Here is a 68,334-nt window from a genome sequence, read left to right on the forward strand (position 1 = left end):
AAGAATAAGTATACTTATTATCTGATATAAAGCAATTTTAGAAACACCCACAATTTAAAAATAATAGTAATAACAGTAATTGAAAACATGAACTGACAAGTCACTAAGAACCCATTATATCACAGCAGTGTGGAGGAGCCTTGTACCTTCACAAAGCACCCTCCTGTCAGTCCCTGACAAACACACACCCCAGTGTTGCCTCAAGAGATGCTGCACGGCTGTTGAAATTTGTCACAGACCAACACCTAAATGGTGGTGTTTCTGCTAGGGCTTTTTGTTACTGGAGTAAAGTGCAACTCTGGAAAACTTATCAGCAGCTGGCTTCAAAAACACACGCTGGTTTGTCCCTCGGTGTAAATCAAATTAACTATTCTGAGCTACCTGTTTTCACTTGGACCCAGACAGGTTTCTGAGGCTTCTCTTATTTGGGCTCGTATGGGATAAGAATAAAACTAAAGGACACCAGAAGCTAGAAGACTGGCCCTGTCTATCATACAGGGGAGCAATTCGGAAAGCGTGCTGCACGGGGACTCGTTGCTTGATTCTCAGGTAAGCCGCCTCTCCCCAGGGAGCTGCAGCTCGTCCTTGCCCACCTGTGTTGCCGGCTGAGGCAGGCGAGGTGAGGAAGGAGGACATGGGCATGAGCCCCATGTTGCTCACTGTTTCCTCAGCTTGCTTTGAAAGTGGAAAAAGGCAAAAAGTTTTGCAAATAAGCAAGAACCATATTCACATACAAACTGGACGCAGTAGCAGGGAAGGAGCGGGGAAAGCAGCTTTCTTTTCTTCCAGCCATTCTTGTCTTCATTTAATGGAATTCAGTTTTTGGAAGTAGTAGCATAACGCAACTGAGAAAACAGCTACATACAAATTCCCCCTCCCTATTCCACATTGGCATTCAGCAGCTCTAGGATACCTTATCGTGTGGCTGCCCATAGGGACTGACGGCAAAGGAAGTGAGAGGAGGAAGAGGGAATATCTTTGCATTCCTTGTGCTTTCTGATTTTGGAATTTTATCCTGATACAATCTACAGGATGATCCAGTCTCTAATTAGACCCAGAGCTAATGAGGCACAAGAGCACTGTAAGTCAGTTTGTCTTCCTACAGCCCTTCTGTGTGCCCTGCACCAAGAGCAGCTCAGCCACAGCCAGGCTTGTCATTGCCTCCAGATTTGTGCAACCGTAGAAGATGAGATCAGTCTGGACCCTCCTCCTGAGTTTTCAATTACGCAGAGGAGGCTGGAGAATTGGGGTCTGACTTTGTCAGCATTTTCCCGTGAGCTCGCACCATGGCTGTGATTTCCAAGTTTCCACCTGTGAACAGACCCAGTGTGCTTACTGCCATGCACAATGCGGTTACACTTTGCTCTCTCCTTGCGTCTTTCCGGATGTCTGCCATCTGGCAGACTCCGCTCATATTTACGGTACTCTCCAAAGAGGGTGATGGATTTGCTTGCCACTAGCCGCACAAACACACACATTGTATGGGGCTGGCTGTGTGCCTGGCTTCTCCCAGCTATAGTGTAGCCCATTCTGTACATCTCAACCTGGATGCATAATCAGCTTAGTATACAATAATAATTCATTCTTATTTCAAAACAATCTTGCCCTACTTGCTACCACTTCATTAGTTTCTTAGACCGAGTTGCATCATTTCTGTTCAGAGTTACACCCAGCAGCTCCACTTCCGCATTGTGGCTCCAGAGCTGCACTGTCCCGAGCACCCGTGGGTGTAAGGATGGCCAGCATCCATGTGCACTTGTTGCCTCACAAGATAGGGACAAATGGGAAAGAGGTGGAGATAACATATCTGGATAACTGATGTTTATATAGCCACATCTGATATTTTAGGAAAACCCACGGTAGAGATATAATTAACAGAATAACATTAATTATTAAATTAATCTCTGAATCAACACCTTTAAGGGCGGTACGTATCTGCAGCTCTCGCATGAGCGGACTTACAGTTTTAGCCCATAGTAAATGCCACAGAAGGGGAAGTAAGTGATAATCGTGGAGAGGCAGCCAGGATTTGGGTGTTCCCTGTCCTGTGCTATGCCAGCGCTACTCCATTTCCCTGCTGCCTTTTGCTACTTCAGACCAGCCCTCGCGGCTCAGAGAAGGAACAGTGCTGTGCACGCTGCGTTCACGGGCACCTCGCCTGCAGTTGGTGGGACACGCTCTCACAGTCCCATCTGGGGCTGCTGTTCCCTAGAGAATGAGATGCTGATAGTTTGCCAGCCAGCCTGAAATCACTCTCCTCAAACTGAAATGAATTTTAAGTGAAGACAAAGTGAAATGATATTGACATGCAAAGTAGTAGCGTTCAGTTGCTGTCTGTAGAGACAGACAGACATAGAAATAAGGAGAAGCAGCACAGATGGCTAGCAGTGATTATTTTTTAATTTTTTTTAGCTCCTGTTGGCCCTCCAGTTCTTCCAGCTAGACAGCATTGGGATGCTGAGCTGGGGTTCTGTCCCTGGGTAAGATACTCATTATATCTAGGTATCTCTAGATTAGTAGTTTAATTTGGACCAAGAACACATTTTTAACATTAATTTTGTGGTTGCCCCCCTTGCCCCCCTTACTGTGACTCACATTGCAATGTAGTCCTGGAGTGTGCAAGCTGGATTCTTGCCAGGGGAAGTTTAGCCAGAGGATCACTTCAATTGCCGATGCGCACCCAGCCCGCGGGACCGGATTAGAACTGGTCTGTGATAAAATCCCAGAGGTGCATGCTGCACGGAGCCTCTGTGCTGCATGACTTGCTGCTTTCTTGCTTGCTTACTACTAGCTGTAGTAACCCCTCCTGCATGGCTGGAGACTGATTTTGGGATTGGAATCTGGGTTGCCTTGGTAGGAAGGCAATATGACAGAAAGAAAACTGGGAATCTCTCCTTGGCTACCAGGAAGGGATTTGAAGCTCACACCATCCATGGTACCAAGCAGGGGTTCATCTAGAATAACCAGGCATCAGCAAGAAGTCATGACTTCAAAACTTCTGTTGTATACTCTTACACATGTTGTTTCTTCACAGGTCTCTGTGTTAACCCCCAATGGTCTTAGCAAATACATTTTATAGTGCAAGCAGCAAGATGTGCTTTGCTGTTTTCTCTTATGACCAGAAAACTAACAGTTACCTCAGTGGCTAAGTATCACCACCTCAGGCCGCTGACTCATTTTGACCTATTTTTAATGAAAAACTAACCAGGAAAGGACAGCACAGGTGCTAGCCTGCATAGATGCGGGCTAGCTGCTAGGTGCACTGCCTCCTTCCCTTGGCTTTTTTGAGACCCATGGGGAGCTTGAAGCGTTTCAGATGCTGTGAAGAGGGTACCCCGTAGCATCCTGCTGCCTGTTCAGGTCACATTGGCCAGTTATCCTTTACCACCAGCACAGGACAGCTGGCTCCCAGGCCTACCAGCTGAAGCAGCTGCGGTATTTTTTTAAATGCAGTTTGTCTGGTGTGCTATAGCACTTGGAATTCCTACTGTGGCCAGCACGGAGCAGCTTGTGCATTTACTTCCTCTGGGATAAGCTATGCAAAATGATACTGCTGGTGGGGATCCTAGCATTGCTGCTCAGCGTGTAGTCTCAAAAACATGACTTGATACCTGTCACCAAGGTCATCAGATTGCTCTTCTCGTGTAAATGAAAAACAAAGTTCCCTGCATGGCCCAAAAAGCAATATGAAACTCATATGGCAGACAAAGAGAGGAAAGGAAGAGGCAGTGTTTGCTTAACCTGAACTCCAGCAGGAATCTGATCTTTCCTTAATACTGCTTTATCTAAGTTACAGCAAATTGCCATGGATTTTGCCATTCCTCTTTGCTCACGATGGCCCTGCTGTGCAAGGTGTCTTTAGCCTCAGCAAACCTGTGCAGTAATCCAGCTCTGCTCCCAGGCATTCCTTCAAACACATGCACTATCCTGGCACGACAATCTGCTTTTTCTTTCTCTCTTAAAACTCACGAACGTTCTCCAAGGCCCGATACCTGTAAACTGTGATCTATAAATTCTGGCTCTTTTTATTTCTCACCAAAGCAGTTGAGTTCCCAAGCTGGGACCCACCGCTCCCTGGCATGTCTTCTGGCCATTTTCCCAGGTCCCTCATCCCCACCACGTATCGTGTCTGCCCATGCGCACTGAGGCTGGCCACTCAGGTTCACTTCTCTCATGGTTTATGGCTGCCAAACAGCTGCTCACCACTTGTTCCTCCTCTGGGCTGAGTTGAGATCATGAATCTTCTAGGGGTTTTTAAGTCTTCTATGCGGGCATAGCTCAAATTTCCAGCTAACTGCAGTGTTAATTTTGCCAAATTGGCCAAATTGGATTTCTCGTGGCAGACCTTGATTCCGCAGCCTCCATGTTCATTTGTGAATTGCTTTTCTACTTGAAAAGAGATTAAATGATTTCTCCACTTTGAATTTTTATAACAAGTGACAATTCTTTTGGATTAGGTCATTTTTTTGCATGAACTGAGAAAATAAATGTGCAAGAAGCCAGACTATTTCTTACTTTAACATTTAAAATAAATGCCCCATTCTCTAAAAAAGCTGATAAATCAGCAGCAGCAGAGACAAGCAGCATTGCTAGTCCCAAATGCTAAAGAATCATGTCAGCCTCTCTCCATTCCTATGCCTCAGGCCAAAGCATGAGATGGACCTGCCTACAAAGCAATTGCAAAATAGGTTTTGGACATTCTTATCTGATTTCTGAACTATTATAATGCATCCAGGTCTTGCTTTTGTGTCAGCTGTTTTTATTTATTTTTTTTTTTAACTGCAAGGACTAGATTTTTTTAGATGAAAGCTTGGGGTATTTTTCATACAATGCTCTTTACAAGCTGCAGAAAAAAACCAAAAGACTGCCAGAAAAGTCACAAAACTTGGCAGCAAGAGGCAGAAGTGGACACAAGCAGTCTGTCTTGCAGGACCTACAATCCAGGCACTCAGCTCTGCAGCCTGAACACGGCTCCATGGGCCCTGTGCTCCGTCCTGCTCCCAGTACGTGGCTCGCTCCTGAGCCACGGGGAGCCCTTGCTCGTGTAAGACGTCCCGCTCTGTATTACATGACCACAAAGGTTGTTCTCTAACCTGAACCTCTTCTAGACAGGGTTAATTAATACCCTGACAGGCAATTTCAGTATTAGGTGAAGAACTTCCACAAGACTCACTTTTCATGGGAGAACCAGGCTTTTTCGTGCCAAACCCCCACGCTAAAGGCACTTCCTGGAGCTGTATCCAGGGGTTCCCCGCACAGCTGCTTCTTGGGGAACTCCAGCTTCTGGTTTGGGCACCATTGCTTTCCAAAAGTACACATCCGAGCCTGAGCTGCAGATAACATTGTGCCTGTTGGGAACATCCAAACACCCTGATGTCCAAGGGAAGCCCTTGGATCAGCCCAGCTGCGACCTGTATCCGTGGATATCATTCCTGCACCGGCACAGGCTTTGGCACTGGCAGCCCCCCCTGGGTGACTGTTTGGGGCGATGGGCTCTGCCAGTTTGGAGTTTTCTTGAACAAAGCTGTCTGTGTTTAATATTCCTGGGCAGACTTTCAGAGTAAGTGCGTGTGCACCGGGAGAGCAGGCTGCACAATTTGCTCCCGTTTGACATAATCATAGGCTGTCCTGGCACCTGGAACAATTTAATGAATACCTTAGGATGGGGTTTTGCTGTCAGATCATAATACCACATTTCATAAAAGCTCTTGCCACTGTCACCATCACTGCCTGACACTGTGACAATGTGAAGAACCCCCAGAGCTCTAGGTAGCGGTGCACTGATACGAAAAACGTATTTATTCAACCTGCACCAACCATGCAGTGAATATCATCTTTGATGCCCATTCTTTGGCCATGTTTTTTGGATAAAAGACTGGGGAAAGCTATTCCATTACTCCCAATACACCAAAGTTGCACTGTGAGCCTCTTAACTCATGTTTACACAGCGCTAAAGCTCTGGTGATGCCATGGCACTCTTCTAACAAACCACAAGGTTTTCGCAAGAAGGTTGCAGCGCAGCCTTGAGAAAAAGGAAGAAAATTAGTTGAGCCACAGAGACAGGAAGGATCACACCGTCACCAAACCCAGACTGCCTCCAACAGCATTTTTTTTTCCTCAGCGGTCTGAGAACCAGAAACCCAGAGCAACATTTCGGGTTTTCAGTGAAGCCTGTGCTGCTGGGAAGCGCTTTGAATCTCACTCTGGTTTTGGAACATCACAAGGTGACGGGGCAAGACCTCAGAGACGTGCCGAAAGGAAGAGCTCAGAAAATGCATTCGTATGAGATGTGAAGAAGGGCACACAAGAAGCTGATGGCAAAACCATGCTCCCTGACACCCAGGTTACCCTGTGATCACATGTATTAAAGACACCAATCCTTGGGTCTTTATATGGAGAAGTCCGGGGCCAACTCTTAGGTAGCAGGGGCATTGCAGGGGGTGATTTGCAGAGCCGTGTGTGCCGTTCAGCTGGGAAACCCTTGAGCAGAGCCCAGCTGCTGTCACAGCTCCCAGGTGGGCTGCTGCCCTCCCCACCTCTGCCCCTGGGCAACAGCCATACTCACACCATCACTTAGGCACTACCAAAGCTTTGGGCATCTTTAAGAGACACCACAGGGCCATGCTGAGTAGAGGTGGAAACCAAACCCTGGGGTGGACAAGCCCTGTTTGCAGACAGCCTTTTCTCCTGTCCCTTGCCTGCATGCCTGCAGCTGGGATTTTCACTCCTTGGGTAAATCTCCACACTTCAATCGCTCCAGCTGGTTTTGCCATTCCTGTTGCTTCCTTTCAGCTAACCATGACTAACTGCAGCCTCCCCACTAAAACTTTTTTTTTTTTTTAATGTTGTTGTTTGGTGGGGTTTTTTTGGTATGAATTATTTTGGGCATTTGGGGGACTTCACATAACTGAATCAACACAGCATCACTCTTACAAGTACTTCCCCAGAGCGTGTGTATGGATAATGTTCTGCCCCAATGGAGGAGCTGGGCTGCTTGACAGCTTCCTCATCTGACAGCTGGAACAGGAGAGGGTCTGAATCAATTTCAAGCCTGGTTTTAGAGCATTTAGTCCTCCGACACTACACCATACACTTGCAAAAATATTTGTTCTGTACAAATTTTGTACAGAAATCTAAAACTTCCTCGCCACTGAAAAGGAACTGTTTTTATGGGTTTTTTTAAGTATTCTGGACTACAGCAAGATATTCCAGTGGCAGGAATACTAAGATATCTCTGTTGGAAAGGCTATACTAGCAATGGTAATTTAGTTCACACTAAGTGTGTCAGGATTACCCTCCTTGGTATTGGGAGGTGGGACGATTTGCATGTGAAGGGAGGACAGTTAAAGCAAAGGGTGAGTATGAGACACGTGAAAACAGAAGAGTAAACCAAGTGAAAATGACCCAATTTTCTACTGATTTGTTCAATGAGTTCCTGCAAGTAATTTTTTCCTTCTGCTATTTATGGGGTTTCCCTCTTCTAAATGTTACTACGGTCACTGTGGTGTAACAGTAATTTGTTTATATAACCCCCAAGTTGCACATACAGACCCAGATGGTATTTCAGAACCACTACACTTGGGGAAGATTTTCTAAAACCTGTACATTAAAACTTCATGGAACAGTGATTTTTCATCACAACACTAGTGAGGCCTCCTTCAGAGAAGGGCACAACACTAACTGTCCTGCCACGAAGAGACGGTTGCTCAGCCCTGATGCTCTGCTGAGGTCCCCTTGAACCTGCAATTAGGCTTCAGCCTTGTAACACACTTGTTTCAGCTTCATGTTCCATTACTTCTCTTCATACCAAGCACCAGAAAAAAACCCTGATAGGCTTGGTTTAATATTGGGTTTAATTAAGATAAACCTAAGAAATCAGGAGCTCAAAAGCACAGTGGAAAGTATAAAACCGTATGTACTTATTGCATTTAGTTCAAATATTAGTTAAAAAACCAAACCAAACACCTCTGTGTTTTTCCTACAGCTTATTCTGTGGCTCAAAACTGGTAAAAGACCAAACCTCTACGAGCAACATAACTTCTTTGTAGCCTAATGTATCATATGCAAAATACTACTTGAATCCCCAAAACCTATTAAAACTCTGGGCATGAGATGTCTAGAAATTTAACTGTGTCTCAGCCCATGTTAACTTTTTTCCTACGATATAAAACAGAATGCTCTACAAAAACCTCATATTGTGAATGAAGCTGTCCTCCATGAGGTGTTTGTTGCTTGAAATCACGAACATCAGAGTAAAAATACTTGTAGATGTTATTTTAGGTTTAACAGATTGACCGATTCACAGCCCTGGGGAACTTCACCTGTTCTGTGCAAGAACACGTATCACAACCCAGCAGAGTGTATTCTGACTTAAAGCTGTATCGTACTTGTGGGTTACAGAGAGGAACAGCCATGAACAAGGATATTCTGCTTTTGGTGCCTCATGTGTTTGCAAAGCTCAGCAGCGACCTTTGATAATCGTTCCTTTTTACCAGTATGTTCATCATATTGGAAATAAACATTAAACCAGTAAATGTTGTACCTCTTCTGCCCTATTTCAGCCTCCACATTTTGGATACTGGGCACTGAACAAAATCAGACTACTTCCCTGAAGGTAAAAGTAAATTCACTGGTATTTCCCCCACAGACCCTCCTTTTACAGAAGCAGCACCAGCAAGGCCGCAAAATGCTTCCAAAGCTACTCAACTTTAGCGAGGGAAAGAGGAAAAGAATAAGACAATGGTATTTCAGTAAGCAGCAATAAGCCCAATACATCCGAATTTTAGTGTACAGAGTACTGTGACATACACAGTATAAATTATTCAACTGGCCTCACGACCCTCTCAGGTTTTTTTAGTAGCTTGCAGAGAAAGTTTAACAGCATCATTACATTCATGCACCGCTGCTACAGTAGGTTTGGACCTCCTGTAATACTAGCGTTCTTGCCAACCTCCCCTGCCTCATAGTAGCAAACATTTAAGGAATACTGAAGAGGGGGTAATTTTTCTTTCCTTTATGGTTCCCTTTAAATATTGACACAGAGGCTGGCACTATCACAGCACTTCCTCCTTGCTGTAGTAAAGTGGCAAATCACAGCGATGCAAATTCTTAAAAGTAATCCAAAACGCCTTACATGAAGCATGGATGTTAACAGTCTTTAAGAGCTCAGCACTTGTCTGGTACTGGATGGACAGTAAAGTTAAAAAAAAATTATCTCTCAAGTGCTATTTCACTGCATTGCAAACCTGCACTGAGTCAGGTTGCATATGTGTTTTTTAACATCCCATACACACACAAACACTTCGACCTCCCAACTGATTTGAGGAGTTGGATTTCATTCTTTACAGGGGCAAAAGAAAAAAAACAACTCTTATTTGGTTATTCTGTAGTTTTGTTTGTCAGCACTAATGCATCGTTTAGCGCTTAGTCTCTGCTGCCCTCCAAGCTGAGGAGAAGCACTAATTTGTTGTCTTACAAACTGTATTGCTACACTCTTACTCAAAGTATCTCTTGGGTACCTACCATAAGTGCATTTTAGTGAGAGTACCACACCCATGCCCTTAGATGCTTGCCTCTTTTTCGGCTTGGAGAAGTACCCAAAAGCCACTCTTCCCCCCCAAACCCCCGAGTAGGAGCACAGACCCCTTCCCAGGGTGAGCGGGGTTCTCTCTACCCTTCCTAAACCCTATGCAAGGATCCAAAAGGGTCACAGAGGGGGAACACACACATACCCATTTGGTTATTGAGACAAACCTCCAGTCAGAAGGTTTCTTCAACATATCTTTGTAACAGAGAGCTCACAAGGAGGAAAAAAATCAGTAACAAAAGCCAGAGGGTAGAGGCCTGCTGCCAGCCACACACACGCCCTGCTCTCTCCCTGTAACAAGGGAGTACTCACCGTGCAAAATGCGTGGACCTTCATCCTACAAAGAAAACTCAAAAAGGTGTCCCAGTGAGCATGTAGCCAGACGTTAACCTCTGGTGGTGTACCTGACTGTCAAATTCCACCTGATGTTCAGGCACTTTTGTTTCTCAAGCACAGACAGCAGTTCTTGACACATGGTGGCTTTCAGGCTATTCTTTTTGACCCTCTGAATGCTCAAAATCAGAGCAATTAATTACAGAAGCAGCACACGTGAGAGCTGCAAATCCCGAACTCCTCTTCAACTGTTTTTTTCAATAGTTGGAGAACCTTGCAAGACTGCATTTTATAAAGACCTTTCTTCCTACAGCTCCATTATGTTTACAATTTTGTCAAAATTATTATAAAACATTTATTGACAGCAGCAATAAACAGTACAAATTTATGTAAACAGAAATTAAAGCAGAAAATTACTTTAAGACGTTTTTGACCAGCCAGCTGTACAAAAGCTTAAGCAAAGCAGCAGTAAGGGAGGCTGGGTTTGGAAGAATCCAGATTTTAGGAGATGTCATGCCTTATTAGATCACCAAAATAAGCTGTTATCGTCTTCAGTTTGTTGTTGAGAAAATTTTGTTCTATTTCAACTTTCCCTCCTGGCCCTGCTAAGGAAGCCACCTGAAAAAGAACAAAAAGCAAATCAATCAGTGCACAGGAAATAAGAGGCAAACCCCCAAACATTTTATACATTCATGAAATATCACATAAAACACATCTTTGCTCTTAATATTGGTGACAAAGTCCTTGGCACCTAATGCCTCTGGTTTCCCTTTCCATATCTCCTTTTACTCACAGAAGTCGTTCATAGCTTTCTTGTGACTGAAAAGTCCCCCTCCCCCCAAGTCATGAAAATAAGAGGACTTCAGAACTAAAGATAAACACTCATGGTTCCACATGCCGTGGTGCTGCGGAGAGATACGGTAGACTCCGGTTTGGAGGGTATTTGGCATTTGAGACACCCAGTGGTGGCAAAAAGCAAGCTGTAAAGTGTGCTGTGAAAGTGTCAAACCCCCAAGTTTGGGGGGAAGAGTAGAACCAAATCCTGGACCAAAGCATAAAGGTTGCAGTGAAGAGGGCCAGCGGGGGGTGTGTGTGTGTGGGTGGAGGGGACATGACAATCACCGAAAACTAAACAGGCAGAAAAGCTCACAAAAAACAACTGCAGTTTTTTGTTGCTGCTATTGCAAGAACAACAACAAAAAGGTGTCATGCTCAGTGGAGTCTCAGTGTTGAGGGTAAGGCTGCAGGCAGCTGAGTAACTGCAGGCAGGGAGAGCCCCTCAGCCAGCACCGGCCCCAGCTCTCGTGTTTACGATCACTGGAGTGCGAATTTCACTGTTCACGCTCTGTTGACTGAGTCCGGTGCACACCTTTAATGCTTAATGATTACAGACAACATTTTGCAGCGGACTTTGCATTTTAGACTGAAGCAACAATACTTTCTCCTCTCCACGATGGCTAATATGACCCCTCTGAGGGATGACAGCCATACAAGTTACTGATCTCTCACCGGGACAGACTGCACAGATGGAAGGAAGAGAACACTAAAACCAAGCATTGACTGCTTTCCGCCCCCCCATCACGGACCCCGAGGACCTGTGCTACAGTGGGGATCCCTGCTCCACAGTTCTGCTCCCTGCTGCTGTTTTCCCTGCCTGCTGCAGGAGAGCTATTTCTGTATTTCCCTATGCAAGGAAATTTCCTGAGCAGACAAAGCGATCAAGGTCTGCAAGCCTGCAGCAGATTTTAACTGATCTTCAAACCAAGAAGTCTGTGATACTCGCAGCTGAAACCTAAAAGTTCAGGTTGCACTATTAACACTTCTAAACTCCTTTGAGACTTGACTCTGTAGTGCAGGTTTAAATATAAACATGCTGAACTTCCTCTGTTTTACTGTAAGTAAAAAACCAGCCTACTAGCAGAAGGAAATAACAGATTAATCTAAATTATACTGTGAACTTTTATTAACTTGCCCAGAAAATTACTACACTTATCTAAATCAAGCATTTACTTTTCTGTTTTTTTGGGTTTTTTTTTTTCCTTCTCCCTTTTTGTTTCTGCAGATGAAAACAGAAGCATGAGCGGTTTCTTCATCCTTCAATTTGATGTTAATAGGAAAAAAATCTCCTCGTTCTTGTCAAAGAGGAACCTGCCACTTAAGTAAAAAAGCAGAAGCTGGCTGACTTATAAATAGCACAAAGAATCTGAAATTGGCAACTGATCAGGAATGTTAATTTTACAACTTATCTTTTCTTACTTGAAATCCTAAAAGAAGTTAACATTGTGGGGCTACCCATATTTTTTTCTAGGAAGACATGTAATTTCATACTTTTAATTTATTATGAACAGAAAGCTGGAAAGTTCCTTCCAAAAAGCGTTAGAGACTTCACACTTTATAGCCAATGTTGTTTAAGTATTCTCAAATATTAATTGCATTAGTCAACTTGATATAGGAATACTGAAATTACTGTCTTGGGGTTACATACTCCCATTTTCAGCACACAACTGGTGTCACTACGATATTTAAGTATGACTAATGCATTGACATTAAACACAAGTGTTTACTAAATATTTCTCTTAGAAGTAAAGCAAAATGCTTCCACAGCAGTGCAGGCAAATGCTGCTCATCTGCTGAGGGGTGGCATCCACTGAAGGTCACCTGAGAAGTTAGATATGCTGGGTCTAGTTTGTTAAATCCAGGATAACCAAGACTAATTTCTAACGACTACTAAAAGTATTTGATAAACCCAAAGGTGACAAAAACCTAAATAAGCACACAGGAGCGTAAGCTCCACAGGGACGGATCTGGTACTGCATGTTCCTCACCGTCCCCCCCCCCCCCCCCCCCCCCCCCCAATATTCAGAGGAGAGAGATGCAAATCCTCTGTGATGATGCTTATTTGTAAATTGCTGGAGGTTGCAAATTTAATTATGTAGGAGTTGCCAAGTTTTCCTCAGAAGGGCTCACTCAGCCCCAACTGTGTAATGAGGGAAAGCTGCCACATACCAAGCTTCTTCAGAAAGGTGCCAGTTTGGTGGAGGGACACCCTCTAAAAATAACAGCAGACTGAGTAACGATGCTTTGAGAAAAGCAAAGGTGCTCACCTATTTTTAAAAATACCAACACACATCTCCTGTTTTTGCAGTAAGCTACAACGGTGAATACAGAAAAGCTTCTTAATTTCTTTTAAAAACTGGACTAGTCCAGTATTCGCTTATTTTGCATTTTCCTGTGCAAATATGATGATTTCCAGCTGGCAACTCTCCTCATCCTGGTTTGTTCTGTAGCCCAAACCCACATACTCAGGTGGGCAGATTGCTTTTGTTGCACTGGGTAATTCTGCACGTGCCACACACCTCCCTGGGCAGCAGCAAAGGATGCAGCTTCTCTTAATGCCTCCCTGCATCCCTCTCACCTGGATGCTTCATCCTCCAGTTCAGCGACTGCTGATGGAAATAGTTGACAACTAGACACTGCCACAGAGCATTAAAAAAGTAGCCAGCAGGTTTGATCTCAAGTTTAAAATAGGAGACATCCGAAGAGAGATAAGTAAAGGGAAACAAACACGGAAGATTACTTCAGGAGCACAAGCTGCTGAAGATGGAAACTTGCCTTATACAGTTCAGGTACCTTTTTGACCTCGCTGGTTTTCCTGCTGGCCTTGCAGGTTCTTTATCATACTGAAATTCCTTTAGTAAAGGAATTCCTATCTGTTCCAGCCACCAACTAAGGTGACTGTGGATAAAAAGCTTATCATAATTTTTTTCCCCACTCCAAGAAACTTCTGGGGTATAAGAAATACAAGCTTTTCGGCTTGATAGGCAGTCACACAAGAATACTGTGTTAAATTTAATCTTACAGGACACTAGTAAAAAGAGGAGCCTCTTCCCCCTGCAACCAATCTAAAGGCTAGGGGGGGAAAAAAATATCCCACTCTCCCAGAAAAAAAAAAAAGGCAATGGTACTCTTTACACTGAATGTAATAAAACAAAATGCTCTCAGAAAGAATTTTTCAAAATGTACAGGCCTCCAAGTGAATTATGCCACTGCCAAGGCAGTGCTGCCACTCTTTGACAGGCCAGAGATTTTTTTTTTTCTTTAGCTTGGAGGTAGGCAAACTATAATGCAGTATTCAAGTGCTACGAGCTGTAGGAAGACTGAAGTCCAGAGGTGTCTGGATACTGGAGGTATCTTCTGGCTTTTTCTTTTAATCAAGGACTGCAAACAGATTGAGTTTAAAGTGGGCAGTGTAAAAGTTGCCATTATTAACATGATAGTCACAGCTGAAGTGTAAGCAATTATGTTCACTTAGAAATTACCAGCCTCCAAAACACATCAACCAGTGTCTTTTACCTGCCAGCTCCCCTAACATTCAAGTATCCCAAAAATACAATCAAATTAATCTGAACTCATTGCCTGGCCTCTCAACTCCCTGCTTTGCTCACTGTTATATTTACTCCTAAATAAACACAATGTTGCTTGGCAGGTCCCATTTGGCTAGGCCTCCAGTCTAAGATCACAGCTAAATGAACAGGACCAGTGGTATTTTTACTAGTCTGCCTCCCGCCAAGTTTATTAATTCACAGAGGTTACCATATATTCTTTTATCAAACTGATCTCTCTGGTATGATTTTATGTTCTCTGAATGACACCAGAGAGAATGAAAACAAATAAACGAGTTTTACCCATCTCTGCATTCCCCTTCATTGGCCAGTCATTTGTAACAACTGGACTTTAAAAACAGAAATACAGCAAGCATCTTCCCATCCAGGCACTAGACTTGCAGACAACAACGCTTCAGTGTCTAACTGTAGATTCTCTCAAAATGGACAACAAAGATTAGGTGGGAGCAAAAGGAAGAAAAAAAGAAAAGTACCTGCATGATGTGTATTCTTTCTATGACTATGAAGGTCAAGAACACTTTCCTTAATTCTAGGCTTAGGGAATCACCCAACACACTGACAAGGAACAAAAGGTAATTTGTATCTTCTGGCAGCATTTGGAATATAAGCCAGATCTGAGACACAAACGTTTAGGATAGTACAAGCTCCAACAACAGTAAAATTTCACTAAATTAGGCATAGCTATCACAAACAACAAAAAACCCAACCATCTCCAAAACCCAAACCCATGAATCTACCCAAATTCTGAAGTTTGGCACCATTCATCAAATCTTCAAATAGTAAAGATGCACACAAAGTTTTCAATAAACAGGAAGAGGTCTGAAAAGTGACTGCTAAAAAAAAAAAAATAGAAAAAATTATCAACAGCGGATAGACTAAGGTAAACCTTTCCCAGCCTCCCACGCTGCTTCTGTTTTTAAAAACACAGTATTCTGAGTAAATAAATGCAGCCTGTAAGATCTTCATAGCAGGGACTGAGTTATAAACCTATACAACACCAAGCAGACTGCTGGTAGGTCAGCTCATAATGGGTGAAACTACAAACTGGCTGGTAACAAATAAATCACTAGCTAGTTTAAGTGGAAAGAGATTGCAAATTTGCATTACAATCCCAATATACAGTTCCAGTTAACTGGTAGGAATTACATGGGAGAATACCATAAATAATATAAACGGAAGAGCATGTGCCTGTGAACACCTTGCTAGTGCGCAGCATTTATCACTTCCCACTGGATCTCCCACATATCTGTGAAATGTTGCACCACGTCCACCACATGCCTGCTTTCACACAGCGCATCCTCCCAATGCCACTGCTGTTGCACCCCCAGGCAAGTACACCCACTGTCCCATGCTCCTCAAAAGCTGGATCGGCTCCCCCTCTCAGCAAGCTTTAAAGGACGCAGATATTTTTGAAAATTCTTTCATCCATCAGAATGATGTGTTCATGGAGAACGCAGGCTGCAGTGCTACAGTCTTGACTAATGTTCAAAAAAAACCCCAGTCTTGACTGAAAGTTAAGACAGAAAGGCATTTTCCTTTGCACAGGCTTAAGTTAAAACCCTTGAGGTGCTCTCTAAGGTTTTATGGACATGGAAAACCACCTCCTGCAGGTGACTTACTGTTAAGTTATCTGCAGCCATCTAAAAAACCCCATCAACCTGACAATGTTTTGCCCGTCATGCCTTTCTGCTCGTAATTTTAAACACAGGTATCTTGTTTGGTCTGTCAAATTTACAGAATTATGGTTGACATGGATAGCAATCAACAATTAATAGTTCTCTTAACCATCAAATTTATGTTAGGAATTTACTTCAATTCTGAAGTGTAAAACCTTGTATATGGTTTGATGAAGAAATACTACTCAGACATGGTTAAAAGAAAGAATATTATTTGACACGTTACCCAAAAAGAAGCACTTCTCTCCCTCCATTACCCTATACTATCATAAGAGCTAAAAATAACTGCCTGAAAAAGGGGGCATTTTGCAGAAATTTAATAGCAACTCTAACAGGAAAAGGCATTGTTTCAATAAATAAACCAGTTCCTGTTTATGAAACTGGAACTGTATTAACAGTGGATTGTGCGGTAGACTCACATTTGGAAGAGGGGCTGCTTTTTCAGTCATTCACTTTCAACAAGGTCTTGACACTTTTTTTTTTTTTTTTAAAATTAGTTTTTCTCATACCCCATACCACCAAGAAGCCTGCCAGTGCCAAAACTGTAGAGGAAGTTAATAGGGCCCATGATGTGACTTCACAACATGGTGGCTGTCACTGAGCAAAGCCACAGTGTCATATCCTTCCTAGTAACCTGTATTTAAGCTTCAACTCGCCTACACAGAGAGAAGCTTCTGGACAGTGGCAAATACTTCTCAAATTGTCTTGTTTCTTCCTCTTGCTACATGCTGGATCTTGGATAGGGCAAAACTTTTCTAACTCAAAAAGCTCTCAAATCTAATAATAACTGGCCATTTTACTCTCAGAATCTTCTTCAACTAGCAAAGTCACTTGTATTTGGACTTAAGGGTAGACCAACACTATTCTAATAGATTTGCCTTCTCTGCTGTAAGGATCGTAAAGATTTAAATGTTATCTGAAAATTGGCCTCCATTATCCTGCTGTTTTGATATACTAACACACGATGCAAAATCAAAAATTGCATTACTGTATGCTCGAGATGTTAAATCTGCAACATTTCCAGCAGCTAAAAATCAGAGAGACTTAAAAGATAATCCCATGGTAAATAAATATAAGATTTTCTTTTTGCTAAAAAAGAAAAATCTGTTTCTGAATTATACCACTATCTGTAAATTTGTAGAATATGACTGTCTTCAAGGAACAGCGAAGAAGTTTAGGATAATCACTGATGCACAATACAGTATCTGAGCAGTTAACCATCCATGGTCAGGGTAATAAACTCCTGATTTCTGAGTACTCCATCTCTCACACTTGGCTAGGCTGGTAAGGAAGCCAATAAGGTCAGCTGTCTCGCAACGTATCAGGTCACCAACATTTTAGGCTCATCAGTTTACTGGGGGGACTCATCACGCAGCCTGACTCCACTCTGACCACCCGTGAGAGAACAATACCTCAGTGGCAGCACTCACACGGCTTACAAAAAAAAAAGTCTGGAGCATCACTACATTAGTAGGTGAACACATAGGAGGAGATGTTTTGGTATCTTACGCAGTCAAGTATGCGTTCTGCACGAGGAGAAAAGAAGCTATTCCACCCTTAAGAAGGTCTTAAGAGCAATAAATCCCAGGCTGCTCCTCCTCCTCTGCTGCAAATACTAACATATAGAAGTATTATCTGGTATAGAAAAACAGTTTGTGCAAGAGATTGGGCTTCTTGGGATGAGTCCTGGTCCACGAGGTGAGTAAACCCTCCCATTCAGCACAGTGAGACAGAGCACAGCTTGCTAAACACTTCATAACAACATTTAATCATTGTGTTTCAACACGGTTGCTTCTCAAGTCACTCATGGAGATCTCTGTTAAATTCTGCTGGAGTATTAAGACCTAAATGTAGGATCTCCTGCAGAGACCAGCTTTCTTCCCCTTGATCTGGTGGAAAGGAACCAGCCAAGAATTGGAAGGATACTGGGGAAGGCTGAGCATTCCTTGACTGCAGGTTCCCAGATGCCAGTAGGGTAATTCAACAGCAAAGCAAGGGGAAGAAATTAATTTTCATCCAAATTTTGCCAAGGCATGTGTGTTCATACACTTTTTTTTTTTTTAATATCATCAGCTTAAATTAGTACCATTCTCATAGAAGGCAAGAACAGTTTTCAGCTACCAAAGTATTTATCAAGTGTTTTCACTTCATTTTGCTGTGGTGTAATTTCAATTTAAATATGAAAGCCTATTTAAAACAGTGATTTCTAGTTCTTTCCTATTTTGTGGAAAATTAAGTAGATCAAATTTTTCGTTTTGCTTTCCAAAAACACCACTGGCAGGCAAATAGAAGTTTAGCGCCCCAGAACTGAAGCAGTACTAATATACTTCTGACTGGTAGTTTCTACAACTTCTTTCTTATCCCCCCCCCCCCCCCCCCCCCCTTTTTTTTTTTTTAAGGATGTGCAAAAACCTTAAAAGGAATAAAAGACTCTGATAAAAAGATGCTGCAAATAGATGGGTATCAACAAGGGTGTCACACATGAGCTACATAATAGGCACTATTAAGAAAACTTTTTTTTATGTAGGTGTACACACCTGTGTATATATGTATAATAATTCATGGTTATTCCTTAAGTAGAAAGAACATTTGGAAGGTTGATTTGACCTTACAAATTTTGTAGCAAGTACACACTTGTAAACAAGGAGATTTGATGCAAGTAAGGGAATTACTTCACGTTTCTTGTAAATGCACCAACCATATTCCACTGGTTCGCGGCTCCCTCTCGAGGCAGAAGTACAGAAGATCATTTCTCCTCCACCTAATCTCGGTGAATTTTTTAAGGGAATTCAAAGAACCCCATCTCTCTCTACAAGGCTGACTACACAGAAAAGGCTGCGCCTGCAGACATAATAAGCACTGGTTCTGCAATAAAATCATGCAGAACAAGGCTGGATGTCTTGCCTACCAATAAGGCAACCCAGTCCTCCAACACAGCTAGGTAAGGTCATCTACCACCTGCTTTCACACCAGCAGCAGGATCCCTATTGTATGTTAGCTATCTAACTGTAAAAAGCAGCATGTATTTTCCACTCAATTTGCACCAACTTAACTAAAGGTTAAACAGTATTTTTATTGTAAGGTTGCTTCTAACTGCTGTGCATTTATTTCCACTTCTGCTTGAGATCACTATCAGACAAGCAAACTTGCACTGATATACTGGCTTACAGTCAGTGTATCATCTTTATGAAGGTTTGCAGTGGCAATTAAGTCAGCTTCTAAATCAAATTTAGCTGAGTAAGCACACAAGCACACCTCGGTTGTAGATTCAAGCCAGTCAACAAGAGACAAGAGACAGAGTACAACTGTCACCTCACGTTAAGGATGTTAGACCACCTATTCTAGAAGTTAAGTGATCTCCAAAAGCCTTACATATGTGTATGACCACACAGAGTTAATTTTTGAGGACACAGAAGAGCCAAATCTTACATGCCTGAGTAATGTTACTACAAATCAAACTCAGGTTTTTAAGTTTCCATTCAAGTCTAAGGCATCAGATAACCTGTTCAGCAAATATTGCCTTATCCAAGCTACAGTTTTCAGGTATTTGTCTCCTGCACGAAATGTTTAAGATTTACTTCGTCAAGCTTTTACAGGCCCCTGGAGTTTATGGCCTACATTCACAAGGCAAACTACACCATTACACCCTAGCAGTGGCATCCACAGGCCCTTGCCAAGGCAGCTGTTGCAGCAGAAGCTGCCCTATCCGGTCCACAAGAAAGGTAAGATGGATGAGAACTGTGCAAAGCCATGCGCAAACTGAGAAGACAATTGTCTGCACTAACCATTAGAGACCTTCAATGATAAATCTTTTTTTTTCTGGGGATTCACAGCCCTGGAAGTGTAGTGGCAGCAAATTCAGAAACTTCATTCTTAAATATAGCCAGAGCTGATGGCAGCCAAACCCATAACCAGTCTTCTATGGACCAGAGCATCCACTAAGGTCACCCCTGGAACAGCCACGTTTGACACACCTCTGTCTACCCAGAATTAAGACTATGTTTCCCTAAACAGTGGGCTAGGTTTACTTGTTCCTTCCCAGCTTTCAGTTCATCAGCCTTTATTTTTTTTTCTTACGCTGGCATGATCTCTAGAGAAAGGCAAGAGGAGCCAACTTATCTTCCCAAAAGTAGCCCATAGCCTGGACAACTGAACAGAACCCAGGCCTATAGCCATGTGCCTCTAACAACAAACCCATGATCACAAAGCCATATTTTTGAGCAAAAGCAGTTACTCTTCAGCCATTTGTGTAAAGGCAAACCTGTGGATGTCCATCAAGGAACACTTAGAGCACATCAACAACATTCAGAGCCAATCAGACCAAGACGTAGGAGGTGGCAAGACACCTAACCCAACAACTAGGGGTGCCAAGCTCTCTTCTGTAGGAATAGGTGCAGGCCTGTGGGCAGTACTCTTAGATGCTTTTGTGGGAACGTAAGAGAAATGCAGATGCCTTTGTCCATTTAAAAATCCAGTAAAAAGTGCTCATAAGCACAGCAGAAACCTGGTAAGGTCATTCTTTATTCTAGGAATGAAATAATTGATGAAATGCAGTGGTTAGAAGTTGAAACCAGAGAAACTCTGCTTAAAATTCAGGTCCCTGTTCAAAGATTCATAAGCCACTTTGACATTCCACCAGCCTGGAACACAAAATGAAACTGAATCATCACCCCCTGTACAAATGGTGCTGCGCATAGTACTGTCTCATAGGGTGCTAATACTCAGCCCATGTGAATTTCAGCCTGTTTCTCAAGCCAGCTGTTTGCCACCGAGGATTCTGCAAGTCACCATGTGGCTTGAGACCTTGCCTGCTTTAGTATCAGACACAGCTTTTGGAAAAGCAGGAAATAATCCTGGGAAGTTCTGCAGCATATTGCAGGTGAGCAGAACATCTCATTGCTCCCTTTGTTGCAAAAAATTACAAGATGTAAATAGCATAGAAACTAAACCAGGGGAATTGTTACAGTCATCTAATTACTTTAAAAAAAATAATCGCTAATATAAAAACTCCAGACCAGTGAAACAAATAGTGTGTTTATCGAGTCAGTGATGCATCTAACTATCTAATCACTGCAATGCAAGCAGCCCATATGGAACCACACACTTGTTTACACAGCATCGGTACCACTTCTGGTAGCATGACATTTGTTTCTTATCTACTAATCAGTGATAGCAGTGATTGCAGGCTGTACAGTGATTTCCTGCAACTCAGGCATGAAGTGAAAGCCACGAAAAATTAGGAGCTCAGCAGCTTATCAGATAGTAAGAGCTCAATTTTTTTTTTTTTTTTTTTATAGTGATGTATCTGTCTGGCACTCAAGAAAGCTACTAGCTTTGGATCTTCTATAAGAACCTCCAATCTGTTGCTTTATGAAGGAACAGTATCAAAATGATGGAAATAATTTGCTACTCCCATTTCTAAATATATCAAAAGTACTGCAAACGTAGAAATCACTTAACACAAGGGTCAAACAAACCTAAAAAAACACACCACATTCAGCTGAACAGATTTAAAAGTCTTGAGTTTGTGTTTATAATACCTATGTTTTAAGCCAGCCAAGTTTTTTGTAATTACCAAACCCTTATCCAGTAACACACCTGGTCAATGTCAGCATTCCGAGGTAGAAAATACACAATATTGTTGGTGATCTTCTTTGAGAGCCTGAAAATCTCAAATGTTGAAGCCAGTAAAGGAAAAAAACCAAGAATGGGGAAAAAGAAGTTGCTTTATATTAATTAATTTTCTAAGTATGTCCCAAATTAAATTATTATGCAATTAAATTACAGCTGGCCTTCTGGGTGTGTGAATTAGATACTCTTCTAAAATGCACAAATTAATATTGTTTAAATGCAGAAACTCTATTTCACCATTACCACCCTAGAAAGCAGAAAAAAAACCCAAACCACCTCACTTTTTAAAGAAAGTTGAGCTGAACTACAGACAATAATCTGAGAAATTTGAATGCAGTGTATAGCTAGTACGTTGGTTTGATACTTGTTTTCTAATCCATTTTGTGGAATCTTTTCTCACACAGGCACGCAAAGATTTCCTTACTCTTACGACTACATTTTAGCCAAAAAGGAAACAACTGAGATTATTTTTTGGGGGGGGGGGGGGGGGGGGGGGGAACTCCCACCACATTTCATATTTGATGAAACTATTATGCTAACACCTTCCCAGATGAATGAGTGCTCAATACCACTGTTAAGTTAGTATGGAATTTTATACATTAATTAAAGGGTTAGTATTTTGCTCGCACACTTCTGTGGTTTCCCAAGTCATAGGCAGGTGCTATGATTAAGAATAGTTTGAGTCAGATATTTAAAATAAGATATACCTTTTTATAAAACAATTAAAAAGTGGAATTAATGACAAAGTCATAGCTCACATAAATAATTATTACCTATATATACAGATCACATGGCTATTACTTCAGAGTATTTTAATAAAATAATATAAAGGAGTTAAAACTGCTGAAGTAATGCTCGAAATTAAGAACCTACTACAATTCTCTGAAGCATTTTTTACTTTTACAAGTAACTGACTTTTTAAAAACAAAAAATTATAATAAAAGTATTTAATTTTAGGTGGTCAAAGTCATATAGCTGAGGTTGGGGGAAGAGGACTAAACAAAATGTGGTACATCTGGGCTCTTCAGCTGCTGGTCATATCATCCCCAGTCACCCAAACGTACATGCAAAGCCCGTGTCAAGAGAGGGGGAGAAGAAAGAGAACTGCTTGTAAATGACTGAAAATCACAACGTGTAACTTTGAAAGGATATCCGTCTGGGCAAATCATGGTTTGGATATCAAAGATTTCAGCAGTGGCATAGTCAGGCCCCCCCCAAGGTGGGCTGAGGAACACAACATCTGCCTGCAGGTCGGCAGCCAGCACCATGAAGTCTCCGCACACGAATTCTATCTGATCTGCCACACCATACACCTCAGCATTGTGGCGTGCGAGACTGAGTTTCTCAGGATTGATATCAATGGCGATCACTGCAAATGAAAGAGAGCAAATGCACGGGTTAACGTGAGCGGTGAATGCCACCCGACCACCAAACGGCCATTTCAGAAGGAAGGTGCTCTTCTGCAGCCACCAGGTAAGCCATGTCTATAATTTACTGTTGGGTGGTGAGTCACCACTTCAGTTTTGTAGCTCACGGTAGACAAGAAGCTACAGCTCCTCAGAGGAGGACCACCTGCCCTTGTGTGGCAGGCGCAGAGATTCCACCAAGAGCAGAACCGCTGCATTTACAAACCAGCAAGGGAAGCCACACAGCCACGACTGGGAAGGCTCAGCTGCTGTTCCAAAGCTGGGAATCTTTTAGCTTTTGGCAGTCATAGTTTTACTGCCAAGACAATCTTCCATCTCAGCTCCAGCAGTGGACAAGTAAGGCTGTCCACCTTTTAGCAGAAGAGGATGGAAGTCCTCCTCACTTCCATCTGGGCAGGAGTCTGACAGCTTAAACTATGTAAATTAGAAACTTACTCTTCTCCTTTGTTAAGGATAAACATTTGCCTGTGGCTGATCACGTACTGAAAATCGAGTTTAAAAAAAGTCAGTACATAATCATAGAAATAAACATTTAGCCAGGAAATACAAATACTCTCTAAATTTCACTTGGCTTTTTATAGAATGGATCACCACCTACCAAGTTTAATGCAGTAGAAACTACCATATGTCTTGCTCAGAAATTACTCAGAAGCATTAAATGAGCTGGTATTACCACACTGTTTCATGAGTAGAGGAATACCAAGTAGTCAATATTTTTACAGAAAGCACTCCCAATGCTTCACTGTAATTTCATTAGCTGGCAACAGGATCTTAGCCTAATATTACAATCACTTTTCTGTATTTGGTTCTGCCGCACCTGCAGGTGATCTCACTCAAGTGTTTTAAGTGCTATTCGCACACAACCTACTTTTGAGTACACAGACCTGGCATTAATCTCATACACAGACTTGGGAAAAGCAGCAGCTTTGTGGTGTCTCTGCATGTCAGTGCTGCAAACATAACTCAACCTTTATCAGGGCATCTCACAGGTAAGTTACTATGCCACATAAAAATAACTTTGTACAACACAAATCCAACTCTGACTTGAAACAGAAAAGCAGTTTTGTATGTCCTTTCTAAAAACAGAAGCCTCATGTTGTGAGTCTGACGAAGCATAAAAAGGCTCTGTTGCTTCAGAAACATAGAAAAAAGAATAAAAATCAGCAAACAAAGTGCATACACCCAAATGTTTAGGGAAGAAGATTGAAGAAACAAAATAACACACTATATACAACTGCTTACCTCTCTTTGAAGTCAACGCAAATTGAATAGCGTTTCCTCCAACCCCACAGAACGCATCCACTATGATGTCGCAGTTGAATGACTGACTAACTCGGATGGCAATATGCTCAGCTATTTTCTCAGGAGTAACAGAAAACCAACCCTCTGCAAAGGAAAGGGAAGAAACGTATTGTTGCCTCTTGTTTCAAGGTCACCTAAATCAAAAACAACCAACCAACCCCTGAACACAATGGAACGTTTAGTGTTAATCCCAACATTTTTGGCTTAGTGCATTTGACCAGGAAATACAGGCTTTGAAGATGATAAACTCTGGTCAGTCCAGCAATCTGCCAAGCAGTCTCACTGAAGGAAACAGATATGCCTGAATCTTGGTAAATGCTTTGTTGAACTTGATGCTGAGGATTCTTGCTTCTCAAGGACAAGTCCACTGAGACAGCTATGAAAAAACCTCATACACCATGATTACACTCTGTAACAGATAAAATTAAAATTATATTCTCTCTTGTCCGACATTATTTTCTTTACAGCAATAAATACAGTCTGCCAAATAACCTACATGTTTATGTGGGAGTGCATCAGAAGTGAAAGGCTTACAAACCCAACAACCACAAGATACAAAAAGTAGTAATCCTAATTCCTCCTTTACCTATAAATTTATGGTTTGGAAGTGGTTTCCACGTAAACATGGAAATAAATAACTTTGAAAGTGACTGCTGAAAGTCAGAACAAAACAGAACAGAACTTAAGATCCATCAGCATATTTGGAAGTCTCACAAAATTATTTTATAAAATATAAATATAGAGAAATGTAATCAAGCTTCTGAAAGAGTCTTGACCAAGCATAATCTGGGTACAGTGTGATCCTGAGCAAGCATCAGGATTATTGCAGACAGGGGTGTCCCATGCTGGAAACTCTAATGAAGTCCAAGACTTCTGTTTGCCTGCCTGCTGGCAGATGGAACTTATCCAGAAGTGCAAATGCACTCAGTAATGCTCCTCTTATAAGAAAGCTGATAATAACCTGTGAGAAGGGCCACAGGTTAAATGCATCTTACACGAACAAGTCGGCGCACTTTGTACTCAACACACCTCTGTCTAGTTTAATTCCCTCATCAAACCGAGAGAACAGCCGGTAGCGCTGTGCCCAGTACTTGGCCAGATCCAGATCAGCAGCAATCTCAGCAGGTATAGCTCCCAGTGAAATTTTATTCCTCCTTCTCCTTCTTTTCCCCTTCTTCTTTGTCGTAATTTTTTCATCTACAGCTGGAAGACACTGCAAAAGTTAACAATCACTGTTCTTGTAGGCTAAGAATGTAATCGGTAGGTAGGGGAGAATTAAGATGCAAGATGCTCATGTTTAACAACACAGCTGTCCTGTTTAACCATGACAACTGCTACATGTCCTTTATTACTGTTTGCAGATTATGCAGATTAGCAGTTTAAGTTGAAAAAGAGCATCCTATATTTCAAAGGAATAGTGTTACCTAACAGGTATTAGTTACAGTCCCCAAAACCACAACACTCCACCCATTATTTAAGAGCCTTAACAGGACAGCCATCATTTTCAACTGATGGCAATAAACTCTATATAATAAACAAACAAGTGGATCAGAGACCAATTTAATGCTTTTATACAAATAAGGAGTAAGAACCAATATAGACAAGAGCTTTACAATAGAAATCTAACATAACTGAGTTACTGTAGGAAGGATTAAACTATATGTAGAAATCCAAGTAATCCTGTTTTCCTTTGTTTACAGTGCCAAATAGAAAAGTTCATCGTACAGATATTTTTTTTCTCCCAGAAAATAATTTTAACAACACATGCTCCCCAAAGCTCAGCAATGTGCACTGAGAACCCAAAGCCTGGCGGTCTATGCACCTACCCGAAGTTAATCACCCTCATCCTCACAGGGGAAAAAAAGATGTGAACTGGAGACCTGTTAGATCACGTCTAGGATCAACAATGACTGTTTATAAATAAATACCGCCAATATTAAAGACAAGACCTAGGATTTTGGTGCTCCAGGAATAAGCTACTTCCACTAGCACAGCTCTCAACTGGCCTCATTACCCCTTGGACCTAACAAGTCTCTTTGACTAAACATAATAAATACCACACAGTGCTGTAATTTGGGAAATCAGTGTTAAGCCCACTGTCAATTCATTTCCAGTTTGTAGGAAACTGACGTACCTTGGCTGACATCCTCTGTCTCTACCCGGAGATAATCAGGAATATCCAGAGAGACGAGCTGCCGCCCTGAGCCACGCTCCTGCCTCCCTGCACCCTGGCCATCAGAGCCACTCGCTGCCGTGTCCTGCACTTCCTCCTCGAGGTTACTCCCTCCAGGTTCTGTCAAGGCCACACTGGACAACAGTGGCTTTTGGTTTTGAGCATTCAGTGTCACAGTCTGTGCCACAGTAACGCTTTCCTGATCCTCTGAGTCGCTGCTCATGGACAATGCCTCCTCCACCACATCCTGAGGGAAGGCTGTCTGGGATGTGGCTTCCTCCCCAGGTTTATTAACCCGCTTTAGGAACTCTTCCACCTACAATTGTCAAATATCACAGATGATTAGAGTTGTTAACCCAAGCTACCAAGAGCACAGTTTTAAAGCCTTACAAGTTCAAAAGCACCTGCCATGCATGCACTCTCTACCACACGTATTTTGAAATATCCAGAGTCAAAACATTCAGGTTAACTGTGCTCCTTTTACAACAGTTGGAAACAAGTTGTCTTTGGAAACTACATACCAGCTAGCTGCAAAACAGAAAGTCTACAAAACTGACCGATAAATACAGTAAATCATTCTCAAGTAATATCTGAACTACAAATAGACCTGCCAAAGCACAGATGATCAAGACTATCACTTTTTAATTAACCATCTTTCCTCCGACTTGCATTCAGAGAACCTGTACTCTGCCTTTCAGGTTAGCATAAACAGGTAAAATTGCCTTCATTCATTAGTTGCCTCATCTTTAAGATGTACCAAACGGTGAACGTGCTAAAGGGTTCTGCTGCACAGTAGAGGGCTCAACATTATATCCTAACCAACACGCAGACACTAGTCCAAACCCTTCAAAGGCATGTGCGTTCGAGTTCCTCTAAGTGGCACTAAGTCTGAAGCAGTTCCTTACCAGAAAGTCTGAGAAAATGTGTACATTTTTTTCTTCGCACTATTAAAGTTGCCCTTGAACTATACTAGCCTTGGGTACAAGATGGCAATGGTCAAGCCTCTGATCAAAAATTATAGCAAAGGAACTGGAGTTCAACACAGTATGTGCTGTCACCACCAGAAAACAGTGTTTTGCACTTGGGTGTTAGGGAATGCCAAGCATCCCAGAAGGTAAAGTAATGTTGAAAACCTGAGGCAACAGATTTTAAAGAGCCTCAAATAAAGAAAAATATACAGTGAACAATTTTTTCTAGCCATTCCGAATTTCTGAGTTAAAAAAAAAAGCATAAAGTTGTAACTGAAAACAAAAAAGGCAGAGGTGTAAGCAAAAGTGTTGATACAAATTACTAAGAACATGGAGTTCCATGAAATACACCGACCTATACAAACATTTTTCTCTCACTGCTGAAATGCCAGCACTAACAAATGCCCTCACACACACTTTAAATAATCAGAGATGCTTTTAGTAACTATAGCAGCCTACACAGCTCTAAAGGAATGATGCACCCAGGTGTTGGGAATGACCTGCACATAACTTTGCCATTGAGCTCACACATTCCTCTTGATAAGACTGGCAAAAGACCACCAATGCCTTTCCGAATCAACCCTAACCTAACCACTCTCCACCTCAGCAGGGGAAAAAATCAAACCAAAACAGAACTGACACTTAAAAAATGCCACCTAGTCTGAGCAATTTTTTTTTTCATTTTCATAATTCAACCACAGTTAAGGGAGTAGATAAATCTATGAATTACAGCAACACTAACAATTAACCCTACCTTCTTCAAAGTTTTATTTTTTTTGCAAGATCTTTCAGATTCCTCTGTAAAGAAGATGTGTGTGTTTTTGCTCTTCCTTGGTTTGCGCATATCTAAGAATTTGGACTTGAGTTTTGCTCTTTTCTCCAAGTACTGCACACTTCGGTGGGTGAAATCTGGCATTCCGCCATACCTGAAATTAAAAAAAAAAAAACACCAAAAAATAACAAAAACAGGACTTGGTTGGTTAGTTTCCAATCTGGAAGCTTTAATATGAATGTAGATGTCTACAGAAAATGGTGTAGTCTAAATTATTTCTTTATGAGATACTTGCTCCACTCTTAAAATATGTCACTGGATGTAGTTGCAAAACAATGTACCTTTATGAAAACTTTTAAATATTTTTATCTGAAAATGTTTACCCAAATTGGTTTTAGATGTTTTAATTTTTTCCTGACAGGTGTGTAACTTTAGATGGAAAGAATTTCCCAGACAACCTGAATAACAGAAAATGAAAAAATATACTGATTAGTAGAATGAAACATCTTTTTGGTGGCTGTAAAGAACCTCCAAGAGAGCTGCTACTTTTGCCTCCTGGCAAATGCAATTTCAAAAAAAAAGGAAATATGGGCAATTCAATTAAGTAATTTTGATAAAGTACAACAGATATTGTCAACTACAAAGTACACTCCTTTTTGAAACATATATATATTGAACAACTTGCATCTTGCAGAAACGCTAGACCTAAACTACAGTCCACCACTGCCCTATGATGTTACTTCTACAGCACTGACCACCATATCTTTCAGTCATACCACCAAAAATGAAATTTCACCGGTCAGCACCCTGGCTACACCTTATTACGATAGCAACCAGTACAAAGCAACCTCATTCCAGTATGAAACAGCTGTAAATTATGATCTAAGCTCACAAGACTCTAAAATCAGAGGACCATTCATTGTCAGAGCCTTTAAGCTCTAATTTAAATAGCTGCTGGCCATTTAACATTTACACAACTGCAAGTACCTCACCAGTTACACTCCTGTTTCGAAACACTTTTCTTGTTCTTTAATTGGTCTCTGTAACTTTGCATTTCTCTCTTTAGCCAAAGGACTACAGTTTTATTAAGAGCACAACCAACTCTGGGAATTGTCTCCAAAGGTTTAACGAAATGGGAATGGAGACAAGGAGTCTGTTTCTATATAACAAGACAGCTGACTTGCTATGAAGAAAACCAAAGTTGCTCATAAGCAATTACTTTTGTCCTGTGCCACACTTTAAACCCAAAACAGAGCAGGCTTCCTCAGGATCTTCCACGGGGTTCTCATCCACATCCAATTCATGGCTAAAAAAAAAAACCAGATAACAAAATTACTGTAAAAAATACTCTTATTTTACAGACAAACCGCTAAGAAACTCACTTATCAAAAACATTTAAATGTGGGCTTCAGTAAGTCCTTCCACATGCTGCTGAAACCAAGCAAGACAGGTAACACTACTCTATTCATATCCATCAGCATGTTTTTTTTTTCTTACCCAATTCTAGGGACATATGTCCTTGTGTTGGGGTTAAAATATGCTAACTATTCTGAATGACCTCTTAAAATATTTAATATCAAGCCCTACATGGAACTGATGAAGACAGTGTTTGTTCACCCTATTTCCAGATTACCATCATAATCTATTACGCTATCTATATTATTATCTATTATTAATGCTATAGCAACAGCAAAATATTAGAACAAAACCAAAGCTACATGATTAGCAGGTAATAAATCCATTTGTCCCTTCATCTTTGAGTTTGTAAATTTATTAGAGGAAGAGCCATCTCATCATGTTTGAGGCTATAAATTTTTAGAGAAGAAAGACTGTGACAAGGCAGGGATTAGTTACTGTACGATTGCCATAGCACTGAGCACTTTACTGCCAGCATATAATTCAGTTAAACAAAACGAAATATTGTTCTTGTATTGTCTACGCTAATTAGACCTACATAAGCAATTTAACAATCTTGTATACTTCGGTGGCACAGGAACAGTACTGTCACCTTGCACAGTCATTAAGGCCACACATTGTTTTCATAAAGCAACAGAAAATAAGAAATATCCACTGCTTGTTGCTAGGTAAAGTGATAAGCAGTGATGGAAGACTATGTAGTTTTCTACTGAAGTTTTAACTCACAATCTCGATCAAACTATAAATCACGAGGCTTCTGGACCTGGGCTTCTTGAGAAAAAAGCTCATCTAAATTTCCTGACTTGCCTTCTTTTGACTTTAACATGTCTGTGTTCAGGAGGCTCTTCATCCTCATCTTCATTTTGGTTGTGAAGCAGCAACTGTTCTTTGTCATTTGAATTCAAGCTACATGACCCCTGTGAACCTAAAAAAACCACACAAACCAAGACGGATGAGATCACATTTTCTTTCTGCATAAATTAATTCCTTATCTTCCTGTCCTCAGCAGCTACAGTTAGGTTGTCGTACAAATCTGAATCTGACAGATAAGGCACAAGTGCCAAACACACATATCTTTACCTGTCTCTGAGCAACAAGATACCAATACAAGCTTCCAGTATTAGTAACACTGCAGATTTAATAATCTTAATCAGAACCAACCTCAAATTATCTCAGCTCTCCAAGAAAAATAAAATGCCTACAAGGTACAAATTCAAAAAGGTTTCTTCCTTGTGCATCAATTTTGTTCCATTTAATTGTCTATGTTAAGATATTCACATAAATTTAATAAGAAAGGATTCAAACAGTCTTCTCATTTCTTGTTGGAAAGGAGATTTTCCTGTGACCTGTCCCATTCCAACTCTACTTTAAGATCGAGATGGGACCACACCTGCTTCTTCCCTCCTGAGAAAGTCACTAGCAGCAGACTCAGAGGTTTCCTGCCAACCTGAAGTCTCAAGCTGCTGACACTTAATTCACGTGCTTCATCCCTCCCCTTCAGCAGGGGAAACCATACAACAGTCAGGAAAGACATTACACCGCTGCTTAAAGCAAACACTGGCAGGAAGAACTGGCAGGCAAATGAGATTGCTCTTTCCCTTCTCTGCATGTTGAACTGGTCAGCAAAAACATCTCCAGCCCAGTCCTGTACCTCCCTCACAGCTCTTCCAGTAGTCTATGGCACAGCCACTGGCTTTCACCACACTACTACGTTACCTGACACTTCCACTTGTTAGCATCAGTTGTGAACATATGAATTTGGGGTTGTGAAGATGACTGCAACCCACTGCTTAATTGATAACTTAATGCTGAAAGACACCATGCCCACAGTAACACGGTAGTCCCAGAACTGAAGAACTATTATTTTTTTTCTCAAAAATCCGTTCTTAAAATTTATCAGACTCCTGAGAATATCAACCTGAGTTTTCATTCAGACTATCAGTGAGAAAAGACACATCAGCAGAATGACACAGCTGCAATACCAATACTAAGATAAATAAACAAATATGCACTAACAGTATTCTCTCACCACTTTCTGTAGTACATCTTAAGATCTATGAAGTACATGTTCTATTAAAATCACCTCTGACTGAAGAACATGTTCAATATAGAGGTTAGAGAGGAGAGAGATCATCCAGAGAAGCACAAGGAAGAAAAAGGAGTCGAGTACTCAATCATTCCACAAAACACTTGACTTTTTTTAAAAGGGCATAATACAGACGTGCCCTCGTTTCTTATACATAACCACCTAGAGAAATTCTGGTAAAATCAATTTTACCTGATTTTGTATTACCTGATTGGTCAATACTTTTATTTTCACAAGATGCACTCCTTTTTCTGGTTCCTCCATCACAGGGCTCCTCCCGGCTCTCACTGTCAGATGAACTACACTCTTGAGGACCTTGGTGGGCTACTGCTGGAGCTGCACAGCTCTGCTCCACTTCCTCCATATTCAGATTTAAATTACAAATCCCAGAGATTATTTCACTGTGGGGCTCAGCACCCGAAGGGAGTGTTTCCTCACTTGGGGTGTTAGAGGGAGCTGGCTCCAGGCTCAGCACTTCACTGTGTTCAGCCCCTGGGCGAACCAAGTCTATTTTTCCTGAAAGACCCATCTCCTGGGTAACCCCATTAGCTTCCACGTTGTCACCATGTGAGCAATCAGTAGTCCATCCTTGACTTGTCCAGTACTGAAACTGTTCCCAGTAATACCAGTACAGTTCACTATAATGCTGCTCCCACTCTTCCCTGGTGTCTGGACTATTCCAAGGCTCAGAGGCTGTGGTGGCCTCGGATGATGAGACCTCTTGATGCTTCTCTAGCCAGCTTTGCCAAAGAAGGCCCTCGCCATACTCACTCCAGTACTTCTCCCATTTTTCTTTACATTCATGGGGTAAAGCCTCATTTGCAAGACTTTCTGAACTTTCACAGTTCCCTTCACTTACAACCTGAAGTTTGCTACTCTTCTCATGTTGTTCCATAGCTAGGGCCAGCTCACCAGAAACAGACTGGGTATCACCACCACAAACTCGATCCTGGCATTCCTGCCCCGTTTTATCCTCGTGTTTTTGCTTTAACTCTTTTTTCTTCTTGTTTTTCTTTTTCATAAGCCTCATGTTACTTCTCTTTCTATAATTTTCTGTTGCCTAGAATATAATGGAAAAACATATTCAGAAGTCTACAGCGTACATGCAGTCTTTTCTTGTCCTCTCTCCAGCACATTTCCATTTCCGTTGTAACCCTCCCTGTTGTGGCAACCCTGATGTCAGCTTTCTCCCCACAAAAGGTTGTAAGGTTTATGAGTCTGATAAGGCCCCATTGCATAACCCTGGCTGACATTTCTGAGGAAGCTCTGAGAATGGGCTGTGAGAAAGTCTATAGAAAGACACACACACAAAAAAGTAGAATTACAGACAGAAGGGGGGCTACTCACAAGGATTCAGAAGGAAAAACATCAACATGAAAGACTATAAAATCCTAAAAGGAGGTTGGTCAGGAACTGTGGGGTCACTGGGTTGAGCTTAAAAGTAAAGCAGTATCTCAGTAACATCAAGGACCTGTTTAAGGGGGCTGCAGAGGCTGACCAGATTGTCTGGTATCTGCCTGGCCAGCAAACACTGTTCAGGTGTCTCATTAGGGCCGTGAACATATAATGCTCAGCCTAATAGAATGTTAACTCCTTGCTACCTCTGGGTGCTTTAAACAAAAAAGGATCACTTTATACTTGTAACCTCTGTAAATCCTGCAGCTGGATCTCTGTATGTCTGAAGACACAGACCCAAGAAGGGTGTAGTATTCTTCCTATCCCATGCTAATCTCCAAGTTGGCTAACAGAAACACAAGGAAACAGCCTCCTCTCCAAACAGGTGGCATTTGCCAGTTTGTGGCAAAAACATTTGTGCAATACAAACATTTCACTTGTTACAACACACTCAGACTGCTACAGCTGTCTAGCGGAACAGAAGACATAAACCTGCTACTGAAAAGAAACGCTGGAGTAACTTGTTGGTTTAATCAAATACAACTCCACTTGTTTCTGTGGGGCTTCCTGTGCTTACAGATATAAACAAGATAAAAACATCCAACAAAAGCAATTTTTTCTATCAGATAAATCCACCATTTTTTTTTCATAAACTGCCAAATTAAGTTTGGCAGGTAAAAAGGTGGTGGTGGTGAGAGACTACAACTCATGTAGACAAAAGACTGCAGATATACAGCTATTACTCCAAATGTCCCATCAGCTGCAATCCCTAGTTTTGTTGCATTGACAAATGCATAAGGTGGACTATAAAGATGTTAGGTTCAGAGAACTGGCATTAATCTTTCATACACATCCCTCAAAATGTCATGTTCATACACACAGTGCAAAGCACAATGCTCAGTAGTAATCTAGTAAAGACATACATTTTTTTCATTTAACTTATTTGCAGTATTACTTGTTGTAATGTGTGTAAGCAGTGTGCTTCCCGCCCCCCCCCCCCCAATCCTGACCTTCATTTCCATAACAATGCTCAATGCTCAAGTGATAACCACCAGTGCCGGTCAGTAGTAACAGATGCATATGATCATAGCAGCTGCATCCTGCTCAAAGTGGATTGGGGCAGACAGATCAACACCATAGCCAAGGGCTAATCTGAACCATGTGCTCACCTAATAGTGCTGCTCAAGGGCCAACTCAAGCCAAGCTTGAAACTAACTTCTGTAGTCATTATGCAAATATGACTGAATCAATTATCTCACTCTGCCATAAATAGTGGACAGTGCAGATCCCACTGAGCTTTCCTGCACAGCAGTGGGCTGCATGACAGGACCTCCCCTTGAGCAGAAATGCCTCTCAAGGTTACTCCTCGAGGCTGAGAGATTCCTTGCTGCAATGGGTTCTTGGTAAGTGATTAAGAGCACGCTAAACTTTGAAATCTTAGTTGAGTGGTATAAAGGATCGATTGTGTACATAGAATCCTTTAGATATAAACTGTTGACAAAGTCTGAGTCTAAGTCTTGATCTAGTCACACCTAAACTCCCCTCTAAAAAGAAGTTCAGAACCCACAGGGGTTCTTTCTCAACCTCATGGCTCAATGGGAGGGTCTCCCTGACAATTTTGTCTGACCCTGTCCTCTGTGCAGTAAATAATCAAGTGTACACTGCAATCAAATCTTGTTAAACCACTGTCACATTTACTACCAAACTTCATTAAACTGCTATTTTATACCAATAAACATATTGCTACTTCTCTCTTAGAAGTGAAGTGTGTCATCATTCCATCCGCAACACTACTACGTAGCAAGAAAAACTGCATATATACTTTGGGCTTGAAGCTGGATGCCTGTAAGGTCTATTTACATGCCTTCAATTAAAATAATGTACAAGTTTCTCCGGTTGATTTACAAATCAATCAGGTCAGAACCGTGCGCTCTCCACAGAGGTACTCTCTCACTGCCAAGGAGGTCTGTATTCCATAAAGTGGATAATGTGGATATCCCACTGTCTTTTTCTCATATGCGAACAATTTTAGTCTTTCTCTAAAGCTCAAGTGCTCCCTACGGGAAGCAGAGCACCTAAGCCTCACTCCTGCCATTTGGGGACAGCCTGGCTTTTTCAGTTGCAAAGGGGATCTAAGAAACTAGCTTTTTATATTAGTACCTAAAGCTAAATGGTTAAAGCAGACAGTGTGAACACATGCGCTCAGATTGGAGTGTACTAGTTGTCCTGATGCAGAACATCAATGTGATCACAGCTATTTTAAACTAGCTCTCTTTAGTAGCAAGAGCAGAATAGATATGGAAACATAAAGCACAGCCTGACCCTGTTTAGTCAAACTGGCAGGTGCATTTTAAAAACCACACAGGTATGTTGCTACAAGTACGTGAGGCAGGACATTAAAGACAGCTTGGATACACTTCCATGAACTGCAGTCCCCAAAATAACTGGGTAGACATGCCCCTACATCTGGAAACACAAAGTAAACAGAAAGAATAAAGTGAATAAAGATTTACCACAAAGTCCCTGCGGGCTGACTGCCCACCAAATTGCAGAGGCAACCCCATGCTCTTCATAAGCTCAGCCTCCGAGTCTAGTTCGACTTCTTCCAGGTCCAGAGCATGATTAGTATCCACCTTCAGTGTCACATTGGGACAACGGTTCTCCTCCTCAGATGCTTGATCTTCCCCTATTAACAAATTCTATTAAGTAAATATAATCTGATTCTGATACCTCAATGCCACAGCATGGCCTACAAAAAAATTGTACAACTGCCTCTTAAGCCTCCTTTCCCATTTAAAGTTTTTCTCATGAACACCTCAGCAGGAACCAAAATCTAACTTTAACAGCCAAAACATTGCACTGGGTCTGGCTAGCAGCCTCTGTGGTGCTGTGTTTGAGATCTGTGGCTAAAACAGTGTGGAGATAACACACCAACGTTTTGGCTACTGCCGAGCAGTGCTTGCACAGCCCCATAACCTTCTCTTTTTACCATCTGCTCTCCCCAGCGAGTAGGCTGGGGTGGCCAAGAGATCAGGAGTGGACACAGGTGTGACTGCTGACCTAAACTGGATGAAGAGATAGTCCGCATCATATGTGACGTGCGGCAATAAGCATTGGGGTAGAGGGTGTGGGTGCCTGGAGTCACACTGCAAACATTCACCTCAGTCTTGCAGAGCAAACTGCAAAAACGCCCAGCAAACAACAAAAACATTAGTATCATGGAAAAAAATTCTTTACAGAAGTTCTTCTGGCATATATCACAGCAAACTTAAAATACAAGAAACTGCCAGTTTTGTTACAATCTTTCAAAATCCCACTAACAAAGATAATGTGGTTTTACAACAATGTGTGAACTACAGAACCTAATTATCTCAGAAGTAACTGATCAACTATTGAATCACTGCTTGCATATTGTATCTATATAAAATGACAAATACCACTGAGAAAGTAGGAACTGGTTATTAATGGAAATTCTGAAATACAAAAGCTCTTGATAGTTGATAAAACTGAAGCATTTATGATTTTTTTTTTTTTTCATCGGGATATATTTACTGCCAAATTATCACACAGCACCAAGACCCTTCTGGTTTTAACTGATTACTCTCATCACAATTCAATCATATATGCAGAAAACGACATTTTACATTCTCCTTCACTCCTCTCACATTGCTTCCACCAAACTTGTGCTATCAATTATCAGCTTCCATGGACATTCCTTTCTGTTCAAACTTCTTCCTTTCAAATCAAGCTATTATATGATGCTGCAGCTAGCGAGACAGCAAAGGAAAAGCCAGATACCAAAAGAATTATGTTTAGATAGGTATATGTGGGGAGTTTGGGAGAATAGAGCAAAAGAGTGGTGCTGAATTTGCCAGAGCACGCACCATGACCATTCCCAAAATACAGGCATGTCAAGGGAGAGACTGACTCTGGTCCTCCTCATATAATTCCTCAGGTACATGCAAATTACAATTTCCCCCATCAGGGCTACTGCTTATTCTTTACTGTCCCTGCTGATTAATCAGCAACAGCTGATGTCCTAGGCCAAGGCAGAGACAGCAGGACAGTGTTTCTCTCAGGCAAACAGCTAGGATCTGCAAGCTCTCTGTTATATAATTAATTTTGAGTTTGTTAAAATTGTGATTTGTGAACTAATCTGCTTTGTGCACCAGGTGGAGATTATATGAGGTGGTAAGTCTGTCAGACAGGAATAACCACTGCGCTTGGTCTGGCACAAACTTCCACATCAAAATTATGGTAACGTGAAAACTACGCAAGTGCTACATTATTATTTACATCTATCGCCATAGCAAAAGCACTGAAAAACAATTGAGAAACAGGAACAACTTAGATAAACACACATAACTCACTTTAAGTATGTACATCAAACCGCACAGTACATTTTATCTTACCTGTACTGTTATTGTCATCTTTGACATAAAATCCTTTTAATCCTAGTTTATATAATTTTCGATCTCTGTAAAAACGAAGACATACATTGATGCAGAAGGCCATCATTAAAACAATTATTTTTTTTTACAGTAAAAACAATCGTTCAGTGGAAAAAACCTCCCCAAGGATGTGTTAGAGTCCCCATGGCTGAGGGTTTCAAGATGCAACTGGACGGGGTGATGGACAAGCTCACCTGGGCCCCCCTTCCCTGGGAAGGCTGGACCAGACCATCTTTCGAGACACCTTCCCATCTGGGCTGCCCTGTGACTCCCAACACACAAAACAAAGAAAAATATGTAAAAGGCAACACTTTAAAGCCTGCTGGGAAAGTCTATCCGAGAGCTGTTCAGAAAATGCTGTTGCTACATAGAATACCCTGGAATTGAAATTTTAGGCCCTCAAAAGATTCCGTTTAAGTGGAACTTAATGTCTCTCGTCCACAACTGCAATTACTTCAGCCATCAGCCGACGCTGGAGGAACATCACCTCCGCAAATGCCTCCGCTAAACACTGACTGTATTTAACCGCAAAATTGGCCACGACCTCCTCCCCGCAGTCACGCACCTGCCACAGCCCGTGACAGGCACCAGCCCCCGCTAGCAGAGCTGTTCCGCCCGGCGCGGGGAGGCTCCGGGGCCCGCCGCTCGCCTCGGGGGGAGGGACGGGGGGGCAGCCCGGCCGCCCCGTCTGGGGGAGAAGGGGTCGGGGGGGAGCCCGGCCGCCGGGGGGGACGAGCGGTTTGGGGAGCGGCGCCACCGCAGCCCGCGCAGCCGCTGCCCCAGCCGGGGGCGACGCAGCGCGGCCCGCGCTCCTGGGGAGGGAGCGGGCTCCGGCCGGCGGCACGGCTGCTGCCGTACCCGCTCCGGCGAGGGCCCCCCGCGGGAACCGGGTCCCCCTCGCCTACGGCTAGCATCGTTTGGTAAACGCGGCCTACAGGGACCTTTCGTGCGCCCCCCCCCCGCCGCTCTGCAGCACGGCCGCAGCACCTTTACCCGCGCCTCCCCAGCGGAAACCGGCCCCGGGGGACGCGGCCAGGCGGGGCCCGCGGCCAGGCGGGGCCCGCCCGGCGCCGAGGCCGCTACTCACTCGACGAAGGCGCGGGAGCAGAGGCAGAGGATGCTCTGGGCCGCCCCCGCTCGCAGCAGCAGCTCCGCCACCGGCCGCCCCCACGCGTCCTGCACCATGCCTGCGGGCAGCCCCGCGCCACGGCACCGACCCGCTGCGCCTTCCGCCGGAACTGCCGTGAGCGCCGAGACCGCCCCCAGCCCGCCCCGCTACGGCCGGGGGGCGGCCCGAGCCCAGCCGAGCCCAGCCGAGCCCAGCCGAGCCGCCTCGGGGCGGGGTGCCCGTCGCGGCGGTACCGAAGCCTCCGCTCAAGAAGGAGCCGCTGCAGCCGAGGTGCGGCTCGGCGCTCAGCACGCTGCTTTGCGGGCCAGCGGCCCAGGCTGCCCGGGCCTTTGAGAGCCGCGGGCGGCGGTGCCTGTGCGAGGGCGGCCGTAGTTAGGCCAGCTGTGCTTTCAGCGACTCCCCGTGAGGGGTGTTTGCGTTTTGCTGGTGTTCAGAGTGGGGGGAAGAGTTACCGGCGACAAAGATCTGGCAAAACCGGGAGTGGGGGACAGGAGTGGGGAAGCCTGACCGGAACAGAAGTAACAGGAGAGCTGAAAATGCGGAGGGGACGGGGCGGGGGCGGCCCGAGGGGCTCGGGGTGAGCACAGCGCCCAGGGGCCCGGAGGCGGCGGGGGGCGCGGGCGGCGGCGCTGGGGCGCAGGGGGGTGGGGGCGGGGTGCGGCACAGCACAGGGGCGCAGGGCCTGCGCGCAGATTTTTCCCCAGTGGAGTCCTGCTTCAGGTACCGGATCGGATGTAACCTGGGAAGACATAGCTGTGGAGTGAGACTGTGAGGTGTGGGGGAGCCGCTGTGGGAGCTGCTCCGGACAGCAGGCGGGCAGGGCAGCGCCGGGCAGGCCGCAAGGTGCTGGCCCGCAGAATGAGATTTTATCCTTGCCTCTGCTACACAGACGTTACCTGATGGTGCACACGGTTTGAGAGATTTCCTGCATAAAACACTGAGCGATGGACTGTGCAGCTCATAGATTATTCCAAGCTTATCTGTAAAATGCATGAAATCCAGGTCTCTCTGAAGACTGTTACAAAGCCTTCCTAGACACCCCTGGGACAGGATTTCTCAGAGAATAATTATGAACTTCATGATCTTCTCCTACCTGGTAGCCTGCCTACTGGACACGGGGAGAGTATTAGAAAGAAACGTGTCACACCTGCCTGCCCTGCTTTTAGGGCCTTTGCAAGGTGTTTGCTTTTGACAAGGTGGGGTACTGGGCTTTATGTTAGCTATGTTCAATGCATGATGTGCTGTGCAGTTCATCCGTTGTGCTGTGTCATTCAGCTTGCATCGGTACATTTTGGGTAACAAGGCTGTACAGCCTCATGAGGATGCAAAATGTTCTCAGGATTTTTAATGTTTCATGTGGGAAGTATGCGAAGGGAAGTTTGGAGGTGGAAGGACTAATTGTTCAGGGAGCACAACTACCATCCAACAACAAATTCCATCCACTTAAACAAATCTCAGAATTAATTGTATCCTATTCACCATCTTACGTCTGATATAACGGAAAATATTAAATGCCATCATTAGTCAGGACTTGTATATACCTGATGATAATTAAATAGTTCAGAAATACAGGGAAAGAGTACACCACTTCTGGCACTCATATGGGTATAACTGTGCAATTAGGATGCTATATCACCTTCACATTTCAAAACTGAAAATGCAGTAAAATAATAGCAAATCTTTTTAACACAAATTGTTTAGCAACAGCCAAATGCTGAGTGTATAAAAGTTGAATTGTGAAATATTTTGAGAATTATTACGCTCTTCTTCTTAAGGAACAAAAACCACATTTCAAATGAAAGGCAGAGAATACTTTTGTATAAGAATAAGATGGCTGTTCTTTTATAATATCTAGGCCCAATATCCTGCAGCCCCAGGAGGAGCCACCACCAGGTAAGGCTAGACATGTGGGAATACCTCCTAATACTCTCCCATTCCCTAGCCTTCTGCAGCTGATGGCATATGGTTTCTGCTTGTTCAGTAAGACAGTGGGTTTTTCCTCATGATACTTGTCCAGTTTCCCCCCGGATCCATCGTCTAGCAGTGAATTGCACAAAATTGCTTACCTTATTGGAAGATTAAGTGAGCAATTGATCCATACTCAGCTAACGTGCTGCTGGATTTTATAGATGTCGGTCATATTCCTTATAATCTCTCTTTTCCAAACTGACGAGGCCTGGTATATTCAGTGTTCCTTCTCTAGGGGCCAGTCAATACCTCAGGTCTTCCTCATTACTCTTTTCTAACCTTCTTCTGATTGTACTATTTCATGGACTGCGCTGGCAGGTCTGACCTAGGCAGGGCCGTGCACTTGGAGTGTGAATTTTAGCAGAGGTGGTTTTAAAATGTTACACTTCCACTAGCAAAAAGATGCTTGTTACAATGCTTGTTTCAGTTTAGCTTACGCTGGCAAATACCGTGCTTAAGCTGAAGTAAAATAAGCCATCCTTAAAAAATACCCATTGACAAGATGCTACTGATTTAACATGTCATATGTAATGAAGCTGGTTTAAGTTTGTGCTTGACAAGGTGTCTGTCTTGTACAAAAACAATGGACTGCTTCACATGGAGTCGGTATGGGGTCAATATGTCCTTCCACTGGAACCTGAAACGATTTACCTGATCCACACAAAAGAAGCCAAAGCGCCCCGCGGCTCTATCGCCTGCTGCCCAGGCTGCCTGCCCTCCTCTGCCTGCCCTGTCTTTCCTCTGGCAGGTCCTGTTCTGAAACGCTTCCTTCTCCGCTTCCCTCACCTGTTTTCTGCTCCTTGTTCTCACAAACTGTCTTGGGCCTCAGCTTCAAAGCCCTTCTTGGATCTATCTGTTGCTTTTTTTACTATTATTATTTTTTACATGTCTCAGTTGACAGTGAAGACCTCCACCTCCCAGTGATCCTGGCTTTGCTGCTTTTATCTTGGCTTCTCAGAATGTGACCTTGCCTCCCAGCTAACTTGAAAGCTCTTCATCATTTCCTTCTTTTCAAATCCCTTTCCAAGGCTAAATTCCATGACAGATAGTGACCAAGGAACATCAGGTTGAGGGATGCTGAAAATAGCATCCTTAGCTGTTAAAAATAAACCAAAAGCAAATATATGCAGTGTGTCTAAAACAGAAGATACTCTTACAGTAACTCTTACCTGCTCATGTAATTCTGAGCTCCAGCTTTACATGCACATCTCCCTTACCATGTATGGGAAGTGCTGGAGAAATAAAGCAAATGTTTCTGAGTCAAGCTGGGGTTTATTAGATATTTATATAAGAACTTATAAAAAAAGAACCTTTATTGTTTTCTCAGAGGAAATTATTGGATTATATCTATATCTCTGAATATAATAAACCCCCAAGTTGTTTATAAATGCCTTGGTTTATAAACAGATGATAAGGTTAAGAACGATATTTAAACAATAAAATTTTCTCAGTTACATATTAAAAAAGACAAGTAATTACATCTTTCTGTAGTGGATAAGCTGAGAGAAATATTTGAGAGTGTTTAACTCAATGTACTGTATTCTTACTTAGCAGGAGGGAATATGTAGACCTGAATGCCATACATGAGAATCTCTAATCTCTGCAATTTGTATATTGGAAGAATTGACTCAGCTGAAGTATCTGCGTGACTTTCTGCAATGTGTGCCCTGGTTCTGGCTGATCCAAATGCCAGTTATAATGCTCTTTGTACCTGAGGTTTTTCTGCCTGGTGTTTTGTACCCTTTCAGTCTTTTGCTTCACATTTGCAAGATAAAGGCTGCCTTAAAGGGATATAGTTCCAATGAACTGTGGGACAGGGGCAACAAGTGATGACGTATTTGTGGAACTCCTGTGGAAAATTACGGCATGGTAAGTGAGTTTTTTTTTGCTTCTATCTTGAAAATAGTCTCAAAGAGGAGGAAAAATGTTACTCCTTCAGTTGCAGATGTACACAGAAGGATGTACAATTGGCTTAAACTTCAGAGACCCTCCAGTCCTCTAAAAAGGTACTTGATAATGTATAAATGAACAGATACTCAAGTACTATTCATGACTTGCAGAACTAAAGATCTCTCAGTGTTATCTCCTTTTCATTATTTTTTTTTTAAATGATGAGTAAACTAAGCAAATCATAAGGTCAAGGTAGTTTGACATGATTTTGTGACCATCTGTGAGGGAAGATTGTTTTTTCCTGTGCTAGAGTCCCCTTTGACACTTAGATATGAGTGCTCTGGCACATGAGAAAGTAATTTTATGTGGCAACATATGTGGCAATATATAATAAAACTCTTATAGTCCCCAAAATCTTGCATTTCTAATTAGTGTTCAGCACATAACAGTTTTTTGCTTTTATTTTGAAACATATATGAACCCATCCTGGTTAAATTCAGTGTTTTCTTTAAATGGTTGATGAGCCAAACAAATATTTAAAAGGACACAAAGCAAACATGGTATCCAGGCATGTTATTTAGGTCTTTTACTTACTACATAGTCCATTTTTTATCCACTAATTGCCTTCTTAAAGACACCTTAAGTCTCAGCCTTCTGGTAATAGGCAGAATCCTCTAATTGTGCTATAGCTCTACTCAGATTGTGTCATTAGACAAACCTGTAGGAGATGCAGGTTCCCGTAATCATTGTGGTTGCCTTAGCTGTTAGGGATTGTTCGGCATTTGCAATTACAGTGAAACAATAACACTGTTAAACAGTAATTACTTCTCTTTCACAGAAACAAAACAAAATTGTTTAAGAGAAAAGCCTATTGGAAAACAAGAAATAAAAGGGTGCTTTGGGCACAGCTCTGTGTCCTTTGATTCCAGGACAGAACATGCATTTTAATTGCTCTTATTTTTATACAGTGAAGGGCTCTGTTTTTTTTTTTTTCTTGTTGCGTTGGTTTGGTCTGTGGGTTTTTTCATCTGTTTGTGTACGGGTGGTTGGGTGGTTGGTTGGTTTTTTTGGTGGTGGTGTGTCTTTTCTGTTTCTTTTTCTGTATAAATCAGGCCAAATAAGCACATGTGACATTTCACCAGAATGAAGAAATTGCCACAGAATAGGTAACTGGTTTGTTGCAGCACTGGGGAGTCCCATCAGTTATTGCTGGTATCTTTAATTCCTACATAAAGAATCTCCTAGCTGACACATGGAGGCAAAAGCCAGAAAAACTGGAAACATAATGGATAAATTTTATAATGCTTGTACCATGGATTTGATCGTCTCTCATTCCACATGTCTTCAAAGCCCAAATCAATACTGTCAGTGCCTGCTGTCTTCAAAGCACCTTTGAATCCTGTGGGAACCGTAATTAATTGGGGCATACCTGTTTGGCCTTGCCAGTTATCAGACACTGTTAACCTAATACTTCTGTTTCTGGCCATTGTAGTCTTTGGTTTAATTTTTTATATTCCTTTTTCCATATGGTTGTATATGCAGTTAAATTGTATCCAGTTACATAGGCCTAGATAATGGGCCAGGCCATTTATTTTACAAGTGGCCACTATTCATTTGCACATTTGGAAGTGCTGCTGCTGTAGTTTAAGCCAGAGGAGATCACATCCTAAGACTGTGAACACACTGGGGGCATCTTAACAAATTATTTTTGAGATACGTAGTTTTGATTCTTTCTACTGTAAAGTGTATTTCTCTTTGCATTATGTTAGTTTTTATAAGTGCAGTCTTCTATGACTATTCCCATAAAGAAGTTTTATAGTGCTTTATTACAGATCTGTTTTCCAATGTAGTTCTGAAAAAAATAACTTGGTGTTTCTCTGTTGCGTGTTAATTTTTACTTGCAAGTTTGTGGACTTTTGGCATTGTATAAGAGTCCTAATCATATACCCTTTCTACTAAACGGTATGTGCATACTAAATTAAAAGATTTTTTTCTCATCTGAAGAGTGGGTAGCAACTTTGTGTAAAAGAATGAAAGACTTTTTATGCTTTCAGGCCAAAAAGTGATGTCAAAGACAAATCAAAGGACATGGCCATAGGCAAGAGCTTGTAGAAGCAATTAATTTTTCACCTCAACAGCCACCACTGACCACAAAACAAGATCCTATTGGTTTAAGTAACTGCAGGGTAACAAAACTAATAGCCTCCCAAGAAACAGGGCAGCAAATTAGGGACGCGCCCTTGCCAATTTGCAGTAAAGCAGCTTAATGTTAGTGCTTCCATAATGAAAAGGAGGTCTTCCATACAAGGGTTTTCCCCTGACGCTGAGCTTCTCTGGAACTAATAATTGAACCATATTGCTTCCCAGTTAATATGTGGGGATCCAAAAGGTTTTTCTTTTCAATCTTTTTGCTGAATGGGAAACTTTTATTTCATTCTTCCCTTTCTGCACTCTCTTAGCTCATCAAGTATTTTTAATTTCCTTAGTTATAGCATGTGACTATGAGAAACTGCAGAGTTTGTTCATCTGGGAGGTATTTCCCCAAATTTCAATGGTTTGACTGCAAATAATGCAGAGGAGAGACTACCTACGTAAATATAACTTAGAAATAAGAAATTTCCTTTCTCTATTACAAGCTCATATTAAAGGGTCACCACACATATTGAGAGGAATGGCACAGGAATGCACCAAACCAGCAACTCTGAGATGAAAAGTGATATAGCTAGAGGATCAAGAAGCAGCTTGTTAGTTTCTAGCAACATTTATACTAGGAAATGAAATAGTCAATCATCTAAGTTAAAGAGCTGTTGTAACTTGAGTGTAATTCTGGGGTATTTAAGTTAATTGCTTACTGTTTTTTTAATAGCATAAAGGATTGTGGCAGGGAAGACTTGCTTGACTCACGTGGTTTAACTCAAATCAGGATACAAGTGATTTACTGATTTATTAATGACACATAATTAGTCACCAGTTGGTGAACTTCACATTCTGCATCAATATCAGCAGGCCAACAGAATACAAAACACTTGGAAGATGTTATAAAGCACCTACAAGTTTCTAAACAACCTAACCCCACCTTTTCTAATTCGACAGGAGCATGCTTATGTGCATTCATCATTTTCTTACAGGTTGGAGGGTGACAAGTACATCCCTGTCTTTTGGCCATGCATGTTCTCCTGCTGGAGATGGGGTTGCTCTGTCTTTGAGTGCACCAGCGCAGATCCCTGTCACCTGCTGGTCTGTGTGCTGGCAAGAAAGCGCCCCGTGAGTTCCCACATGCACCCCAAGCTGTGGGTCCTTCTGCTGCTGCGCCCTGCACTGTCAGCCCTGCTGTCCAAGTGGGGCAGGGAGGGTGCTGTGTCAGGTCGAGATGGGCTTGCAGTAGCAGCAGAGTGACTCCTGGCAGCATCTGAGGGCAGGGGTCTGACTGCTGCGCTGAGCACTTTCCCACTCTGATGTCTCACCCCACAGTCACAAGTTTCCTTCCATCTTTTATACTTCTCAAGCTGACTTTCTTCCCAAAAGCCTCTTGGTAATCCCCTGGTTGCTGCTTAATCCAATGGGTGCCTGTTGTAAACAAACGTTGTTGTTATTTGGTTCCTCATTTCATTCTGCTTTGGGGTAACCACTCCGATCAGGCGATTTTGGGTGTCCTGTCCACATGGGCTGTTTCTACTCACAGTCCTGCCATACCACGAGTTACTATCCAGGCCACATTACCAGGAGAGGTCCATCAGGATCACGTTTTCTTTCCTCAAAACTCTGCTGCTATAAAATTGCTATTATAAGATTTTATATTCTTGGCAGGCAAGGAGCTTCGTGGGGTGGAAGAAGCACCAGATGGCCCATCACTCCCGTGGAGCCATCCCTGCTGACTCCTTGGACTTCATTGCCAGCTTATCTAGCCAGAGGCACAGGCTCTGCCATTCTGTAGCTGGTCATTTCTCATTTAAAATGCCAGGGAAATATTCCCATTGTATGAGAGAATGCTAAGAAAGAAATATTTTAAATTAAAATATTTTGACGAAACTCACAGATAAATGTGTACCTACAGTAATTCTGGCAAGAAAACAGTAATATAAAGAGACAAACCAAACGGTCTGTTGTCCCAGTCTCTTCAGCCGTGGCCAACCGTAGCTAACTGAGGCTAAGGAAAAAAAAAAAAAGAATAAGCCATGTATCCTATGGTAGTTCCCTAGATAAATTTGAATAATATATATTCTGTTTTGTTTTCAATTTCTTTTCTTGTAATTGCCAGCATTTGATATGCTGTTGACCATAACTGAGCATGGTCACAGAAATATCTATTAAAAGTTTTGGATCTCCTTCCCAAGTGGCTCATGCAGCCTATCCCAAATTGAGCTTATTTCTCACTACAGAAATGGTGTAACTTTTAATGTCTTGGCAAACCTGTGGTGTCCAATTGCTCACAATTGTTAATGGAGCATAGCTTTCCAGCAGCCATTAATGCAGCATTATTAACATAAAGCATAGCAGTGCCCATTCTCCTGCTCTGGGTTTGTGTTATTAACATTACATATGATCTAAGGTATATCCAAGAAATTTCCTTTCTATCCTCTTTCCACACACCTTGATTTTTCAGTGCTTTTAAAATACTGGTTCCCTGATCCAGTTCTGAGCACAAATTCTCTTAAGGATTGCCACAAGAGGCATGTGATAGGGACATTGGAGCAAGGACTGGGGACTTGCTAAACTCTGTTTGCCACCAGAGAAAACATGACATTGGATGACATCCTAGAAATAATGTAAGTTAAATAATGTGTTGTTAAATTGTTATTATTCCTGACTCTCAAGCTCTAAAGTAAAGCTCTTCTAGCAGTGGTTAGGTGATGACTTAGCCAGGGGATGAGGCAGTGAAGGATGTTACTGTGCTGGCTGGTTTAGCAATGCTCCCCTGCTAAGAACTGCCATCCCCACAGCTCCGCTTAGGAGGGAGAGCATTTGTGACTGGTTTACCAGAGACAAAACGAGCGGTGTTAGTCTAGTATGTGAATCAGTAGGGTGAACTAAACTGACTGATTTAGTTCGAAACAGGCCAGCAGCATCCATGGCAGCTGTTTCAGCAGCTGGGCTGTGGGAGCGATGACTTCTGGCAGAAAGGTGGCAGCAGCTTCTGGGGCAGAAGGTTTTGCTTTGAGCCCCTGGGATGCAGGAAAGCCTTAAAAAAAAATCACTTGTGTTCAAAAATGCTTGTCGTGTATGTATAAGTATAAACTATGAAGGATCTAGTTCTGCAAGACCTCTTCCTGTTCTGCAAGACCTCTTGCCTTCAGTACAAAGCCAGCAAAGAGGCTGAAGTGAAATATTTGATGAAAATCACATTTTTTTTTTCATTTTTACATTCAAAGGAAAAAATCATTATCAATAAACAGATATTCTGTTATGGTCTGATGTGCATCAGACTGTTCATCCTGTGAAACAGCCTCTAACTGCTTTTTGCCTGCAACTACAAAAGTGCAGAATATTCCTTATATATAGCTGAACGCTTCAGAGAGGTATTCCTCTAGGTTTTATTCCCTTGTCTCCTGATATTTCTAGTTTGCTGCATTTCCAATATCTTCTGATTATTTATTCCATATCTCTTGCTGCTTTTATGGTACAGGGAAGATCTAATGTATGTAACCATCATTGAGAATGAACTGGATGTAAACACCAGTCCTACTTGAGCTCCATACAGGCAAACTTCTTTGGAGGAATTAAGCTCTTGTCAAATATATGGTAACATGTCAGTAGCAAGAAGTGAAATTCTCCAAAATTAATTTTTTAGTGGAGTTTCCCTCCAAATTTTGCCTGTATAACTGCATTTCCAGATTAGAAAATCAATTCTAAAGCCTTTTCAGTGATGTATTTTACCTGTGTATGTCATGAATGCAAAGACTGAAGTTCCTGCAGCTACCAGACGTGGCTGTTTTTCTGTTGTTGTTTCTTAACAGGCAAAAATTGCACTTCAGGCTCTAAGAGATGGACATGAAAAACCACCAGGAAACATGCTAAGAGCTTTATTAGAAAGATTTCATTAACATCAGAAAGTTGACTAATATGTTATAATATGTTGAAATATTTTATCCTAAGGAGTCTTCAAATTGCTAGGTCTTGTGATATTTTAAGGGAGAAGTTTTAATTCTTTAATATTTTATTTAAATGTATTTGGTTTTAAAGTAAAAGTCGCTGTACTCATAGTTGATTTTCTTCTTTCTATAAAATGTTTGAGGTATATTCTCTATTCCAGATAAGCTCGTACCTTCCTTGACCTCCAGTTGCCAAAGACTTTAAATAGCATGTGCAAGCATTTGGTCTGGGTCTTGAGAAATTCTATTCCTCCTCATTTTTATTTCTCTTGGCCTCTATCTGAGGCTGCTTCTAGACAGGACAAGATATAAGATGACCTTCTTATGGGTGGGAATGTAACAGTTAAGTCACAGGGAGTGAAATGTTTATGTTTTTTGTTTCCATTTAACATCACAAGGATTTGTTGTAAGGACAGTTTCTGTCTGTTTCAACTAAACATCAAAGGACTTACTACCTGTTTTCCAAACAAGAGATATATAATCAGGCAATCTGAATCACAGAAGGAGTTTATCACTATGAATTGTGTTTACTGTCTGTCAGAAAAAAAAGTGTGAGAAGAGAGTTTGAGGCAGCATTTGGTAACCATTACTCTCATCCCTCTGTTTTCCTGTTAGTGTTACTTTAATGTCTGTTATTACTACATTGTTGGTTTTGTTACCAAAATTTTTACCTTAGCCTGAATTTATATTTCATGACTTCCTTGTTTTTAGCAGTGCTTTTACCAAAAGGTACCTATATGATAAAGTAACATGGAGAGAAATTATCCTTTATATCCTTTATGCTGCTAATATGTGGGGATTAACCAGAGAAATTGTTTTTTTTTGCTAGTTTCATATGTACTTCTTTTTTTAATGAGACAAATGCAATGAATTTGTTCTATTTAACAGAGTTTGGGGGTTTGCCTTATTTTTTTCTTTTTAATCCTCAGTAGCATAATAAATACCAATTTTACCAATGTGGTATTTGGGCTCCTGTTAATTGAAAGGTTGGGATGTTCTTTTGATACTACTTTACACAGGTCCAAACAAAACTTATCAGTTTTATATGTCATGTTTTTAATTAGTGCAATTGTGGCAGTATCAGACAGTAGTGAAGTTTGGATATGTCCCCTGTAGGATGCCTTCTAAGCCCGTATTTTGTCTGGATCAGGTACAGTCACTCATTTCTTTTGAACTTTTTGAACTTTTGAGGGAGAGGAGGGGAGGGGAGAGGAAGAAGCCTTAGTCCTTTTTCCTGGACCATTTCTCTAAAGCCTTTAAGACTTCTAGGACTTTGGCAAATGAATGCGATTCAAGACACAAGATAAGACTCACTGGGCAGTCTGGACATGGTGTCACATCAGGTCCAACCACAGTGATAAGAAAAGCTGTTTTTACTGGAAACCCATACTGATGATTCGTTTTTTCTAATTCTGTTATTTTAAATCTTAAGTGATAGATTTATTCTCTGCTTTTCATTTAAGACGAAATACTGTATTCCCAAAAGAAGGGTAAATGCAAAACCATAATGAGCCCAACTGCTTTGAGGGGCAGTACTTTATCTGAGATGGGGATGGGTGAGATGTGACATTCAACAGAGAGAAGGATGTTTCAATAGCTCCTAGCAGTAGTGACTTGTAACCCTGAGAGAGGCCTGGGGGAATGTGTTTTTGGATCAGTGCTGGCATAAAAAGGTTTTCAATTGTGAGTACAGAAGATTTCTCTAGTTGCTCAAGTCTTCCAGTGTTTGCAAAAGCAAAACTCTGTACTGTATGATAAAATTATTCACAGCTGTGTGATTTTACCAGCGGTTTCCTTTAACCTACAAGTCCCCAAACATCTGACCTAAACCAATTCTATGCAAAGGAAAAGCTTTAAAAGTCCAAGGCAGAGATTTTAGATCTGAAAAAACCTGGTTTTGGTCTCTTATAAGCTCCATGCCAGGGTAATAACCTGTCCTGGTTATACTACAGGAAATATACTGTAGCTGTAGAAAGAGGGATAGGATTTCATATTAAAATATGATCAGAATATGAAATCTGTGGTGGTTTTGTTTTTTAAACAGATGAGAAAGAAAAGGCTGTCCCTCTGGGCAGCTGCCATCTGTGTTGCTGCCGGTCACTGAGGTTGTCTCAGTGCTGGTCCAGCTGTGGCTCTGGTGGTTTTTTCTAGTATTACTGATGTATAAATGTTTTGCAAAACCATGAGGAAGAGACTTCAGCATTCACACTTTTTTTATGGTGGTGGGGCTCAGTGGCTAACTTCTGCCAGGTTTACTTCAAACAACCATGATAGCCCAGATACATTTGGCCTAATGATAAGCAGATCAGGAGTTAGGACATTCTTGTAGCAAGGAGGTCTGCATAAAGCCTGAAGGTGCCACCTGTGGCCATCAATCACCTCACAGTCTTTGTTCTCTTTTACAGTGATCAGAAGCAGCACAGCTTGCAAATTTATCCCATCCATAACCATTAGCAAACCTGTGTGCAAACAGTGTACGTGAACCAATGATCCAGGGAGCTCTGCAGTATCTGAGACCTTCTCTTGCTCTTAGGAGGAGGAACGGTATAGGGGAGGTTGACGTGGGTAGGGTTTCACAAATGTATCTTGTGGATCTTACAATCATTAAAGCATTATGCATCGACTTATGAAAGCGTTGAGATAGAGGGACCAGTATCTGAAAGATAAATGGAAAGACAGTAGCTAAAATGTGATTACGGGTGATCAGAAGAGAGACAGCATGGTTCAGAGCATAATACAGTAAGCAGAATACACACAGAATATGGCATATCTGGTTTTCTATTTCATCCTTGACTAATGGTTGAAAGCTGTTGCTATCTTCATGCAAACTGTTTGCCTGACCTGAAATAAATTTGGGATCAGCTTGGTTAACGATGAGCACAACAAACATCAGCATAGTTGTTGTTGGTTATCCTTACTGACAGCCTCAGGCACTGGCTATCCCTGAAAATCAAGCAGGATGGGGAAGGGTCAGATGCAGAGTTGCAATCACCATTTCTGTTTAAATGCCAGCATAGTCTCTGGCGTGGTTTTGGCCCAGCCATCTAGCAGCCTCCCAGACAGTTCCTGGGCACAGTCTGGGGACAGAATTTGTCCCTGGGTGTTCCCATCAGGCAGAATGGATGAAGGCACCCTGCTTTGGGGGAGGGAGGAGAATGGAGTTCAGTCCAATGGACATAAGGACCCCCTTGTCCTCAAGGCTGAGGAACAGCTATTGTCCTGTTTGATTTGCTAATGTAGGTACGGTATGAGGGACACTGAATTACATGGCCCTTAAGGTGTGTCTTACAGATCCATGTTAAAGTACCAGTATAGGGAAGCTTGTGCTGCCACTGTATTTGCTGGACATGTGTAGCTTGAAAAGAAAAAAAAAAAGGCTTCAGTTTCCAGTGTGCCAGTTTGTATCCTAATCCCACACCCAACAGAGAACCCTTAGACGTCTTACTGAAATCAGTATGACAATTCCATATGTATGTGTGTGTGTACTTTTTATATGTATATGTGTGTGAAGTTCATAGGTATTGGCCACAGTCTCACTACAATCTATGAAAAATCTCCCACTGATTTAAAAAGGAAACAGTATGAGTTGTAAATATGAATTAACTTTTTTACCTACAAGGAAAAGCCCTTGTTTGGTAGAGCAATTAATTCTGTTATCAGAGTACCTAAGAAAGAGGAATAAATAAGACCAATAAATAACAACTAGAGGAAGCACAGTTAGCACACAGAAAAGAATTTGCAGTCAAAAAAGAATGCTATTTCTATTAATAAATTATAAATATAAAAAATAAAGTGGTTTAATACATGAAATAAAATCCTTATTTTATTAGATGATGTCTGGAGATGATACTCACAGATCATAAAAGACATATATATGAATCATCTGCCTTGCTTCACATCTGGGAAGAAATATCAGAAGAAAGTTCTGGGAAAAAAAAGCACTAGAGAAGAAAGTAGAACATAAATCAATTTAGTGATGGTTTGCAATAGCAATGTAAACAAATCAGTTTTGTACCTCTGATGTGATAAGGATACAGAAAGTAGAATAACAGGGAATCATACATATTCAGCCAGCCTGTTTCCATGCTGATACCTCTGTGTGTAGCGCCTGCGGGTAATACCAGCCCCCAAACAAGCAAGACATAAGCCTAACTACAGAGATTTTTATCTCAACTGTATTAAATGTCTCAGTTACAGCTTGAAGTCCAGGGCTCCAAGATGACATGCTTTATTTGATAGAGGGTCCCAGAAATACCATGCACAGTGGGCCCTAGGCAGCTGTACTCCGTTGGACGGTCCTGCTGTCCCTCTGCCATGGGACACCCTGCCTGCCAGGGTGGTGTAGTGTGCAGGACCCCATTCCCCTTTCCCTTGGACTATCTGTTCCACAGATAGGCACATTTCTCAGGAAGTTTAGAAAGCAAAGTGCATAATTAATTAAATTAAAGCAGAAAAACTCCAAACCCTGCAGTAAAGCAAAACAGAAAATAAAACCAAACCTGACAAACACACAGAAACTTGGAAGAGAGGTCAGAGCACATTTACAAGACAGAGAAAATAAAAGTATAAACCAGAGTGATATACCAGCCAGGAGGAATAAGACAACACTGAATATAGACATCAATTACGGATGGAGATACAGATATATAAAAGGGCGAAACAGGCATTATGGTTTTTATTAGACTGGAGAAGAGGGAGGTATTGGAAATAATTGTATGGAGATTTTTTAGGAAAGGGAAGGGGTTTTCTCTTTAAGCTGTGATATTCAATTATTCTGGAACCTCAAGAGTAGAACAAGGAATGATAAATTTTGTTTAAATAGTAGGATAACTTATTCCTGTACAGATACATGATGCATAAGAAGTTTCTAAAGGAACTAAGAAAGCATGACAGTCATTTTCAGAGGCATTTCAGATCATTCTTTGGTTGATCAGAAGAGTTTGAGTAGGTGATACTAAATACAGAATTAGGAAACTAAGCAAGAAACTACCTCTTTTAAATTCATTTGTCAACAACATCTTAAAGATATCAGTTGAAAAATGCATGTCCCTTCCTTTTGGTTATTCTTTCCATACTTAGGCAAGGTGATTCTGGAAAATAAAAGGATGTGTAGCTGGTACACTTTTGGATAATGAGGAGCACTCCCTACCAGGGCACTGGAAGTGAAAGGAAATCAGCTGGATGTGCTGCAGTTTATTTGTGGCCATGAAGGAAACAAGAAAGTGGTTGAAGAGTTGAATTAAGAACAGGAGACAGTATTTGTCCTAAAACACAAGGCTCTTTAACTGAAGGAAGTGATGGTTCATTGAGTAACCAATATACCAGGCCAGCACCGACCCGCCGACAGGCTATTTTCATGCTCAGAACGCCAAAGCTGATGCTACCAGAAAACACGTTTCTTGAGCAGTGTCTGTACGCTGGTTCAGCCACAGGTGTGCTGGGAAGATGGATCTTGTGGGAAGTCCAGTGTGCTGCCAGAGCCAGGCACTGCAGCCCAGCCTGCCTTGTGGAAGATGCTGTGGCAACGGTTCGGCCGCAGCCTGACTGTCTCCCTGCTGTCTGTTGCAGCAAACAGTCTGAGATTTCCACCCACCTGGCATTTCCCCAGGAGCAGGGAACAGTAAGATAGCAACTACTGCCACGTGATCACAAAAATGGGTGGTACTTTCTCACCAGGACTATCTCTTGTGCTCAGCCGTGTGATGATTTCATACCCATTTTGTCAACTTTCTAACTTCTGAATTATTCTTACTTCCTTCATGTACTCATTTCTTTGGTGTTATTTTCACGTGTGAATTTAAATTCCAAATGATAACATGGTACATATATTCATGTATTCATAAATTATACAAACAGGTGCTAAAAAAGCTGTTATTGAATTGACTTGTAATAACTACACAAGTGTCATAGAAGCAATGTAATCAACAAATTTTAGACCTCTGTAATAAAATGAGCACTACACAAGCAAAGCATGCCATATGCTATGCTTTTGGTTTGTCTTCACAGCATTTTGACCGTATTGGCATTCTGAAATGCTTGACTGCCAAGACTCAATGATAATTGCTGAAATATTTAATTCTTGACTTCCCACTGAATATTGACTAATGTGTACTTTCATTTACTGTGTCCTCAGCGTGTTGTAAGGCGTTAAACTGTAGGATGCCTTGCCTGAAGCTATTATTGGAAGTATTGCATTCTGAGCACCTGACCATCTATGAACAGCATGATGCAGAAGCCACACTGGAAGGACCTTTGCTTATTGCTTATTACCACAATACTGTTCTTATAGATTATAGTTGATTTCTGCATTAACACAGGCTGGGTCTGCCACTCAGCAACTAATCACTTTATCAGCAGGATACCAAGTAAATACTTCTGTGGTAAATAAGATGTTTAGAGCCTAAATTTGTAATCTAAATTCAGACACCAGCCTCCATGCCACAATACAGAATGGATTTTCCACTTCTCTGTTCAGTATTTCACTTACGCTTGGTTCAGACACACCTACTGTCAGCTGGAAGAATTAATTATGTAATTATTTTTACAGTCATTTGATGTCAGAGTTGCAAGCAAAAGTATAAACTACCTTAAATAACCTTTTACATCAGCATAAATGATGGTTTTCATATACAGTAATTAAACCATGCCACACTGCTGTGTATAGGTAGAAAAGGTAAACACAGGTTTTAAAAATGTGCAAAAGAAAAAGGGGACAGCATATCTTTGGCAGAAGCAAGAAAAGTCCAGAGCCAACTTACTCAAAGAATGACCCAGACAGAAGATGTAATTCAGCCCAGGGATTCAGATTCAGCTCTTTGGGACCTAGAGTCCAGTTTGGTGCATCACATCAGTGGCTTAAAGCTTCTAGAAGATTGTTTTTGAGGAGCAAGACAGTACCAGAGCTACAGGCATGTAGGATAGCAAAAGCAGTAAAACAGGCAAAGTGTAATTGTTGAGGTGGTAATTGCTAGTAACTGAAGGAGAAAAAATAGCAAGAAAAAAAATAGAGAATTGGAAGACAATGGTGACTGTATTAATGTTTAGCTTAGTTCCATGTTAGTCCCAGCTATTTATCCTTTTTGTTAGCCAATAAATAATTGCTGAGTACTCTTAAGCTATGTATACACTGCTCATAAAATCTCTCTGTGAATGGTGAAATATGACCAAACCTATAGAGTGAGAGTTATTTAGAGTCTCTCTATAAACTGCTGTATATACACGAGACAGTCTGTTCTCCATCCAAGTGACTGGATCAGTTGGAAAGCTACGTGGGTTCTGCCTTCTGCCTTGTGGTTTTGAGAGAGAGCAAAATAGACTTCTCTTTTACAGCATGAGCATATGTCTGTATGACATACATATTTGCCTTTTGCAATCAGATGCCAGCTTAGAAACATGCCATGCTTCTCCATGAAATAACCTGTGTTTTTAAGATCCTGTGATCCTACTTTTCTGTAGAATTACAGGGACATTTTTAATTTTGCAGGTGAACCAAGTTCACGTTTGGCACTGTGCTACTATTCTGCATATATTTTGTATGTTTGGTTCTTCTGTCAGTCTGCTTATCAGATATGTGATTGTATTACTATTTCTGGATGAGGCATAGATAATTAGTAATAATTAATTTTGTATGCATCTTCAGCTTTAGTTATTAGAACTGACACGTCCATCATTTCTACAGTTCTGCCCTAGGACCCATTTTTATTTGAGCTTTTATCCCTTCTTTTTCCATTCTTCTATGAATATAACTCAAGTAATTTAATATTTTATGCTTGTAGTATATAGCCATCAAGTATAGATCTTTTACTTACTATATTTAAGATTCACTCATTTTCAGTCAATATCCGTAAAAAGCAAACCAGTGAACTTATATTACCTTAAACACAAAGATGTTCTTCAATACCAGGACAGGGAATTGTATTTAATAACTTCAAGGAAATGCATCTAGAACAGGGCACAGACAGTATGTTTTTTCTTAAGAATGTAAGACATGCTGTAATAAAACAGACCAGTGATTCCAGTTAGCACAATATGTTCTGAGAAGAGCAATAGGAGATGCTGTTTGGGATGACCACATGAGCCTGGCCATTTTCTGCAGTCTTTTACCTATGTGTTTCCACAGCATGCAGAAATTTATTAGAAGTGTTAGAGGGTACATTTCTGCCTGTTCTTTTTTACACCTCTTTCAGGACCAGTTATTCATGACTTTGTCTAATCCCTTTTTCAAACCTATTGACACCCTCTGCCTTTATTAGCTTCTCTGGCAGCAAATTCCAAAAGTCTACTGTCTTCTGCGTAATCAAGTAATCCTTTTATCTTTATTTAAACCAATCTTCTACTAGTTTCACTGAGGGTTCCTTAGTTCCAGCACTGTGGGAGTTAGTGAACAGTTGCCTGTTCACCTTTCCGGCTGCCTTCATGACAGGATAAACCCCAACCATGTTCCTCTCAGCCTTCTCCTCTGGAAACTGAGGACTCTCAAGTTTTTGCATCTCCTCAGACAACTGTTTCATTCTCTTCATCATTTTAGTTGCCTTTCTCTATATCCTTTCTAACTTGACTATACCCTTGTGAGATATGACTACATGAACTACAAAAATTGCTCAAGATTTGGGTGCACCATATTTTTGTACAGTCACAGTATGACACCCTCTGTCTTGTTTTTTGATTGCCGCTAAACATTCAGCCAGCGATTTCAAACAACTATCAATGATAATGCTAGGATCTCTTTTTTGAGTTGTGACTCAAATGTAACTTTCTTCAAAAAGCACTTTGCAACTGATCACAAACAAACAGCTCTCAATCATTATAACTTATCAGTAAAATGAGCTGTGTGATTACTCAGGCTCTGTGAGTTATTCAAGAAACTGGCTCTAGAACTGATTTTGACCTACTTTTATTGAAAATACTGTTCAATTAATATAGGGAATAAATTAAAACAGTGCAAATGTTACTGGAAAGAAAAGTATCTCCCTAATAAATAACATAACAAAATGTAATTGACAGATAGAAATCTTAATACTGAAAATTCACGCTTTTAAGTTGTTAAGAAGCATATACAGGAGGCTGGTCTCAGGGATAAATGTTGCCTAAACTTCAAGATAATAGGGGGCAAAGTGAAAGTCTCATTGGACCTCCACATGGGAGTACCAGGATAAACACAGGCTCAGGAGTATCAAAGATAAGCACCAGAGAGCTGTGCCTCAAAGACAAGCCCTTGCTTTGATCTTACAACTAAGATGAAACTGCACTGAAAGTAGAGGAGGTAGATGTATGTAACTACTGATGTTCTATCTTGGCAATCAAATGTAACTTTAACCTAATTTTGTTATGCTGTGATTATCTAAATCAGCCTAACATTACACCCTGGAGTCAGTTCTGCTACAGGTGAGAAGTTCACCATTCTTACCTATTTTCAACCATCTGTGCAAAACAAAATTACTCAAAAAAAACCCAAAACCCAGACAAGCAAATACTGCAAATAACCCATGCTGAGAAAAGTGTCATAGAATCATTTGAGTTGGAAGGGACCTTGAAGATCACCCAGTTCCACCCTCCCTGCCATAAGCAGGGAAACCTCCCACTAGACCAGGTTGCTCAAAGCCCCATCCAGCCTGGCCTTGAACACTTCCAGGCATGGGGCATCCACAGCTGCTCTGGGAAACCTGGCCCAGTGCCTCACCACCCTCACAGTAAAGAATTTCTTCCTGATATCTAGTGTAAATCTACCCTTTTTTACTTTAAAGCCATTCCCCCTTGTCCTATCACTACATGCCCCACTAGAAAGTCTGTCCCCATCTATCTTGCAGGCTCCCTTTAAAGGCCCTGGAAGGCTGCAGTAAGGTCTCCCTGGAGCCTTCTCTTCTCCAGGCTGAACAGCCCCAACTCTCTCAGCCTGTCTTCATAGGAGAGGTGCTCCAGCCCTCTGATCATCTTCCTGGCCCTCCTCTGGACTTGTTCTAACAGCTCCATGTCCTTCTTTTGTTGGAGGCCCCAGAGTTGAATGCAATACTCCAGGTGGGGTCTCACAAGAGCAGAGTAGAGGGGGAGAATCACCTCCCTCGACCTGCTGGTCATGCTTCTTTTGATGCAGCCCAGGACATGGTTGTCTTTATGGGCTGCAAGTGCATGTTGCCTGGTCACGTTGAGCTTCTTGTCTACCAACACCCCAAACACACCACTGGTGAATAGCATCAGATATGAATGGAGACGTTGCAGGGATGAAATCAGATGAGATTTTGTCTTGCTTTCAAGAAAAATATTCTAACCAAGTATAGACCAAGTTGCCCCAATATCTGCCCCAAGATATATGGGCAGATCGATCACAAAAACCTATTAGAAGCATACAGGTCGAAGTGAGTGTTGCAGCCAGTAGCAATACATTCTTACGACCAGGGAGTCTGAGATAAAACAGAAGGAAGGGTGAGGAATTGAATTTCTTCTGCTTAAAGTGTATGACTTTTTGACCTAGATTAAATAAAGGAAAAAACCCCCACATACACAGTTAAACATGAAGAAGTTTTGTTTAAGGGACAATATTGGCACAGGAGAAAATGCTTATCTTGGTAATAAATACATGTAAACTGGAAACCGTAGCTGAAGACCAATTTCTGGAATAATGTCCTAGAGTCCTGAGTGTGAAAAATGTAAAGGGTTTTAAAACTGAGTCTGAAACATTTTTAGGAAGATCATATAGAAGATACTTGGAGAACAAATTATTTACATTTGTGTAACAGAATGCGAACATACTGATTTCATGTGCCAGCTTCTGCTGCTTGTCTTTGGAGCAGGGCAGAAGGCTCCCCCCACCTTTCCTGATCCTGGGCTTGCAGGACAAAATCTTTTTGTGTTTCTATTGACAATGAAACTGCCAAGGTGTTATTTGTGGTGTATACTTTTCATATGCTTAGCATTAATCTGTTTTACTAGAATTGCCATCAACAGAGAAATTTTCCCTGAGTCAGTTTTGCAGGGACAACAGGTTTTTCCCACGATCGGGGAGGTTTCTTCAACAAATTCCTTCTTGTTGCAGCTAACTCTGTCATTGACAACTCCCTTAATCTGTCATGTTCTCATCCTGTGACACTTAATTGCTATGGCTCTTGACCTCTTATTAAAATTCTTAAGCTTGGTGATGTGGAAGCATCATGTGTTATTGCAAGTGGAGCAGGTGCTCTGTGGGCTTTTTCAGTAGCCATCAGCCTGTACCTGAGATTTCTGGAGACTGGATTTGCCCCCATATTTTCAGTTCTGTGTTTTTATGTTACAAATGGGAGTTGAGTAGCTTATTCCTCTTAGGGTTTTTCTTCACACTGAAGGCTTGTTTATTTTCCTGGAAAGTACAGATTTCATCTCTGCTGAACAGAGCGGAAATGAAACAGAAAGACAACAATATTTATCCCACCTAATTCTACATGTTTATATTTGTTTCATCCAGCTCTCCTTGTTAATACAGGGTGAGGAAACTTAACCATTCGGAACTGTTGAGAAAAAGATGTTGCAAAGCAAGTTTGATTTGGACACGCGGACCACCTTTTGGACATGTTACTTTTTTCAAGAAGGATGTCACCTAGTGAACCAGCTGTGGTTGGTTATTGACTCATGTCCTGCTTGAATCACCTACCAGAGTTCAAAAGTCTGTGAACTACTATTCTGAATCCCTCAAAAGACTTAGACAATCAAAAGGGAGATATCTGAAAACAGAATTAGGAGAAGAGTAGTTAATTCTGTGGGTAGCCAGAAACAGATATATTTTAAAAGGAAGTTGAATGAAACGGCATATTTTAAGGAGTAAGAGAAGAAGAGATTAAGTTGCCGTGTGTTACTGTTGTACATATTTGACCCCTGTAGTTTTAAACTCTTCAATAGAGACAAAATTCTGGTGGCTTTTCAATAAGCTTTATGCAGTTTGGCTAAAATTCAGAGTTTGAATAGAGAATGTTACCATGCTAAGGTCTGGGGCTGTCAAAGAGATATCCACTGTGTACTAGCTGCAAAATTTTTCTCTTCTCTGAATAAGACTGGAGGTCATCTTGCTTAGGTAAAGAAAGTCACTAGCTGTACTTCAGGGTCTTCCTTCTCCCTGGCAAGGGTGACTGTAGGTCCCCATGGACAGGAGATATTGGAACTTGAAGTAGTTCTGAGGAATCAGGCAGCCTTGTGGCTCTTGCAGTTTCTCTACAGGCCAATGAAAAAAAAAAAAAAAAAAGAAACCCACCAAGCAAGCATAACTCAGCTTACGTATCTTCTTTGAGCAGAAAAAATTATCAGCAAGATCAAACTTTTTGTCAAATGTTAAATAACCCATTTTTTAAAAAAGAAAAGGATTGCTTGTTGCTTTTTTCTGTTTGGGTTTATTTATTCAAAACTCTGATATGCTTGGTTCATTTGGCAAATTAAGTGGCTCTTATCTGTACTCCTGAGTAAGTTGTCTGTTTTACTGAGCAATTAATTTTTAATGCTATTTACTGCAAAGAAAGAAGACAATAAAAACTACTTACCATTAATTCATTATCATTAAATTACAAGGAAGAGAGAATTTACAAATCAAAACAGTTGTCTTCAACCAGGAAAGCAAAAGAAAGCTGTATACATACCTCACATTGCACCAATATTGAAATTACGATTAAAGAACTTAAAAGATATATTCAATAGAAATTTATCTTATTCCTGATCATGACTGCTAAACAAAAATAATAGTGTGAGAGGTGAGATATAGAAGATTAAAAAAGAAAAGTTCTGGAATTGCATTTCATCAAAAAACAGTTAACCATGCAACCCACATTTAGCTTGTGAAAATGGAGGGAACTGTGTTCACACTTCTGATAACAAATTACATGTTGGAGAAGAAATAACCATGCAAAATGTGACCATTCGCTTGGTTTCTCTTCTACTGATATATCAAGAGAAGTGTAAGATCAGTCCATCAGTTGCTCTTGTATCAAGAAGCTTGTTTGAGAAACTGCCATGACCTTAAGATGACCAAAAAAATCAAAACTCAAAAATCTTTTAAGCAATCATGAATGAAACTTAATATTATAGTTTTCCACAAAATATATTTGGATATCTATACTCTTTGAGAGTATATGTAATCCCTTCTGTAGAGGCTAATGCCACTGACCTTCTGGAGTAATTATTACTTTCTAGAAATGCAAGGACTGAGACCAGCCTCTTGTCACTATCTCAAGAATTTAATACTGCCTATCTGAAATAACTTAGGGAAAACACAGTTATAAAATGCAAAGATGACTTAAAGAAAGTCCCCAAACCAGAAATCAGTACGACACATTTTGGGGAAGAGAAGGAAGCAAAACAACTCTGCGTATTATGGCTGTGCAAATAATTCAGGAAGTTACCATATATTTAAATTCACTTGTCAGACAAATCTGTGAACCCATCACAGAAGTGGTCAAAGAGCAACTTTAAAAATGCACTTTTATTAATTCAAACCTAGATATATTTAGATGGGGAAGATTTTGCCAGCCAAGGTGCTGAGATTGTCTGAAGAACTACAAATGCTTTCTTGCAAGCAAGAAAACACAAAGGATGGGAAATACATTGTCAGGGAAACATTCCCAGTTAATGGGTTCTAGTGGCAGACCCTAAGTCTTACAGGGGGAAGTCACGGGACAGAATGCTGATCCCTCTGGCCTGCAGAGCTGCCTGCGTTCTCATCTAAAATGTGAAATGACTGTCAGTCAGAGATAATCATAGGTGGCTGAACTTCCTTTAGAGCAGGATAGACAAGATGACCTCCCAGGGTCTCTGCATTGTATTTTTATAATTCTACACTGTATCTCAGGTTTTCTTCGCAGGAATTCCACTGAATTTTATGTGAACCTGCTTAGATTTTGGATACGGTGTGATAATTTGGGAGGACAATAATGGGGTGGATGTTCTGAGATCAGAATGCCTCAAGTCTCAGCAGCCAACGCTTTTGAATGTTTCAGACCACTGTTGCAATTCCTGGCTATTTTTTTTTCAAAATCTTGATGATTGTTTTGTGGCCATATCACATACAACATCAGAGATGAAAAAGACGTTCTACCCTCCAAACCAAAGATTTATTTTCATAACCAATTGGGAAAAGTGGCAGTTACCATCATATGCACAGTTTCCAGAAACGCCCAAGAACTTCTTTAAACCTGACACATTAATAACACGTCAATAGAACAAGAGTTTCTAACCTACCAGATGTCCAATTATTGGACTCTAATGAATTTTGTCAGAAACTGCCTCTAACCTCCCTCAGTCTCCACTTATGCTGGGAGGAACCATCTTACTAGCTTTCTCCAGCTTTAAATGTAAGGCAGGCTACCTTTTCTGAATCTGGTGCCAGACCTTTAAGCAATTCATAGCCTTTTTAAATGATTAGGAAAAATATTATGTAAGATGAGGAAAAGAAAATCTTCATTAACAATAGAAGGAGTGGAATACGAAGTGGTAACCTTGTATTAAAATACATCTAGTCCTTTGGAATTTTGACAGATTATTTCAACAGCCAGTGCAACTCCCACTATTACACGGAGGGAAACGCTTCTGTAATGCATGGAAAACACTTAGGACCTTTTAATCTGTTTTTGTATCATTTACAAGTAATTTATACAAACACTGAAAAGAAAGGACATCAAGATTTGGTAATGTAAAGTCACAAATCACCAGTCTTAGGCTCACTACTGCAACATTAGCTGATCTCTTTTGTAGATGGACATGGCATAATTTTTGTCTCATAGGACAACACATATTAGCTGGTGCAAATGGATGCAGACGCATCAAGGCACTAAAAGTACTAAAAATCCTTTTGTTTTTAATATCAATGCTGTTACTTTGAAAACTCATTATTAAATAGGGGGGTTCATGAAACTGTTTTTAGAAAAAAAACCCAAAAAGCTTGGTCTGTATCTAGACATACATAAAATACATAAAGAAAAAGAAAAATATTGATGCAGAAAGGCTCCGTATAATGTCAACAGTTACACAACATTATTTACAGGCACTGCTCTGCCCAGGATGATTAATAAGATTATTTCCACATCTGGGTGGTGTTAATGGAAGAGTTAATTATTTGTTATAACTTTGATTAAATTGTTTACAATGTATGACTTTAATATCAGCTCTATGGCTTACAGTGTCTAGGTAAATGACACTCCTATTGGTTTCAGAGATGATCTTGACCCACAGATGTGCAATCAATTAATGGTTTGTTCTCTCACTTTTACTTTAATGATGCTGCTAACTTCTGACCAAGATACAAAAGGAGCCTGAATCTCAAAGAAGTCTCTGACTTTAAATAGTTTCTCATACTGGCCACATTTGTGATGGTCCAGAGATGCTTATCCACTGAGGCATCACCGTATGGAGGCACATCATTGAGGAAAGAAAACTATGAAAAGAAAAACCTACTCAGATCTTTTATTTTTTTTCTTAGCAGAACTGTCTTGTTGGGTGAATGATTCAAAGACACTGTTCTGATAACCCTACACGGTATAGGAGACAAGTGTTTCATTAGGGGTCTTTGGACTATATTATTATAAAGCTGAACTTCTGAAACTCCTATTAACTGAGTAGGCTATCTAGTGATCTACCTATAGCTTGTGATGTTGTAGAAAACATCAGTATAATGACAGCTGCACTAATCTGTAGACACTTCTCAGCAAATATCCTGTTTTTAAGAGTACCTTAATAAAGTATTCTAAGAACATAAAGAAAATGAATAAGAATAAAAGGAAATGTAAAGACCATAAGGAAATATATTTTTAGTGTATTTGTCCTGATTCAGGGAATTAAAAAGAATGTATTTTCTTCAGATACTCTTTGATTCATTAATTCAACTATGTGTTCTCAAATATAAATGGTAAAAAAATCAGTAGCTTCCTACCTGAGGCTGACATGAGTAAAGACCTGCTCCTACCAGGAGCAAGGGTATTTTGTTTGTGATTTCAGTTGTTAGGTTTGGAGTTATGTGGACAGCCAGTACCTGTGATGGCTGGAAACAGAAACGATCTCAGCTGTGGGGCTGAGTCACGGAGCAGACAGTCACAAGGGCTAGGGCAGCAGCTGAAAGAGGACATTAATTCAAGATTAAATCTGTAATACTGTGACCAAATCATCAGGGAGTGCACTCTTTAGGACTCACCTTTTACCTAACAATTACAGGTAATAACTGAGCATTTAAAAATATATAGATATTTTTATAATTGTCCACCAGAATTATTTAATTCCTCGGGGTTTAATGAACTTTTCCTTGTCCATTGAAGGTCAGTAAACTAGCTAACACGAGACAGCCCTAAGCCTGTATCCTGTGGCAAAGCTGCTACTGCATTACACATTAGCCACATTATGTCAACTGTTAGGTATTCTCCGCAGAGAATGGAGTCTTGAAGGTGCGCTCTCCATGTGCGGGTTTGCATACTGCTGTGCCTGGTCGTCAGAGCTTGAAGAGTTTTCAGTGTTACAGTGAGTATGTAGGTCATGATCCCTCCTGCTCCCTTTCACCCCACTACATGAGTACATGGGATGGAAAATGTCTGATGTCAGCCAGACTCTTTCTTGATGTCAAACTCCCAGAATCCATGTTCTCAGTGGATTCTGGAAAAGAAAGGAAGAATGGGAAGAATTAAATATCCATAGAAGCAATACACTTTGAAGGACTGCAGCTGGGGGAAGTCTCTTTTACTTATAAGTGGGTGTTTATATGTATGTTAACTTCATGGGAGACCTTCAGTAGCTGTTCATAGTTACTGAGCAATGGGTTTCATAATTCCTGAAATAAATAAGAAATGCAGAAGCCTTTATTACTACTAGATGTCCTTCTGGAGGTCTCAGTAGTGGCAGGGTGGTTGGAAGCAGCATGAATGCAGTTACAGATGTGAGAACAGCAGCACACATCCTCAGTACACTGAGGCCACAGATACAGCTTGAACTCTGGTGGCATGGGCTGTGATGACAGAGGACACTTCCATCCACCTTAGCAGTGTCATAACAAGCCTTGACGCAATCTGCTTCATAGTTCCGCTTTCTCGGTGTGGATATGGCTACTCTGGATTTCTTGGCTGCTAATGTGATCAGCTTCCCAGGCCATCTGAAAAAAACTGTGTTGTGAAGGTAAAAAGAGATGGCCTTCTTGATATCTGCAGCATACACCTCAGCCTCAGAGTTGCAAGGTTTAGGGAAGAGCACAGGTAATTAAATTCTCTGACTAAATTTTAACATCTGGGAAAAATTTGTCTCAGAGGTACCCAATCAAAAAAACCCAAATGTAAATTGGAAGAAGCAGCCACACTGGTCTTGATCTTTTCCAGCCTCATGGCAGCTGTTACCACTGAGAAAACCACATTCTGGAATACATGTAATGATAAATAAATCTCCAGGGGCTCAAAAGGTGGATCCAGGAAGGCTGTGAATACTAAAATCAGGACTTACTAAGTGACAGTCTTTTACAGATAGGAACAAGTTGGCCAGTCTCTTTAAAAAGTTGTGTATAATTAGATATGAAAACATTGAAATATATGTATTTGTGGAAATATTGAAATGCCATGCAGTGGCCTAAGTTAACTACCAGGTGAGCTACCAGATGACATAGCTCTTGACTGACTAAAAAATGGTAGACTCCTTCAATTCTAACTGAGAGTTCAGGATGATTAAAAAAAATCTGAGCAGATAGAAAGGTCCAAGAGCACATTAGGCTGATAAGCTGGTGTATTTTGTCAAATAAGTTTCATGACTCCATTTTTATAGTCAGTGAGCGCTTCTTTCACAGGGAAAGAGCAAGCATTCTACAAATGTGGATGAGCAGCTGTTTGAGCCATTACATCAGGCATCCATGGATTGAGGTGGAAAAGCACCACAGAATTCCATGCTAGAAGATTTAGGACTAAAAAGAAAAACTCCTGGGACTTCTCACTGAAAAAAGATAGTGATATTTCATATGAAAACCACTTACTTAATTCTTCTTTCTGTTTTATCCAGAATAAAATCTCTGGGAATATGCATGCTAAATTATCAAGTATGATTTTAATCACAATATGCAAGAACATATTGACCAAGATTCCATAATTTGCTCAAAGGCTAGGCTGGCAATCAGTGATGAGAATATCCCTGGGCAGTACTTGTCACCTCCTATCTATCTTCCTGTAAGTAGGCACAAAAGAAACAGAACAACATCAAAATGCTTTTTCCAGATCAAGGCTAGCATCCTTAACTGGAAACACTATCTTATCTCCTGCTGGTCAATGACTTCAATAGACTGTTCTGTGGTTCAGACTCCCTATCTAGAAATATATTCCAGGAAAGCATTTCACAGACTCTGGAAAAAAACTCTAGTTATCCAAACAGGAAAAGGAAATTAGTTCAGCCCTCAAACAGGTGGAAGCAGTCCTTGTTACACAATACCCTCATAAGAAAATATGAGTAGGACATTTTTTGTGATTAGTTATTTGATCCTAGGTGGCTGAGCATAGGCACATTCACATGGTAGGCATGGGAATGAATATGTGTGAGAATATGAATCACATTTTTAAAATGTCCCACATTTTAAATGAATTACATTTTCATCACATGAACTGCATATTTTTAGAGAGTCCTTATTTTAGACCCATCTCTAAGACTGTGAAGAAGTCCCACAGATAGATGAGTAGTAAGCAGTTCTTCAAGTGGCCTCACACTGCTAGAGCAGTGTAAAATGAGCTCAAATGTGGATGAAAACCAAGGACCTTGCTCTGTTGAATCAGCAGTGTTACTAAAAAGATCTGTGGCACAGTGAGTGAAGTAAATTAATGCAGTTTAACACATTGCAGCATGTCTAATAAATTTGGATTCTATTCTGAAACATGACTATGCAGAAGATTGTAGTTTTTCCTTCATAGATGGCTCTATTTTAGAAACATGAGTTAATTTTTTAACAAAAAAAATAATTATTAGTAGCGACTTCAGCTATAAATGTAACCTCAGTTACTGGTAAATCTAAGATAGAATGAAGTCACTGTGTTGTAAATCAGCGATTTAATTCCTCACTAGTCAGTAAGGTCTTGAAAAATCCTAGCTTGACCAGGTACAAAGTGCGGCTGTTCAGGAGCACTTTGGGACTTTTTCTGAAAGGAAAGGGAGATTGAAAGACATGCAGCAGAGAAAAAATGGTTTAAAGCAGTCTAATTAAGAGAGTATGATGATTTGGATTCACTTTCTTATTACTAAAATATAAGCTGAGGTTTTTTTCCCCCCATTTTCCAGGTTCCTTTCAGTTAAGAGCATTGCTTTTGCAAAATTACTTGGAATCACGATTCATTATTGTTTTATTGCAAAAATTACTTCATTTTACATACTCCTGAAGAGCTCATAAATTTTTTCATGAGCCAGGAACTGAACATCTAAAATTGAAACAAAGAAAATGGATGTGTATCTGTGATTACTACTAATTTTAATGGAATATTAAAGTGCTTTAATTCATCATCTTTCAATCCCTCCCAACAGATCAATCTTCTGAAACGTTTGTTTGCTTTACAGAAGACTCATAACAAAATAATAATAATGTAGTGTTGTGGGGTAATCCCTATCGCTAAATTTTTTTTAGACTGATACAAACACCTATGAAGACATAGACATGGGAGTCACTGCCTTAAGCAAGGAGATGGACCTGATTGCCTCC

The 68,334-nt window shown here is 41.2% G+C and overlaps 1 protein-coding gene and 1 long non-coding RNA gene across 3 annotated transcripts; one reads left to right on the forward strand and one right to left on the reverse strand.

Annotated features, from left to right (window-relative positions):
* Window positions 1-9,766: 9,766 nt before the first annotated feature.
* On the reverse strand, window positions 9,767-38,866 carry TGS1 (trimethylguanosine synthase 1). Of its 2 annotated transcripts, XM_055800269.1 has the most exons (13): window positions 38,707-38,866; window positions 37,581-37,645; window positions 35,682-35,854; window positions 31,981-32,833; window positions 30,495-30,612; window positions 29,491-29,577; window positions 28,254-28,425; window positions 26,493-26,847; window positions 25,388-25,561; window positions 24,299-24,442; window positions 22,780-22,998; window positions 21,597-21,673; window positions 9,767-10,537 (listed from the first exon to the last, which is right to left on the reverse strand). In XM_055800269.1, exons 1-13 carry the CDS (start codon window positions 38,802-38,804, stop codon window positions 10,421-10,423), a joined length of 2,652 nt encoding a protein of 883 aa, XP_055656244.1. In that variant the 5' UTR covers window positions 38,805-38,866; the 3' UTR covers window positions 9,767-10,420. The 2 variants fall into 2 exon arrangements, with proteins under 2 accessions (XP_055656244.1, XP_055656245.1); XM_055800270.1 differs by lacking the exons at window positions 21,597-21,673; window positions 22,780-22,998.
* LOC129784168 (uncharacterized) lies at window positions 22,966-26,480 on the forward strand. Its single transcript, XR_008746604.1, has 3 exons — window positions 22,966-23,102; window positions 23,880-24,045; window positions 26,059-26,480. It is a non-coding gene; the product is annotated as an uncharacterized LOC129784168 (long non-coding RNA).
* Window positions 38,867-68,334: the final 29,468 nt, after the last annotated feature.

This window comes from Falco peregrinus, chromosome 3, assembly GCF_023634155.1.
Source record: "Falco peregrinus isolate bFalPer1 chromosome 3, bFalPer1.pri, whole genome shotgun sequence".
In the NCBI taxonomy this organism is placed as follows: domain Eukaryota; kingdom Metazoa; phylum Chordata; class Aves; order Falconiformes; family Falconidae; genus Falco; species Falco peregrinus.

Bases quoted from the DNA above. Each gene is read 5' to 3' on its own strand.
- TGS1 (XM_055800269.1), bottom strand. From the start codon at position 38,804: ATGGTGCAGGACGCGTGGGGGCGGCCGGTGGCGGAGCTGCTGCTGCGA. The intron at 30,613-31,980 runs GTAATACAAAAT...TGGTTTTTTTAG, and splicing joins TAAAAGTATTGACCAATCAG to GTTCACAGGGGTCATGTAGC. The intron at 22,999-24,298 runs GTAAGCAGTTGT...TTTCATTTGCAG, and splicing joins TGCGTTGACTTCAAAGAGAG to TGATCGCCATTGATATCAAT.